The following is a 56,283-nucleotide window of genomic DNA, read 5'->3' on the forward strand; positions in this document are numbered from 1 at the left end:
AAGGGCTATAAAGCTATGCATACCCTTTTGATGTAGGAGGTGAAAAAAGGGGTAATAGAAAAACCCAAGACCCAAGCCCTAATTCAGATATTAGCTCTAAAAGAGAGTCAGACCCCAGTTAATGGATAACTTAACTTACAAGTCAAAATGCTAGATTCTCCTACCCACAGTGATCAACATCCATAACGCACCAGAACAAGTCAGGTCAAAATAACAATAAAGGAAAAAGATAACATATAGAAATTCTAATGAAAAATGGAAATGTTTTGAAACTAGCCATGGGAATCAGAAAGAGACATGTGCAGAAAAGGCCAAAATTGTCTCCAGATTCACTTTATGACATGTAAACTCCAAAAACACACCTCCACTGAAAAAGGTACCCGCCTCGGGGTTGGCTTAGGATCCTCAGGAACTCCAAATTAGGATAAGCCCTCCTTTGTAACACCCCTAGTTGGAGAATATTATAATGAGTAGGACAGGCCCTCCCTTGTATCTCCCCAAGGTAGAGATTATTATAATGAGACTGATAATCAATTTATCTATACTATAAATATAACTGTCTTTCACTATTCGAGAGATGCCTTTCCAGTATTCTGGTTCTCTCCCTGTGGTCACCCACAGTATTGCGATAAAACTTGGGAAACTGAGTCACTGAGTCTTGTAATTCTTTTGGGACAATCAATTTGACCCCAAATTCCATCCCACATCACTTTGACCCAGCAATACCATTTTTGGGTCTTTTCCCCAAAGAGATCATAAAAAGGGAAAAGGACCCACATGTACAAAAATATTTATAGCTGCTCTTTTTGTGGTGGCAAGAAATTGGAAACTGAGGGGCTGCCCATCAATTGAGGAGTGGCTGAATAAGTTGTGGCATATGAATGTAATGGAATTCTATTGTGCTGTAAGAAATGATGAGCAGGAGGAGTTCAGAGAAACCTGTAAGAACTTGCATGAACTGATGATTCATGAGATGAGCAGAACTAGAAGAACATTGTACATAGTATCATCAACATTGTGTGTTGATATGGGGTGGAGCCAAGATGGCAGAGGAAAGACATTAAACCCACAGGGCTCCTGATACAATAACCCCAAAAATAGCAATAAAAGAACCCTTGGGGCAGAAAAACACACAAAAATACGGGCTGAGAGTTTTCTCCAGCTATAGATAGAGTTCAGGGGGCCGTGCTGGGCCGCGAATAAAGCCTAACCCTGCAATCGGGAAGACACACCAGACACCCGCCAGAGGAATTTGCCCTGGTGCCTCTGAATAGGCTGCAGCACCGGCATCTTCTGGAACCTGCAGTCAGACTGAATGGCTGGCCTGGGGAGGGGTGGGGTAAGTGCAGGGGTACCAGTGGACTGGGGGGAAGGATTTGACTATCCCACCCCAGCGGGCAACAAGGAAGAAATCCTGAGTGGCGGGAGACCCAGGTGGGGGAAAGGAGCAGGAGAGCAGTTTCATCAGAAGCTGAGAACCACACCACAGAAAGCTTTGCTGGTTAGTTGCTTAGTAAAGTAAGCCTGAGGTTATCTCTGGACCTGAGAACAGGCCAGGTAAGATTAAAGCCTGCCCCGTTTCAACCCAAAACACCTGGGACCCTCTGAAGCTGAGAACAGGAGTGGGGCCGAGAAGCAGCCCCTCCCCCCACTCCCCCAGTGGAGAGTTTAAAATCAAATGAAATCGAGGGCAGGCAGGCTGAGAAGAAGTCCAACCATCTCCCGGGCCATACTGTAGCTTAAACAGTGTGTTCTGGAAGCAGCGCCACACTTTAAGAAGGAGTTAAAAGCCAAGGAATAGTAAGCCAGGATGAGTAAGCAGAGAAAGCAGAAGACCATCAAAAACTTCTTTGGGGGGGGGCAGCTAGATGGCACAGTAGATAAAGCATTGGCCCTGGATTCAGGAGGACCTGAGTTCAAATCTGACCTCAGACACTTGACACTTACTAGCTGTGTGACTCTGGGCAAGTCACTTAACCCCCATTGCCCCGCAAAAAGAAAACAAAACAAAACAAACAAAAAAAAACTTCTTTGGGGGTAAGGTAGACCACAATACAAACTCAGAAGAAGAAGAAGATAATAACAGGGTCAAAGCTCCAACATCCAAAGCTTCCAAGAAAAATATGAACTGGTCTCAGGCCATGGAAGCTCTCAAAAGGGACTTTGAAGAGAAAGTAGGAGAAATAGAAAGAAGATGTAGAGAAAAGGAGGAAAGAATGGAAAGGGAAATGAGAGCGATGCAGGAGAGTCATGAGAAAAAAGTCAACAGTTTGAAAAGCCAAATGGAAAAGGAGATTAAAAAACTGATGAAAATAACTGCCTAAGAATTAGGATTGAACAAATGGAAGCTAGTGACCTTATGAGAAACCAAGACACAGTAAAGCAAATCCAATTGAATGAAAAAATAGAGGGCAATGTGAAATATCTCCTTGGAAAAACAGCTGACCTAGAAAATAAATCTAGGAGAGATAATTTGAAAATCATTGAGGGGCAGCTGGGTGGCTCAGTGGATAGAGCACCAGCCCTAGAGTCAGGAAGACCTGAGTTCAAATCTGGCCTCAGACACTTAACACTTACTAGCTGTGTGACCCTGGGCAAGTCACTTAACCCCAATTGCCTCACCAAAACAAAAAAAGAAAGAAAGAAAATCATTGGACTACCTGAAAACCATGACCAAAACAAAAGCTTAGATACCATCCTCCAAGAGATTGTGAGGGAAAATTGCCCTGATATTCTAGAAGCAAAAGCTAAAATAGAAATTGAAAGAATCCACCAATCACCTCCTGAAAGAGATCCCAAAAGGAAAACCTCCAATATTATAGCCAAATACTAGAACTCCCAGGTCAAGGAAAAAATACTGCAAGCAGCTAGAAACAAGGAATTCAAATACTGTGGAGCTCCAGTAAGGATAAAGCAAGATCTAGCAGCTTCTACATTAAAGGACTGAAGGGCATGGAATATGATATTCCAGAGGGCAAAGGAACTGGGACTTCAGCCAAAAATCACATACCCAGCAAAACTGAGTATAATCTTTCAGAGGCAAAAATGGGATTTCAATAAGAAAGAGGTCTTTCAAGCATTTGTGATGAAAAGACCTGAACTGAATAGAAAATTTGACTATCATATACAAGATCCTGGTGAAGCATAAAAAGGTAAACAGGAAAAAGACTTCATGAGGGATATTAAAAGATCAAACTGTTTACATTCCTACATAGGAGATAATACTTTGAAATCATAAGAACTATCTCAGTAAGAAATTCAGGGGCAGCTGGGTGGCGGAGTGGATAGAGCGCCGGCCCTGGACTCAGGAGAACCTGAGTTCAAATGTGACCTCAGACACTTGACAATTACTAGCTGTGTGACCCTAGGCAAGTCACTTAACCCCAATTGCCTCACCAAAAAACAAAACAAAAAAAGTCTTCAAAAGAAATTCACAGAAGACAGGGCTGAACTGAATATGAAGGGATGATATCTGTAAAGCATTTATGTTTTGTTCTTTGTAGGGCAGACAGGGTGGGGTGTCTTATGTCTGGGGCTGGATTTGGGCTTGGGGCCTCCTGGATCCAGGGCTGGTGCTTTGTCCACTGTGCCACCTAACTAATCCATGATGACATCATTAAAATAGGGCTGAGGTGTAGGAGGAATAAACTGGGGGAGGGAGAAGGGGAGAGATGGTCTGGGGAGAGGTAGTTCACATGAAGGAAACAAGAAGAAAGCTTATGGAGGAGAGTAGAAGAGGGGGAAGGAGTTGGGGAGTGAGTGAACCTTAATATCATCAGAATTGGCTCAAAGAAGGACTAACATACATACTCAAGTACGTATAGTAATATATTTTTGCCCTGGGGGGGAGGGAGAAAAGGGGGAGGGAGAAGGGGAGGAAAGGGCAGATTGGGGGAGAGAGCAGTAAAAAGCAAAGGAAGATGAAGATGTTGTGCATTACTGCACCAGTATGACATATTGAATTGCTTGATCTCATAGGGAGGGTTGAGGAGGGAGGGAGGAGGAAAAATTTAGAACACAGAATTAGCTCAGGGACCCTGATCTCATTGGAGTGGGCTCATGGAGGGAATAGCTTTCATACCCAATTGGGAGGAGCAATCTATTTAACCCTGCAGGAAAATAGGAGAGGAAGAGGACAAGGAAGGAAGGGTGAAAAAAGGGAGTGAAGAGCGACGGAGAGGATAGTCAGAAGTAAAACACCTATGAGGAGGAATAGGTAAAAAGAAGATAGAGTAAATGTCATGGAAAGGGAGTGGGATGGAGGGAAATAGTTATGATGATTGATTATAATGGCAAAACGTATGGTACCTACTTTGCTGGGCTTTTATGAAGAAAATTCTGTCAAGCTTAAGGTACTATATAAAGGTTATGATGAACAGGATACTATCAGGAAAACCTGGTAAGACCTACATGAACTGAAGCAGAGTGAAATGTACTGTATACAAAATAACAGCAATTGTGGGGGATGATCTGCTGGGAAGCATGTGGTTATTTTCAGCAAGGCAATGATCCAATATAACCCTGAAAGACTTATAAAGATTGCAGCCCATCTGCAGAGAAAGAACTGATGGTATCTGAAAACAGATGGAAACACATTTAAAAATTTTTTTTTTCATTTCCTCTTTGACAATTCTTTAATCTGAAGTTTTGGTTTTTTTGACTGTTTTCTCTCACAATTAGCTAATATGGGAATTTTTCCATGACTACTCATGTATAACTTATTTTGAATTGCTTGAGTTCTTGTAGGTGGGGGGGTGGGAATGGAGGGGGGAAGAGAAGTTGGAACACAAAGTTTTTTTTTTAATTGATGTTAAAATTTTGTTTTTACATATATTTTGGAAAATAAATTCTATTCAGAATTTTAAAAAAAACATTATGTGTTGATCAACTGTGATAGACTAGATTCTTCTCACCATTGCAATGGTACAAGAAAGTTCCAAAGGACTCATGATGGAAAAGGATCTCCAAATCCAGAAAAAAAAAAAGGAACTATGGAATATGGATGCTGATTGAACCATACTATTTCTTTTGGTTTCGGTGCTGTTGTTTTTCTTTTTTGAGGTTTTTCCTCAAAACAGATCAGAGAAATAATATTTAATCTCTCCTACAAATTAATAAACAGATCAGAGAAATCATAAAATCTTATATCTCCTACAATGAACCAGATCAGAGAACATGATATATCTGCCTGTCTCCTACAAACAGATCAGAGAAATAATGTTTAATTTCTCCTACAAATCAGAAACAGACATGGGAGGGAAAACAATCCCCTTCTCAATAATTCTCAGGAACTCAGCAGTGATGTGACAAAGGCTCTTTTATTTCCTTCTCCTGAGAAGGAGGCACCCTAGTGTACAGCTAGTGGGTGCAAAGAAAGGAGGCTCACAGGTTTTAAACCCTAGTCCCTAACTTGAATGGACCCTCCTCTTTTTCATCATTGGTCGGATTACTCAAGGGTTACAATATACGTGCAAAAACTAGTTAATCAGAATGCAGTATTCCCATCCCTAATCAGTTCTTCCTTATATGGGCATAACTCAAGAGTGGACCTTATTCTTCCTTAAATGGACACAACTTAGGAGCAGACCTTATTGAGACCAGGGCTCCTTGAAAGATATGATTTTGTTAGCCAGAGGGGGAGGAGGGGATCTGAGACCTTTGTCCTAAAAACAGGTCAGGAGGAGTATGATTGACTGTTATATCCCCATTGAGAGGAGACAACTACACATTTTCTCACAGACAGAAAAAACATAAATATCAATTTAATATTTTATTGTACCAAGAAGAAAGTTAATAAAACATGATCATGTGGAGACTTGCCTCCTAAGAGAGAAGCTCAGGGGACTCCCCATTTCTGAGGGTATATAAGGTTTTAGTACACTGATTACAGGGCATTGTCAGTTCCAATAGTATGATACAGAAATCAACCCAGAAGCAAAAAGTAGTTTAACAATTTCAGTATAACAAGTATGGAGGAAATACAAAAACATCATGATAAGACTACAGGATTCCAAAAAAGGGTTTGGCAAGTATGAGGACACCCAGATGTTACCATAAGATAGGGACTGACTATCCTGAGGGAAAAGAAGTCACTAGATAGGGTCTTTTATCTGCTAGCTATCTGGGCTCAGCCTGGAGTTCAGTTGAAGGACATTTGCTCCTAATTTCATAAAACTCTTTTGGATAATAAGATACCTCCATCAAATCCAGGTGATCCATATATTCATATTAACAGTACCCATAACAGGAATAGAGGGAACTAGGCCATGAAGGCCTAAGACTATAACAATGATACATTAACAGGCTATAGAAACTTAGACTAGAAATAAATGATAAATGAAGTTTTGAAACTAAGCATGAGAATCAGAAAGAGATATGCATGGGGCAGCTAGGTAGCGCAGTGGATAAAGCACTGGCCCTGGATTTAGGAGGACCTGAGTTCAAATCCCTTGACATTTACTAGCTGTGTGACTCTGGGCAAGTCACTTAACTCTTATTGCCATGCAAAAAGAGAGAGAGATGCACAGAAAAGGGCAAATTTGTATTAAAAAAATTTTTTTTGAGGGGCACACGGCTAGTGTCAAGTGTCTGAGAAGGGATTTGAACTCAGGTCCTCCTGAATCCAGGGCTAGTGCTCTATCTACTGTGCCTCCTAGCTGCCCCTTCCGTATTCCTAGTCTTAAAATATCTACTCTTGATTACGTTAAGCTGAAGGACACCCTAAGTCCCCCACCCACCCAGAGATTTTACTTTGTAAAGGAACCTAGCTTAAGTTGGATTTCAGCTTCTAAAGACCTTGCTCCCTTCCATTGGGATTCATGGCATGAAACAGTCAGAATGAAGTGATTTTCCTTGCCCACATTGCCAAGGGCCACTGGTGGTCTTGTGACCAGGCCTGGCCACTGCATATTACTTCCTATTCTCTCCTCCTAAACGTATAGGAAGCTTTTGCATGACTCTGGGAGGCGGGACATCCATTGTGCTCTGCACTCATGGGACATCCCCCAAGATGGCAGGTTTGCTATCCTGTCATCTCCATTAAAGATGCCTTTGGTTTACTGCAGGACTTAACAATAGCATCAGCATCCTTATCTTCATCCAGGCTTGAAAACTTGGTCATTTTTAACTTTTTAAAAATTTCTCTTTCTTACCTTTTCCACCTGGTCCTTCCCTACCATACCAACTCTACAATAGCCATTCTACACGGCCATTCCCTATTTCTACCCTAGGTCAAACCTTCAATTCTTGCTTGCAGTGTAATCATAACCTGCTATTTGGTTTCACTGCCTGAATTCTTTCCCTTCTACAATCCATTCCTCACACAACTGCCAAAATAATCTTCCAGTTCCCAGAGCTGCTCATGCTCATGTCACTTTAGTGGCTCCCTAGTGCCTATTGAATCAAAATCAAACTCCTGAGGCAGGCCTTTCACAAGCTGGTTCAAACCTACCTGTCCAGCCTTGTTTCACATTACCAAGCCACCACCTCAGCCTATGCCCATTTGGCTAGTAGCTAAGATGCTTGCGAAACTCGGAAGTCACAAAACTTGGCATAGGTACAGCCCCCATACCTAGAAGACATTTTTTTCTTTTAAACATTACAATTTTCTTCCTTTAATTGAGCACCCCAAGTTTCCCTCCTGTTTTCTGTTGTGTTCTCCTCTGTTCCCAATATACCCTACCCTGTATTATATGTACATCCCTATATAGGTGGCAAAGTGGATAGAGCACTGGCCCTGGAGTCAGGAGGACCTGAGTTCAAATCTCACTTCAGATGCTTACTAGCTGAGTTACCGTGGGCAAATCACTTAACCCCAGTTGCCTTAAACTTCCAAGGCCATCTCCAGTTGTACCGATCTAGATCTTGCCACAGGACCCAGATGGCTCTGGAGAAACTGGAGTTAGTGACTTGGCACAGCCCTCCCTCACTTAAATCCAATTTAGTATCTTGGGGGAATGTAGTGGGATCCCAAGAAACCTAAAGATCCCAACCCTCAAGGAATCCTTAAACTTTCACAAAGGAAAAGCAGCTCTGTCCACCCCCCACCCCCCGCCCCCGCCGCCCCCACCTCAGGAATGGGTGTTGCCAAGCAGGCAGAACCAAGGTCAACAGAATAATATTTAGTATATGGACGGATACTCTATATCTTACTGATACCCCGTTATTCAAAGATCCCTTCCCAGTTAGAAGTTTTGCATGTCCCTCCCAGGTGCTTTGTAATTCCCTCCCCTTTCTTCTCTTACCCAGAGGGACAGCTTCCCATAGTGTCCCCTGGCCATGTATTCCTCTCCCCTAAATTTTATTTAACAAAATTCATGATAAGCCTCCAATTCTTTGGGTGAGCTAGGCACTGCACCCCCCAATCCAGGTCACAAGTACCCCCAACAAGTGCAAGTCCTGACATCACCCCAAAGTCATAGTCCTCTTGGAGAATGAAGGACAAACAACAACCGGGGTGTGCAGGTGCCAGTAATTATTAAATTTTTTGCTCACCATTCAATTCTCTGAAATCAGGCTTGATTGTTTTGTTGTCTTGACTTAAGAAAGTGTTAATAATGCAGATTGAACTTAAAAGTGCACAGTGCATACACTGGGGGAAAAAAGTCTTGGTAAACATTTGCCAACACCCCCCTATTTATCCCTCACTCATACGGGTCTGGGGTAACTCAGTTTTCTTCTTCTAAAGAATGGATACACCTAAGAAATAAGGGGAGATAAGAGGCTCCTGGGACAAAGATAACTCCAGAAGTCAGGACCACCGCCCCTCATTCAAGCTTTCCCCACCCCCAAAGGAAACTTTCTACTGTCAGGTGCTCACCCCATCCATCCTCTATAAACACTTTGGTGTCTCTTCTGTTCTCCAGAGAGAATGTTTCTAAGTCAGTTTCTTCCCTTGAGGTGAAGTCTTCAACTTCGCTCTTGGTCACTTTCTTTAAGTGCCCAAATAAAAGACCATTTTATTCTAATTGTATTGTGTGTGAGAAAGTTGTAATTCTTTTTTTTGTTTGTTTTTGTGGGGCAATGAGGGTTAAACGACTTGCCCAGGGTCACATAGCTAGTGTCAAGTGTCTGAGGCCGGATTTGAACTCAGGTTCTCTTGAATCCAGGGCAGTTGCTTTATCCACTGGGCCACCTAGTTGCCCCAAAGTTGTAATTCTTTAAAGAATACCTAAGGGGGCAGCTAGGTGGCACAGTGGATAAAGCACCAGCCCTGGAGTCAGGAGGACCTGAGTTCAAATCCAGCCTCAGACACTTAACACTTACTAGCTGTGTGACCCTGGGCAAGTCACTTAATCCCAATTGCCCTGCTCCCCCCCCAAAAAATACCTAAGGACCCGCACCACCTATTTCCCCTTCACACTAACTAGCTGCGTGACCCTGGGCAGGTCACTTAACCCTCACTGCCCCTGCAAAAAATAAAATAGTTCATTAGGAGGGGGCAGCTAGGTGGTGCAGTGGATAAAACACTGGCCCTGGATTCAGGAGGACCCAAGTTCAACTCTGTAACCCTGGGCAAGTCACTTAATCCTCACTGTCCAGCAAAAAAAAAAAAAAAAAGGAAGAAGAAGAAGAGGGGAGCCATCAGGTACTGAGGTGACCTATTTCACTTCCAGAAACCTCTAATTAAAAAAACAATAGTGCATTAGAAAGATTGCATCGCCAGCACTCAGGGAGTGAAATGAGTCCTGGTGAACCCAGGGCTTGGAGGGGTCAGCCTCAGAAGCATCAAAACGGCCAGGTTTTTACTTTCTTGGCAATGTGCTTTGAGTATCCTTGCTCTAGAAGAAAAAAAGAGGAAATCCCACTTCCTCTCAGAAAGATCCCATCTCCCTTTGATGGAGAAAGTAGAGCCTGAAGCCAAAGAACTCACTGTCAGGAGTGTTTTTTTTTCTACATATGGAGGTCGGAGGGCAATTAACCCCTCCCCCCCAGTAGAGGAGATATCTGCCTTTTCCCCTTTATTTTACAGATAAGTGAATTGAAGTAACTCTCCCAAGGTCTTAGAGGGATGGCAGAGCTCGGAAGAGACCAGCCCAAGAGCTACCACTGATGTTGGAATAACAGAGGATATGTTGCTTACAGCATGCAAGTCCAATTAAAGACACATTCATTTATAGAAGCCTGGGTCCACTCTTCTCTGCTGGGACCTTCTACCAGCATCCACGTTGTGTTGAGCTACTGCCCCCAACTGAATAGAGTTCAGTCAGACCAAGGCTGGGCCTTGCTTGTGAAAACTAGAGCAGGGGCAGCTAGGTGGCACAGTGGATAAAGCACTGGCCCTGGATTCAGGAGGACCTGAGTTCAAATCCAGCCTCAGACACCTGACAGTTACTAGCTGTGTGACCCTGGGCAAGTCACTTAACCCTAATTGCCCCACCAAAAAAACAACAAAACCCAGAGCAACACTCAGCAATTGTTTCCTTTGCTGGATCTGGATGGGTGGAGCCCACGGGTACTAGCACAGTACAGTCTGACAGGATCCTTTGAGAAGGCCAGTGTAGTGGGGCTGGCTGACTCCTGGCCTGTGAACCTCTTAACAATCCAGTATGTCCCCAATAAAGACAGAGACCAGGGAAGGCCCCTTTAGAGGGGTTGGCCTTTCTCTTTTATTTCTCTGTGAAAACCCCCAAAGTCCTGCACAGTTGGATAAACAGATAGACAAGGGTTGTGTTCTTTTAAGACCTGCTTCTCCTCAAAGCCTGAGGATGAGCCTCCTTTTGTCCCTCACCCCAGGGCTCAGCTTTCCTAGCCTGCCCTCATCTATTCCACTGCTCTTTTCCCAGGGGGCTAACCTATCTGTACCCTTGAGGGTCAGTCTGGCCATCATGCTCCTGGGGGGGGGGTCTCAGGAATTTGTTTTTAAGTTTGTTTTTTCAAGAACAGTCCTAGTTGGGCTGGGGCAGTCAGGGCTTGGAGTTGTGGGGGCCCGTTGGTTTGAGGGGGGGTGGGATCGGGAGGGCACAAGATTTACCAGTTCCCCCCAGGTCAGCTCTGGGATGGAGGGAGATGACGATGCTGAATCTCCCTGTTATTGCTGGTGAATCCCAAGAAGGCCCCCACCTCTAGCCTCATAACAAGAAGGCCTGGTGTCATTTCTCTAAAATAACCCAAACCCTAAAGATGTGTATGCGTCAGAGATGAAGCTTCGTGCCCCAAGGGCAGGGGTGGGGAGGTGGTTAGGCTGGGGGTAGTTGTCAGCCATGGGGGCTTGGGAGCGGAAGAGGGAGATACTGGAGCAGGGATTGAGTGACTGAGACTGGGGAGGGAGTGTAATAAGTGTTGAGATGGCAGGACCCAGACAAACTGATCGACACTCAACTCCCTCCTCCATCCACACAGGATCTCCTAGGGTTTCAGCTGCCAAGCCTGCTTCCCGCCCCTCATCTACAACCCCGCCTCCAACTGTCCTAGAGAACACACTGCCGGAGGGGTCTTTGCCTCTACCGAAGGGTGTGTGTGGGGAGGGCCCTAGGGTCTTTGGTCGTGCCGAGCAGATACCCCCAATTAGAAAGTGCATGGAGGAGATGGGGGTGTGGGGACTCGGCAAGGGCTGGAACAGGGAGATGCAGGGGAGACACTGGTCCAGGGCTCTTGTTGAAAGTGTGCTTTGGGATCATCAGTGGTCAGGGCCAGGCCCCAGCTTCTCCAAGCCCACTCCACCGGCTACCCCCACCCCACCAGGGAATTCTGAGACTAGCCAGTGCCTTCCTCCTCCTCCTCCAGGCAGGAGCCTGGGGTTGGAAGCCTAGAGTTCGGGAATAGAAAATCCTGGGGCTGACACAGTGTGGGTGTGGGTGGATAAGGGTATGGTCACCGGAGCTTCGTGAACCTCTTTGGTCTGGGGATTCTGGGGAGGGAGTGTGGAAGCTGGGGTTCCCCAGGGCCAGGGGGCGGGGCCATGGCCCTAGATTCGGGACCAAAGGCCTCCATAGGCCATTGGGGGAGGGGCCTCGGTCATCTTGTCCAAACTAGAAAAAAAAACATTGGGAGAGTTCGGTGCCCGCGAAGTTGTCGGGCAAGGCGGCTGCGCTCAGATTTCAGTGGACTCGATGCGCTCCAGGCGGGACGGGGTCCAGGCCTTCTTCTCCTCCGCGGGGCCGCCGTGGGCCGCGGGCGCGGGCGCGGGCACGGGCACGGGCAGAGGCATGGGTGCGGGCAGGGGGGCGCCCGCGGCCCCCAGCTCCCCGAGGCGCCGCGCCAGCTCCTGGTTGCGCTGGTACATCTCCACGTAGTTGAGCTGCAGCTGCTTCTGGTACTCGATGACCTTCTCCTTCTCCTCCAGCCACACGCGCCGCTCCTCGGCGAAGCCGGCCCCCTGCCGCTCCCGGGCGCGCCGCTCGGCCGCCAGCTCCGCCTGCAGCCGGCCCACCTCCCTCCGCAGGGCCCGGGCTCCGGCCGTGTCCGCCGCGTCGCCCTCCCCGTCCTGGGGGGGGCCCGAGGACAAGGACGAAGATGAGGACGCAGCCGCCTGTCTGCGCATCTTGGCCTCGTCGCTCTCGCAGAGCTCGGCGGGCTCCCCGGCGGCGGCGGCTGCTGCGGAGGTCGCGTCGGCCGTGGTGGTCTCCCCGGCCCGAGGCTCACCGGGGCCTAGGCGCTCCCGTAGCCGCAGCCCCGGGACCAGCTCCGCCTCGCCCTCTCGCAGCTGCAGCTCCAGGCTGGGCTGCTTGGCGCCCAGCGAGTCCCTCAGGGTCAGCAGCTGCTCCTCTTTCTGGCGCAAGGAAGCCCGGCCCTCCCGCAGCTGCGAGCGCAGCCCCACGATCTCGCTCAGCTTCTGGCTCACGTCCGCCTGGGACTCCTTCAGCTGCTGTTTCAGGAGCGAGATCTCGCCCGCCTTCTGGCACACCTGGGGGCGAGGGAGGTGACTCCTACACCGTGCCCAGCACGGGCCCCCAACGTCTGCCAACGCCCGCCCAACATTGGTCTTCGGCGGGCCCCTCCCCAGCCTCCAACCTCAGCCCCAGAACAATCCTCTACATACAAACACCAGAGGTCATTCACCCCAAACCCTACAGACAGACGCACACACACACACATACTGACCCCAGAGGTCATTCGCACCAGCCCCCCTGCCCCCCTTCGTCTTCCTGGCTCTCGGGCCCCCTCTAGTGAGAAGATAGGGTTGTGGTGGAGCCGGGGCCAGGCTTGTGTGTTTTTTCTTTTCTGCAAGCCTAGCTTATCCCCGATGCCCCGCGGCGCCTCACCTCCCACTTGGTCTCCTCCATGCGGGGCAGGAAGTCAGCCTGCTCCTTCTGGCAGGCTGCCACCTTTTCCTGGAGTTCGTCTCGCTGCCGGGCGAGCCTGGCCGCGTCTTCCTGCAGCTGCTTCTTGTCCTGCTGCAGCCGCAGCACCTGCATCTGCAGGCCCTGCTGGGCGCGTTGGGCACGGCGGGTCACCTGCTGCAGCTTCCCCGCGCAGTTCTGCCTCAGCTCCTCCATCTCCCGCTCCCACACCTTCTGTCGCTCCTCAAACACCTGCGCGATGGCCGCCTCGCTCTGCTCCAGGCTTCTCCGCAGCCCGGCCACCTCCTGCTCCTTCTCCCACAGGCGCTCCTCCAGCTCCTGGATCACTGCATCCGGGGAAGGGGGAGAGGCCGGGAAAGAGCCCAGGCCCCCGGCGACCCCCCCCACGCTGCCGTTGCCGCCACCCTCCCCGGACCCCAGGGGGTTAAGCCTACCAAAGGAGGGGGTGCTCTTGCTAGAAGCCCTCCCACTGTCGGAAGACGAAAGGTCATGATAGCCGGGGCCCCCGCTGCTGGGGCCACCCCCGCCCCCGTAGCTGGCCGTGCCAATGCGGTTGATGTGACTGGTGGAGGCGCTCAGGGGCGCTAGGTGCTGGCTGTAGCCTGAGCTGTACGTAGGCAGACTGGTCAGTGAGTTTCGGCCTGAGTCGGAGAGTCCTCCTCCCCCACTGCTGCTTCCCCCACCCCCGCTGTTGCTGCCAGCCGGGGTCATAGTCCGGGCCTTGTCCAGCCCACCCCCCTTGAGGCCCCCGGGGCCTTTGCGGCTGTCTGACGCCCCATTGCTTTGGGGCGGACACAGGTTTTGCATTGAATGGAAATTCTTGGGCACAACTGGCTTGAAGGCTGACGGTCTCACCAGAGGCTCTGTGCACTGGAAGAGGAGACAGAGGGTCAGGATGGGCCCTCCACTTCCAGTGCACGTGGGGAGGTGGCAGTCAGGGATGAGGCTCGTTTCACGTGCACTAGGGGAGGGAGGGAGGGACCCTTCTGCTCACTGTTTACAGGAGGAGATGAAAATGGGAACTCAGGACAGTGCCCCCTCCGCTGCTTATACACTCAGAACGGCAGGGCTAGGGCTTCGAGCTGGGGTCCCTTCAGCTCGAGAATCCCTTGGATTTCCCCACACCCTTGCTCAGGCCCCCAGCCTTAACGGTCCCTTGTCTAGGGATGGGGGTGGGGGTGGGGCAGGAAGAGAATTGCTAAAGATAGCAGAGGCCGAGTGGGCAGCTAACCTGGTCCAGCTTGCCAGAGGTGGGCAGGATCTTCGGCGGATGGCTGGGCTCCCGGTACTGGGGTGGGGCCTTGTCACCGCTGCTGCTGACCATGTTGCCACAGGTATCTGTCCGGTCTCCGCTGACACCACCACTGGCCCCGGCCCGCAGATCCCCATTGAGGTGCAGGGAGTTGGCCAGGGCTTTGTCCTCCGAGGGGTATCTGGCTGGCAGGTCCCCGCTGCCAGACCCCGGCCCGCTGCCCCTTGGCCCAGGGTAGCCCCCTCGGCCACCCCCACCTGTCCGCGTGCCCACGCTCTTCATGGCAAATTCCTGGGCATGGGCCACACCACTGCCCACACTGCCCATGGCCACGAGTCGAGGAGCTGCCGGGCGGGGCTCGGGTGGCCGAGGGGCAAAGGCCAGGAGGGGGTCACGGCCGGGGTCGGCGCACACGGACAGGGTTTCCAGTTTCGCCATGGCTGAGTGAGCGGGGCACTGCAGACAAGGGGGCTGGTCAGCCAGGGGCCACGCTGCCCTCCATTCCCAGCCTCCACAACCCCAGAAGGGTCCTTCACTCCTTCATTCATTCAACAAACATCTATTAAATGTCTACTACGTGTGCGAAAAGCCAGAACCTAGAAGACAGAGCTGGCCAGGAAGACCTGGGTTCAAGTCTCTCTTCTGACACATATTAGCTGTGTGACCCTGAGCAAATCCCTTAATCTCTCCATGCTTTGGGCAGCTCTCTGAAAGGCAGGAGGCCCCACTGCATCAGGAGGGGGAATTTCCTCTCTGAGGCATTCCCTTTACCAAGGCCCAGTCCCCAGTATAAAGAAGCTAGTGCAGGCTTGTATAGGGGGCACAAATTTGGATGAGATGGAGCCCTTGCCCTCAGCAGGGAGCAAGATAACTGCACGGATGACTAACACAATTAAGCACATATCATGGAAAGGGTGTCTTGTGAATCTGGGAAGCTGACTGGATTTCTGGTCAGAGTATCCTCACTCCTGGGCAATGGGCAAACTTGAGTTGTCCGCCATGGTACAGGGAAAGGAATGCAGTCACACATTCAGAATCAGAAGCCGTGGCATTGAATGACAGCTCCTTGCTACCAGAGTGAGCCTTCTCTGCACCTCAGTTTCCTAATCTGTTAAACGATTAGGGGTCCTTCAGCTCCAAATTCAAAAATTTTAGGTGCTAATAGACTTACTGGTCTACACTGCCCCCTATTGGCAGAGCGAGGCAGTTGGCTCTAGGTAACCAAGGACTTGGGGATAATAGAATGGGGATCTTCTGGTTGCCAAACCTAAAAAAAAAGCAGGGACCCCTGGGTTCCGAAGTGGCCACCTGGAGAATGAAAGCAATAGGGAGGGAGAAAGAATCAAGAGGGTAAGCTGGGCCTGGAACTCGAGCTATAGAAGAAATTAGGAGGCTCAGATCCTAGCCAGGCGTCCTAGAAAAAAGCACAGGACTTCCATCTCTAAGTCCCATCTATAAATGGGGGCAACATGCTACCTCCTTAAAAGAGATTGCTATGGGTTTAGAAACTTTCTAGTGCAAAAGAAATAAGGGCAGTTACTTGTATTTTATTTTTTTATATGTACCTCTCATTTCCTGTAATCCTATCCTGGAGTTTTCTGTGTGACCTCTTTCCCTTGTGAATAAACTCTGATACCCACCCTCTTTTTTGAGATCTGGAGTATGTGGAGATAGTGGGAGGGCAGAGAAGAAAGGAAAGAGGAGGGAATGACACAAGTGGGGTCCAGGCACAGTGGAGAAGGGAGGGATTAGGGATGGGGGATGACAGGGCTCTGGATCCAGGGAGACAGGCAGGCTCAGGGCCAAGGAAGGTCAGGAGGGAGAGTATTTGAGGTTGGGCTGAGAAATCAGGGAATAACAGAACCCGTAAAAGAGAAGAGCTAAGGCAGTATTTAAGAAATAATCCTCAGCATCAGTTTGGAAGTAGGGTTGATGTCCCAGAAGTTAAACACAGATTCTTTACAACAACAATAATAATAAATGCAGAATTTTGGCATCCTCCCACCCCCAGGAACTTTCCTCCCAACAATCTTGTAAGTTTTATCGTCTCCATTCTACAGACGAGGAAACTGAGGCTGAGAGATTATGTGGTTTGTCCGTGGTCACACAGCTTAGGTAGCAGAGCCAGAGTTCAAATCTAACTCTCCTAGTTCCAATATTCTATTATAAGCATCCCAGGAACCACTCCCCACCCCAAAGACGGGGAGGACCCCAAGAGGAAGGCCCTATTTATTTATTTACATTTATTTATTAGGGGTGAGGGGACAACAGGGAAGGCTTCCTGGAGGAGATGGCCTTTAAGGTGGACCTCAGCTACGGACAGGAATTCTGCAGTTGAGCTGGATCATCGGGAAGGACAGAATGGGGTTAGGCATCAGGACAGGACAGTTAGGGAACTTGGTAGCGGGTTGAGGGAGGCTCTGAAGCCCAGGCCTAGAAGTCTGAACTTTCCTCAGTAGGTGCTAAAGACAGAGGGGTGAGGTGACCAATTCGAGCCTGACCTCAACACTTCAAGGCCCTGGTAGCAACTTGTGTCTACGCCTTCCCGGCTCTTCTCGGGTGCTTGGGCCAGCACAATGACGAATCTCTCCAAACTCAGCTAAGGCTCGTCTTGGCTAACGGACATACTGCCTCTCTCAGGGTCCTTTCTTAGATAGCTTCCCAGGTTGGTAGGCTCTGTGGGTCCTGAAGAGACAGCCCGTTCCAGTGCCTACCTTCTTAAACTGTAGGTCTCTACCGGGTATGAGATAACTGAACGTGGGGGTCATTAAAAACTTGGCAACAGGCGAAGGTTATGCGTGCCTATTTTATATACCTACACACCCAGGGTCCAGTAAAAGTTTCTCAGGTGAAAAGGGAAAAGTTTCAGAAGCCCTGTTCTAGTGCATCCATTGAGAGCTAAGCTCAGACTAAAGAAGACCTGGGTTTGAATCCTGCCTCCAATACTCACTAGCTGGGTGACTTGAGTAAGTAGTCGAACCTACCTAGAGTGTGGTTCTTTTCATCGGGGGGTTGATGGTCTCTCAGGTCTCTTCCAGCTCTCATTCTATGACTCCATAATTCCTCACCAATATCACCTTGAGAACCTTGGGGAGGCAGCAGGATACAACAGAGAGAGAGCTGGATTTAGACAGGGGACTCTGAGGAGGCCGTTACCAAAGGGTGGTGTGGGGAGTGATGGGCGCACGGGGGAAGCAGGAGTGGAGGTGGGACAGACTCTGTGAGCAGCAGCGGGATATGAGAGCCTGGGGCTGGGGACCGTCACAGGCAACAACCCCCATATAGTGAGCAGGGGAAACTGGTGAGAAATGGTGCCCAGATTTCTCTTCCTCCTCATCCCGCCTTCTGCTAGAAGCCTTTCCCAATCCTCCTTAATGCTGGTGGCTTCCGTCTGGATGATCTTTTCTCTTGTGTACCATACATCCTGTTTGCACACACTTTTCTCATTTCATTAGAATGCGAGCTCCTTGAAACCTTTTTACTTTTCTGAGTATGTCCAGTCCATGGCACATAGTAGGCCCTTCATAAATACTTGACAGAATAGAGTCAGAAGATACAAGGTGGGGTGAGACAGGACTAAGAGGTCAAAGTCAGAGGCAGAACAACAATAACACAATCTCAACAGTGCCGTGGAGTTCAAAGAATGCTCTTCTCACCACCACCCTAGGGGAGCGAGTCTTATTATTCCCATTTTACAGATGAGGAACCTGAGGCTCAAAAAAGAGTGGTTGTATTACCCAGGGTCTTGCAGCTGGAAAAGTGTCAGAACTCAACTACAGGCTCATGTCTCTCTTGGCTACAATACAGTAGTCTTTAAGTCTCCATGGCAAGCATGTGATCTGTGTAGAGGGGGGCAATTAAAGCCATGGAAGTGAAAGGAATTCTTCAAAAGGGTGTGCAGAGAGAAAAGAGGGTGAATTTATAGCCCCTGGGCTCCCACTGGTCCCACAAGGCTAGGAGAGGGCCTGTCTTCCCCAGCTCTCATCAGTCCTGGGGGGACTTTGCTTCCAGAAACCTGTCCCTTCAGGGCTCCCCCCCCCCTTACATCTCAGCCACTGGGCCTACAGGTGTGGAGGTCTAACAGCCTTGACCTTGAAGATGTCCCTTCCCCCTCTCTGAGCTGGAGTCTTCCCCTTTATAAAAAAGAGCAGACTAGGGGCAGCTAGGTGGCGCAGTGGATAGAGCACCGGCCCTGGAGTCAGGAGGACCTGAGTTCAAATCCGGCCTCAGACACTTGACACTTGCTAGCTGTGTGACCCTGGGCAAGTCACTTAACCCCAAATGCCTCACTGAAAAAAAAGAAAAAGAAAAAAAAAGAGCAGACTGGACTTGAATCTCAAAGCTCTAACAGTCAGAGAAACTCAGGCCCGGCCCCAAGGACTCCAGTTTCCCCCTCCCTTCTTGTAATACAGACCGGTTGGGGGGGGGGGGCGACCTGGGACAGGAGCTGACATTCCCACTCCTTGGCCTGACACTAAAGGTTCACTAGCCAGGACTAACACCTGCGGGCCTGGCCGGAGGGGGGGGGGCGGTGAGGAAGGGTAAAGGACATTCTTAAACTTTCTCCATTTATCATTAACCTCAGTGCCTGCCCCAGATCCCCCTCCCAACTCCCACACTGGAATGCGGAAATGGGGGGGAGGGGTGTGTATGTTTATGCGCTCTATCCTGGGCACCTTTACAGGTGTGTTCATGTATCTGGGGGCGGGGGAACAGACACAAAGAAAGAATAACTGAAGGCTTAGGCTTTCGTTACACTTCCCCCCTCAAGCAGCTAAATCTGGGGAGGTGCTAGAAAGACACCCAAATGTCCCAACCCAGAAGCTCCCTGGCCTGAGGGTGACTCACCGTGCTCCCATTCTCTTACCCCACTCCTCAAGCTCCTTCCTCCCACAGGCCCTTAACTCTGTCCATGAGGTGATGTGTGAGTGGCTCAGGGAATGGGAGGGTCAGATGGGCAGAAGGGGCCGGTGCTGGGGTGGGGGCAGGGCAGGAGGCCTTCCAGAAGCTTAGTAAGTGAAGGCCGGGTTTCAGGGTGGGAACAGGTGAGTTGGCCTGAGACTCTCCTTGCCCCAAGCCCTGAGAAATTAACCGGAGACCACACACTCCTAGGTTTGCACCTGCCCCCCCTCCAGAATTCCCTCCTGGATAAATGTATGCACACATGCACACATGTGCACATGAGGCGACAAGGCCTGCGGAGGAGGTATCTGTTAAGGAGCATCAGCCACTCTGGTCATTGCCAGAGGGCTGTGTCCCCAGAGAAGGAAGCAGACAGCCCCACCCTCCAAGAAGGCAGGCAAGAACTTAGGGCACAAACATTCCAGAAAGGAGGGTTTATGTGACACTTCTGCACTGGAACCTCCCCCATACACACAACCACACACATATGCACATGCACCAGTGTGCTCCCTCTAAGGGGGGGGGGAGTGCGCCTCTGGGAGGCCTCCCCTCTTCAAACTCCTTCCACCTGTTTTCTGTAAACACAGACTCCTGTATCTGATATGTTGGCTTGGCCTTCCCCAATAGCCCTTCCAAGACAGGTGTCCTGTGTGTGGAGGGGTATCTCTTGTTACTGTTCTGGGGATTTCCGGGTTGAACCCTGGTGGGAGGTAGGAATGGACCCTGACCCTTTGTCCCCAAACAGCTAAGACAGGTGTCTGATTACCCTCCCCACCCCACCCCAAATGAAGGGCCCTAATACAGAGCCAGGCCAACTGGGCTTATTAGGGAGAAGGATTGGGGCAAGGACTGATTCCTTCCTGGTACATTGGGCCAGGCTCAATTGATTCGCTTGGCTTTCACCTTCCCTGACTGTAACAGTGTCAGCCTCTGGAACTTCCTCACCCCCTCCTCCTTCCCAACAGTGCTCCAGCCCACCCACCTATTAATCCACGTGGCTAATTTAGTCACCAAAGGTCCCCATCTTTTCCCATAAAATCAAGAATGCAAGGAACCTTGAAGACCATCCAATTTAGGGGTTCTTAACCTTTTTTTGTATCATGGACCCCTTTAGCAGTCTGATGAAGCTTATACAGATTTTCTGGGAATCATGTTTTTTAAAATCATCAACATATATAGGATTACAAAGGAAGCCAATTAGATTAAATACAATTATCAATTTTTTTTCAAAAACTGGTTCATAGACCCCAGATCTAAGAGCCCCTGATCTAGTCCAACCTTCTCATTTTACAGAGAGTGAAACTGAGGCCCAGAGAAGGAAGGACTTACTCAAGGTCATACGGATAATAAGCAGAAGAAGCAGAATTTGAAATCAGTTCTTCTGACTTTAAAATTCAGTTTTATCTCTATCCTGACATTCTTTGTCTTCTTCTTAGGGAATACAAGATGCTATACTGTCCCCTAGGTCACTCACTCCAAGGCCTGCTCCCTGGGCTCCGGGAAGTTAGATTCACTGAATAAACCCTCTCCTTGTGCTGTTAATTGTTTTAACCTAAGTACAGAACTTTGCATTTATCTCCATTACATTTCATCTTCAGTAGAAACAAATGTATACACGTTAACTGTGACTCTTAAAAAAAAAAAAAAAAAGGAAAGCCAGGCTTGGAAGGGGACACAGAACAAACCCACTTGCTAGTTGTTTGGCTAAGATGTGGCTTGATGCAGACAGGAACTGGACTTGGCTGTAGGAAGATCTGGGTTCAAGTCCCACTTCTGAGTCTATAAATTATAGATGGGTTGTCTGTTAATTCATTTAGCTCTACTGTGGAAGCCGTAGCTGGGGGAAAGAGTTGTTCGCCTCTGTTGATGTTTATATTTAAAGTGATCCTTTTTTTAAATGTCACCTCATTAGGTTCCACTCATCATTCTGGCCTACTGAGATCTTTTTGGATCCTGGCTATGCTGTTTAACAAGTTAGCTACCCCTCCCAGCTTTGTGGCCTCTAAAAAGCTGATAGGAATGTGAGCTATGCTTTCCTCATCCAAATAACTGATCAAAATGCTTCGGATCCTTGGGGCCTCCACTGAGCCCTTCCTCAAATCTGACCACAATCCCTCGCCTCACCCTATCACCAGGGCGGACAGATTGCTAAAGGTCCAGTGCTCCTCATTCTCTTCCTTCCCATTCTCTGCCAACAGCCTGTGCCAGACAGAATCAGGAGGTTGGGTTCTATTATTTATAAAGTCCTTTCCATGATTTCCAAAATCCTGTGATCCTCTTAGGGGCAAGGCCTGGGACAGCACTGGGACAAGGGGCTAGAGGCTACAGAATCCATTGTCCTCTGATGCCTCTCCTTCTTCTGCCACTTGCTGGCTTCACTCCTGAGACTAGATTTCAGCTTGTGGTCCCCCTGACTCCGAGATCCATTTCTGCCATGTTAGAGATCTGTGCCATTCCTATTTTCATTCCAGATTCCCCACCTCCAGGCTCTTTGCCTCTCAGGCCATTCCCAATCAATGTTGCACACAGTCAGATTCATCTTCCTCCTGCACAAAGCTGAGTGTGCCCTGCACACTATTTATCAGTGGCTCCCTATATTGTCTAGGGGATAAATTCCATAGTCCTTAGTGTGACATTAAAGACCCTACCTCATGTAATCGCCAGTTATCTTCCCAGTCAGCCCTACCAGGGAGAGGGAGACAGGAGGATGTCATGGAAAGAAGCCTGAATGTGAGTTGGGACCTGGTTCTGCAACTTACTACTAAGAAGACCAAGTCACTTCCCTTCTCTAGGCAGGGGGCTCTTCATCTATTTAAACAAAACAAAACAAAAAAGGAGGAGATTGGGGCAAATGCCCTCTGAGATTCCTTCCCATGCGAAATCCTACTACCTGAGAGCTTCTCATTGCTCTAGGCATGTCTTCTCTGCTTCCACTGGGCCAGTCTCCTAGTCCCCCAAACATATCAGGATAATGGGACCCCTGAAGGCAGGCACCAGGCTTCCATCATGCATGTGTTCCTTTCTCTCCCTGCCTCCCCCTTACTCCCTCAGTACATGGCAGGCATAGGCAAACACTTAAGGTCAGCTCGAGCCCCAACTACATGCAGAGGATGTCGGTGTTAGGAGAGAATTTAGCAATCACCTTTTACAGCTGAAGAAACTGAGGCCTTCTTTAAAGCCCGCCCATCTCACCCACTCCTGAACTTCCAAAGCACTGAATTAGGTTGGCACACCCAAGGACCCATGACGTCCTGTTCTCAGTCTCAGGGGAGAAGTTGAGCCTTACTTCTCTCCAGCCTGGGTGAGCTTCCTTGAGTTGCGGGGCCTAGGCTTATCCCTGCTCCATCTGATTCAAATATTTATCAAGCTCTTAAACTGTGGTAATCACTGGGGCGCCCTCCCCTACCTCACCTGGGCTCAAGAAGGGTCTAGGCACACAATGGGACTCTGAGGCAGCTTGGGGACCTAGTAAACAGAGCACACTCACTAGCTGTGTGACCCTGGGCAAGTCACATAAGCTTTCTCACCTTCAGCTTCCCAGTCTGTAAAATGGGGGGTAATTATGAGGATCAAATGAGATAACTTGTGTACAGTGCTTTGCAAAACAACACACTATATAAAAGCTAGCAAAAAAAAAAAGCTAGCTATTATTATTATTGGGAACTGGGGCAGGAAGGTCACAAGTTGAGACCTCCCACCCACACACATACTTTCTCCTCCTCCTAATTCCTCCCTACCCTTTTCAGATCCCTTTGGTATAGGTCCTCCCCCCCCCCCCCAACGACTTAAAGCTCCTCGAGGGCAGAACTTGTCTTTCCTGTTTGTGTCCCTGGGACCTAGCACAGTGCCTGGCACATAGTAAGACATTTAATACATGTTAGTCTTCAGAAGATAGATTGCCTGATGCTCTGGAGGGTAGTACCCTCATAGCGCCACTTGCACCCAAGTAGGACAAGGAAGAGACTCAACCATATGACACCTTTTCTGGCTCTGCCTCTTTTCTGGGCATCAGTTTCCCCATTTTCATAATCACGGGGCTAGTCCAGCTGACCTCTATAGCTTAAAGGGGCCATGGGACTATAACATCTGCTTCCCTCAGCTATCAGAGATGGCCCCCTTGGACCCTAGGAGTGCCATGTTCATTATCCAGACCACTAGCCCAGAGCGGGTGCAGTCAAGTTTTAGAGCAAAGAATCCCACCTTAAGTTATAGATTTAAAGTTGGAAGGGCCCTCAGAAGTCTCTAGTTCAATCCCCTCATTTTACAGATGAAGAAACTGAGGCCCAGACATGAGGTGAATTGATTTGTTCATGATCACAAAAGTGGCAGAGCCAAGATTTAAAACTAGGTACTTGGGGCAGCTAGGTGGTGCAGTAGATAAAGCACTGACCCTGGATTCAGGAGAATCTGAGTTCAAATCAGGCCTCAGACACTTGGCACTTACTAGCTGTGTGACCCTGGGCAAGTCACTTAACCCTCATTGCCCCACAAAAAAAAAAAAAAAAAAGAACTAGGTCCTTTCATTCTAGTCCTTTCCTCTTTCTTCTTTTCTCTCTCCGCCCTCACCCCTTCTCCCCATCACAACTGCCTCTCATATTATTCAAAACCCTGCAGTAGCTCCCTGTTGCCTGCCTACTGAAGTTCAAACACTTGTGTCTAGAGTTCAATGACTTCCACAATCTGGTCCCCCATTTTGTACTTTTTCCCACGCTCTTTGGCCAGACTGGCCTCTTCTCTGCCTCTGTGATGACTTGGTGGTCCTGTGACCATTCCCTTCCATGCTCTGTGCCTCCTCCACTCCTTGGATGCCCTTGGTGTTCTTCGCTTTAAGGTCCACCTTCTTCACCAAACCTTCCCCGTCCTCCCTCTCAGACTCTCCCTGACTATATAACCCTGGAGAAGTGTTATCCCCCTACTAGCCAGCAAGGTCCTTGAGGGCAGAGGCCCTTTGCCATCTACTCGGTATCTCCCCATGGCTTAGCACGGGCCTGGGTACACCTCCTTCACTTAGTAGATGCTTGTTGAATGAATGAACGTGGACAGCAGTAGCTTCTCCACTACCACCTCCCCTCCCCCAATGCCACTGCCCTACCATCCTGGGTCCCAAAGCTCCCAGCCTGAAAAGGGAAGCCAGGACATGAATGCATAAAAGTGGCCAAAATGACCACTCAGGTTAGCCTGAGGAGGAGTAGAGGAGCAACAAAAAACAGGTCAAGTACATCTGAGAAAGCTTTTCTGAGGGGGGTTTGGGAGGCAGATTTTGTGGGAAGGGGAGGGGAGGGAAGGGGAGAAGGGCAAGTAGGGAATGGAGAGGGCACAGGGGGATTAAGAGGAGGGGGGTGTCAAGAAATCAAGGAACACTGGCCTTGGTCCTTACCTGGGTGGTGGTAGGAGTTAGGACGGGAGGAAAGGGGAGCTCAGGATTTGCTCAAATTCGGCCTAAAGTGTAGTGGTGGGCTAGGACTTCTGAGTCCTGTCTTCGTGCTGTTCTCTTTCCCTCCCCACCCCCTCCCCCCCAATCTGGCAGCATCTGGCTGGACGCCCGAGGGCTTAGAGGGCACCCTCCCACACACATGACCAGGGGACGGATGACCCAGGTGTCCGGCTCTATTCCCGGTCTCTCTCTCTCCCCCAACTCCCGACTGTGGGGCGACCTCAGGCTGGAGATGAAGAGGACATATGGAACCAGGGACCCAGGTGTCCGAGATAGAAAGGGGAAGGGAGGAAGGCAGAGGATCCCGCCTCAGGGGGTTCCCCCAGCGCCATCCCTGGTCCCACTGGGTACCCACGGACCCCCTGGACCCCCTACCCTAACTGGGGTGGCAGTGACGTCATCCCTGCCGCGCCCCTCCGCGCGTGACGTCATTGCCTGTCCCACTCCCCACCAAGACCCCTTCCCCACGCCAGGGCACCCGTGGGGGCAGTGCCCCCCGCCTCCCCCCCCCGCCCAGAGTGGGCACCACCGCACGGAGGGCCAGAGGGCCGAAGCCGCCCGCGGGCCCCCACCCCCTACGCCGCGCTCACTCACTGTCTCTGCCCGCGGGGCCGGGGTCTCTGCGCCTCCGCCTTTCGCTGGCGCTGCTGCAGCCGAAGCCCGAGAGCTGGAAGGCGGGCGGGCGGGCGCTGGGCGCGGGGAGCGGCCCGCGGGCTCCGGCGCCCCCGCCCCTCCGCTCCCCGCTCAGCTCCGGCTCCGCTCCTGCGGCAAACGCCAGCCCCCCCGAAACCACGCCCCTCCCACCCAGGCCACACCCCTCCAAGCCCGCCAATCGCGCTATCTGGGGCGGAGCTAACGCGGGCCCCGCCCCCGACCTTCCCCCTCTCCACTGAGCCGCAGCCGTCTGTCCGTTCCTCTTACCTCCTACTAATCCTCCCCACTCCGATCTATACCTGGAAGGGGGCATCTCTCAACGCCCCCCCCCCCCGACTCTCGGGCTCAGCCCCCCTCTCCCCAGCCTCAGTTTCTCCAGATATAAACTGAGGGGGATGAGCTCAAATTCCAAGGTCCCTTCCCGCTTTAAATCCTCTGATCCGCCCGGGGCTGAGCTGTCCCTCCTGTGGGTCTCCCACGGGCACCTCCTCCTGCCCCGAGCCAGAAAGCAAATAGAAGCCACCCGGGGTCCTCGCGAGCAGGGTCTCTCCTCGAGGACCAGAGAAAAAAAAGATCACGGGAGGAACTTTTCAACCGACCCGGGTGACCCAGGCGCAGCAGCGGGAAGCAAGGCAGGGTTAGGGGACGTCCAAGGTCAGAGACCCCTATCTCTGCGGAGTGTCCACCTGCTCCCAAATACGCCTCCATCTGATCCGGGGCGACGGGAGCCCAGGCCCCTAGGCAGAGAAGAGAGACCCCTGGGCTGTATCGTCCTCCCCCACCCCTGCAGGCCAGTCCGCTCTCTTCCTACACTACTCTAGGGTCCACCCGGCCCGGAGCCTCCAGTTCTCTGCTGGCATGCACACAGACCCAGACAGAACACGGGCTGAGAACTCGGGTGACCACTGTGCTCGGGGCCGAAACAGACCCAGAAACGATTTCCCGGATTCCGTACCAAAGCAGTGCCTCGGTCCCCACCCCGCCCCCCAATCCAGCTCTGGCCAGCCGGGTGCGGGAAGGGTGGGAGTGCGAACCGGATCAGTGGCTATCTCTCGAGCGCTATCTTCGCAGAGGGAGGCCTCACCCTCCACACTTTCTCCAAACCACTCCTGACCCTGTTTCTATTCCTAGCCTCAGAGCACCCCAGCCTTTCATCAGCTCTCCTCCCTTTCACAAGCAAATTCCTCTAATACATCTCCACTCACTGCCCCCACGCCCTCCTCCCTAAGCCTTGGCAATCTGTTTTCAATCCTCAGCGCTAAGAAACTGCTTATCCAAGGTCAGCAGACTTCCCTATGAAAAGCGCCAAACCCAACGCCTCGTCCGCCATGACCTCTCCTCTGGATACTTCCTTACAACTTTCTCCTGGCTCGCCTTTATCTCTGTAAATCCTTTCCTGCAGCCCCAAATCTGGCTTCTAGTCTTGGTGCTGGGTGATATTGGACAAAAGTCCTTTCCTGAGGATAAAATGGGGCCATTATTATTTGCACTGAGACAAGGCGGCAGGGAGGATGGAGGGAGAGGTGTCATCCTCCAAGACTGGCTCCAGTTAGAGTCTTGCCTCCGACAAATACTGGCGGTGTCCGTGGGTAAGTCACTCCATCTTAGTCTCCTTCCTCTCTTTCCCCATTCCCCACCTCTATGAACACAAATTATCAACAAGATGCATATCTGCATATGTGGAGGGGGTTTCTCACCCAAACCATTGAGATCTCTGGTCCAGACCCCTTAGCCTCCTCCCCCACCCCACCCCAATACAAGCGATGGGCTATCTCACTAAGTCCTTATAAGGACCAATTGAGAAAAAGCATGCGATACACCATATAAATGTCACCTACGCTTGGAGTCCCAAAAGTCTTAGCGCAGCTTCATGCTCCCATAGCTTAAAACTGCACCAAGACTTTTGGGATGGTCTTCTCACTTGCTAGTCAGCTTGTTGCCCAGGACTCCTGTAATATCTCCAGGGACAGTGGCCAGTTGGCATGATTATCTAGCTAGGAAGGGTCCCAAGCAAGATCTGAACCTAAGTCCTACTCTGAATTCAGTGCCCTTGTCCCTATACCACTATGCTCTCTGCCCAGAATCCTCCATGACTCCTCGAAACTAACACGTGCCAATCTAGACCATTAGGACTATCCCATCTTTCCCTTGGTCTCATGGGGCTCCTCTCTCCTGCCAGTCCATTCTTTCCATCCTGATGTCTCTTCTATCATCATCCTCTCTCCTGAACCAAGCTCATGTTAGTTCTGCCATCCCCCCCTTCCCCATTACTTCACATCTAGATTTTTGCAAATCTGACATATTTCAGCTGCTGGTCACCTCCCCCAATATTCCATTCTGCAGGGGGTCAGCCCAAATCCCCCTGCCTCCCCTCCCTCTCCAACTTCAGCCAGGTCCTTGCCTCGTTCTTCCTTGTGTATCACTTCTGCCTCCACTCCAAATCTCACCAAGGGCCCAGAATGCTCTGGCTACCTCCCAGAAGCCAGCTAGGTTGCTCCCCTGTATGCACCCTCACTTAGAGCCCTTAGCTCTGCCTCCAAACCACTTACTCCTGTATTTCTACACAACAGCCTCACCTATTGCTGGGCTTTATGATATCGTTGTTTCTTGTCTTGGGTTGGCTCTCTGGTGAGAAGCAAAATTCCTCACAGGCAGGATGTGTCTACCACACAGAATGGCTCACACAGAACTAGGCACAGCTCCTGAGTTAAATTGAGCTCACACTCCCTCTTTACAGCTCTCCAAAGGTCCCTCGTCTTAGCATCTTGGATTCAGAAGAGATCTTAGATGTCCCCTAGTGCAAACTTCTGCTTCCTGCAAGAATCCCATTTAGAAAACCCCAGACAGGTGATTATCCGGCCTCAGCTTGAAGACATCCAATGATGGGAAGCTCACTTCCTGTTTTGATAGCTTTGGCTGCTGGGAAACTCTTATTTGAAGTGAAAACCTGCTCCCCTACAATTTCCCTCACTTCTCCTAGTTCCACCCCCGGGACCAAACAAACAAAATCTAAGCCTTCTTCCACATGACAGTAATTCAGATCATTGAAGACAGTACCCACTTCCCAAGTTCTGGTCCCACATCTCCAACTGACCATTGGCGATGACCATCTGGAAGTCCTGATGGTGTGTCAAACTCAGAATTCAACTCACCTCTCCCCCCCCCTCCCAAAACCCATGAACAATGCCTCCCCTTGATTTCCCTATCTCTGCAGGGATCTGTCATTTCTGATGGCTCCTCCTCCTTCATAGCCAATCTGCTGCCAATTTCAACCTCTATAATCTCTTCAAACTGTTTCCTTCTCTTCACTGATACTACTGCCACTACTGAGTTTAGACCTTTGTCACCATTACCCTGAACTACTTGTAACAACCTACTTTCAGTCTCTCCCCTCTCCATTCCATCCTTCTTGGTTAGTTGTTCAGTCATTTTCAGTCACGTCCAACTCTGTGAGTCCATTTTGTTGGTTTTGCTGACAAAGAAAACTGGAGCAGTTTGCTATTTCCTTCTCCAGCTAATCTGATGGATGACGAAACTGAGGCAAATGGGGTTAAACGACTTGTCCAGGGCCACAAAGATATTAAGTGTCTGAAATCAGATTTGAATTCAGGAAGAGGAGTCTTCCTGACTCCAGGCCTGGCGCTCTATCTACTGTACCACCTGGCTGCCCTTTTCCAATCTTCAGACAGCTGCTAAAATAATCTCAATATAAAAGCCTGACTACGTCACTTCCTTGCTCAAAATACTTCCATAGCTCCCTATTGCATAAAGCATAAATATTCCTTACTCTGGTACCCAAAGCCTCCATAACCTGGCTCCAACCTCTTTCTAGGCTCATTTCATAATGCTGCCTTTAAAGTACTCTGTATTTCAGCCAGATGGAGGCATCAGCTGTTTTCCAGTCTTGGCCTGCACCATCCTCTGTCCATGCCTCATTTAAGCAGGCCCTCCCCAATGCGTGCAGTGCCTTCCCTCACTCCCTCCTCCATGAAGGATGTCCTGATCACTCCAAAGGAGACTTCTCCCTTCCTCCAGCTTTCCCCTGCATTTGTCTGGATGCGTCTCTCGTAGTCACATTCTCGGAGTCAACCTTAGAGCACAGTTGCTCATGTACATCTGTGTTCTCTCCTCCCTCCTTCCCTGGACTGGATTGTAAGTGCCTTCAGGGCAGGGAACAAGCTGCTTCTGGTTTTCTCTTCATTTACCGTGATCCCAGTAGGATTCCGTTCTCTCCTCCTCCTGGTGGCTTCCCAGGAGAGCCGCATCGGGTACTGACCTTTAGAAACTAAGTGACTAGGGCCAAGTTACCCAACGGCAGCCTCAGTTTCTTTACGTGTCCTCCAAAGGATCTGTGGTATAGCCTTGACTTAGAAAATGAAGCTAGTTGGTGCAGTGGATAAAGCACCGGCCCTGGATTCAGGAGGACCTGAGTTCAAATCCGGCCTCAGACGCTTGATACTTAACTAGCTGTGTGACCCTGGGCAAGTCACTTAATCCTCATTGCCCCGCCAAAAAAAAAAAGAGAGAGAGAGAGAATGAGGACCATGATCTTCAGACCTTCCAGGGTTTTGGGGGGGAGTATATCATAAGCACAACTCTCTTTTCTAGAATACTTAAAGACAGTAGGGTCAAATTTAAGGAGAAGGGGGGAGGGGACTTATCCCTACATAAGAATTTCTACAGGCACATCCTGACTTAAGTCTTAAAATGTCACATTGTCTAGGGTTTTGCATTCTTATTTCTTTTGTTAAATATTTCCCAATTACATTTTAATCTGGTTCAGGCTTCACCTTTGAGACTTCTGCTTTAAGGTCTACAAAGATCTTTCTTCTAAGTAACCCCTGAGGTAGTTAATGCCAGGGTTATTACCCCTATTTTACAGAAGAGGAAACTGGGGCTCTAAGAAATGAAACAGTCTGGTTCAGGCCCAAGTCCCCCCAGATGGAGGCATGAACCAAAGGGAAACTGAAGGAGGATAGAAGGGACTATTTCCTCTCCATCCCCCTCAGGTTATAGGCCCTAATCCTGTCCTCTTCTCCCTCTCTGCTCATCCAAACTGAAGGGGCCTTGCGTTCTGCCTGCCTGCTCCCCACAAACCAATCCTATCAGTACAGGTTCCTGGCTCTGGTCCCCTCTAGTCAGGCTCTGTTCTCGGAGGAAGACCAACAGGAGCCCAGCATAAGAACAAACACAGGCTTGTGGGAGGCCAGGAGGGGGAGTGTGGAGGGTGGTCTCTCCTCCCCATCACCATCCGCAGCACCCACAAGTCTGTGACTGGAATGAAGGTTAGGGGAGCATGGGGCATGTGTGATCCTGTCAGTGTCCCCGAGTCTGCTGTGACAACAGTGGGAATCAGGATCTCGTGGGAGTGTCCACACAAGGCAGGATGGTGGGGAGGGGGGTCCCCCGCTCTGGCTCCAGCCTTGACCTTGGGACAGCCCCTCCTTGTAAGCTGTCTAAGCAGAAGCTCGTCCTCCTCTAACACAGAGGTGATGGCCCTTGGGCCCCCTGCCTCACTTTCCACATACCAGAAGCTTCCCGCCTCCCAGGAGCACTCCCATCACTGAGTGGGGGCCACCCCGGCCTGCCTATAGCCCCCGCCAACTTCATCCCAGACACAGGGGCCCGGACACCATTCCAGTCTCTTTAATCTGCGAGGTGCTTGACCATCATCAGACAGAAAGCCAAGGGGGCCGAGCAGGGCAGGCCTTCAGGGTTAAGCTGGGATCTGGGCAGGAGTCTCTGGGGTGAGGGTGATGAGGGAATTGCTGGCCTGAGCAAGCTCAGAGATGGACACACGGCCTCGCTGGCGGATGAATTGGGCCACGGCTGCCATCTCCTCGGGTGTGATGTAGATGAACTTGCCACGGTCATCAATCACCCCTGAGGAGACAAGAGAGTCCCAGAGACACAGCCCCTCTGCTCCTTGCACTAGTACTATCCCTGTCTCATGGATACCTCCCCCTCCTACCCACCTCACCAACCTGCCAGTAGCCTCCCCCATGGATCCTGAGTGCCAGGCCTGTCCTCCCCTTTCTCCCTAATGCCTCCTCAATCTACCTGTACTTGTTGCTCTTTCCTTCTGTAACAAGCCTGTCACCTGTGTGTGTGCACGCGCGCGCGTGTGTGTGTGTGTGTGTGTGTGTGTGTGTGCACACATGTGCACACAGGTACACCTCTCTACACATCTCGGCTCTCTGGCTTGGTGTGTGGCTCTCCAAGTATAGGGCCCTCTTTCTATGAATCCTTCCCTCTTCCAAGAGCCTAACAAGCAGTGTCCTGGCCAGAAGGGTGAGGCCACACACTTGACGATGGGGGCCTGAGTTCTGAACGTGCAAACAGGCTCCTGAACATGGGCATGCGATGGGAAACATGCCCACAGGGCACCCTCCCTCTCCGCACCTGTCAGCACGCCTTCAGCCAGCAGGTCCTGCACTCGGTTAATCGCATCCTGTGGGGGAGGAGGGGGAGCCATCCTTAGCCAGGAGCCAGAAAGAGTCAACCCTCCCAATGAGGGAACCCTAACCCTCTACTTCCCTGCAGATGCTGCTTCAAAGTAGGGGAAGAATCACCTCACTCTTCTGACCCTCCCTCTTGGGACCCTCCGGGGAAGAATTCTTTCTCCCTGTTCTGGTGTGTCTGGACATCCCCATTCCATCCTAGGGGAGATGGAAGGGGGGGGGGCTGTTTCCCAGGGACTGGAACAGTGGGAGGCTCTGGCAAGGGACTGGTAGCACAGGGAGGAGTGTTGTCACGGTAACTGGATTGGACAGCTTCAGCTGGGGGCCCTTTGGCTGTTCCTTTCTCATCCCTCTCTCCTCTCTTGGGCTCCTGGGGTCTTGGGAGATGATCCAGACCAGGCCCCTGGTTTGGGGAGGCCCAGGTCTGGATCTTGGCGTGTTCCATACCCATACGTGGCCCTGGCCACAGAAACGCCCTCCTACCCACCACCGGCTCTGTACTTTACCTGGGTTCGCAGGCCCACATGAGATGCTAGGTCCTCCAAGAGCACAACTTTTGCCTGCTGTAGAGATGAGAGAGAACAGATCCGTGAATATGCCCAGTTCAAGGTCATTCCTGGATATAGTTTATGCATGTACATGAATACGTCTAGACACAATCACTTATGGCCTGGACCCTGTCGCTCAGGAAGGAGTCATGAGTCGGGGAAGAGGAGTCAGACAGACACAAATACCTACGTGGCCCAGGCCTACGTCCTTGCTACTTGCTCTTATCTGCTGGTGTTTTCTCTCTCTGTCTGTCTGCTCATTTAGGAGGGAGACAGACACAAGCAGAGGTGCTACCTCAGGGTCTTCCATTCTGAAAAAGCTAAATGCGTTCACATCTATAGCATTCATGCATTTATTCATTCAACAAATACTTCTTAAATGTCAGAGGAGATACACATTTTAGATGAGACACACACACAGTTCCTGCCCTCATGGTGTTCACAGTGAGCGGCATAAACACATCCATAATAGAGAGTATGACATGGGAAGTACATCAGAAAGGTACAAAACAAGTGTTATGTAAGGTAAGAGAGACTTCATGCAGAATCCTGGAAATTTTCATTTTGTTTGGTTTTTGTTAAGTGTGGATTAAAAAAAATCCTCATGTTACATAAACTGAGGGGGGAGGCTGTTTCTCACAGGAGGTCAGGGAAGGCTTCCTGGAGTAAAACTAGAACATAAACATGAGACCAAGATTCGAAGGGAAAAAAACTGAGAAGAGGGAGAATGTCACCAAAGGCTATTTTAGAATCTCCTGAAATTGGAGGTAGACAGGGAACTATTACCCTTGAGTCAGAAAACAAAAGGGACACTGGATGGGAACGGCCCGGCAGAGCCCCTACATCTCAGTTTCTATAGGACCACAGCTGGCTCCCTGAGGGCAAGGTTTGGGGCTCCCTCAGTTCTCCCCAAAGCTGTGAACTCCTCAGGGAAAGACTGGAACCTGAAACTTGACTTTCTTGAAGGTCAGTCCAAGGCATGGGGAGCCTGCATTAATATTTATCAATTGCTCTTGTTTCCCATGAAGCACTTGCCACAGAGTGCCAACTTCTGGTTGGCTGAGGTAGTGCCAAAAGGGCACAGGAGCCAGAGGTATTGATTGCATGTAAGGAGAAGAGCCCATCAGAGCCTTGTCTCGGGGGTACCCGGAGCATCCAGGGACAGCCCCACAAGGAAGACCTTCAATGCTGCCCCATCAGGATGAGGACTGGACACAAAATGGCAAATATGGCCGCCCTTACCCACCGGGGTACAAGCTACCAGCCATCCTTGTCCCAGCAAATGATATAACTGAAGAAAACCTAGACTGGGAGTCCAAGGATGTGGGTTTGAATTCTAGGTCTGCTCCTTGTAGCTGTGTGACCCTATCCAAGTCCCTTCCCTTCCCTAGGCTGAGTCCCTCATCTGTAAAAGGGGAGCCCAGGTCAGGAGATCTCTGAAGTCCCAGTGAAGTCCTCCAAATGTCTGAGAGGCTTTGGGGAATGGACTAAGAAAGTGAAAAGTCTACAGAAGGCCTGGGAGCAAACCTGGGGGAGGGTGCTAAAGGGAGCGCAGGGAGGTGTGGGGCCCTGGGGGTGTGTGTGTGTGTGTGTGTGTGTGTGTGTGTGTGTGTGTGTGTGTGTGTGTGTGTGTGTGCACGCACACTGGGGGGCTTCAGTTCATATGACTGTGGGCCACCAGAGCAGGACGGGTCCCCCTGGAGCTGGGCCTTCCTACAGGAGTGACCCAGAAGCTGTTCTGAGGACACCACAGGTGGGAGGCTGAACAGGGGAGGCCTGCTGAATGAAGCTGGGAGATCCATGAGGAGGCCATGAGCTTTCCTCTGAGCAATCTGAGAAGGCTTCCTGGAGGCAGGGGCACATCTGGCCTCAGGAAACTGTAGGGAGGGGACCCTTTGGCAGATGACAGAGCTACAGAAGGGCCTGAATCTGGACGAACATGTCTCATGGAGAGGAGGGAGGAGAAATCCAAGAGCAGCCCCCTGACCCACAGTGGGCCAAGGACTCACCCCATCAAAGCAGCTCCCACTGAAGTCACTCGAGGAAGGGGCTATCCTCCTGCCAGAGAGGCCTGCTGAGGGTCCAAAGACCCCCAAACACCAGCAGGTGGACTAACACCGACTTTTTTGGGGTCACAGACCCTGCTGATAGTCTGGTGAATCCTAGAGACCCCTTCTCAGAATCATGTTTTTAAATTCATAAAATACCAAGGAAGCAAATTCTATTAAAATACAGTTCTCAAGAGACTTAAAGAGACAGTTGAAGGTAAGGACCCGTTAGCTAGAGGATCATGGGACTTGAAACAGAAAGAACCTTAGAAATCTCATTGTGTGGCACCCTGATTTTATGGATGGGCAAATGGGCAAACTGATGCCCAGAGAAGGGGAATGATGGGCCCAAACTCCCCCAGCTGAGATTCAAACCCAGATCCCTGGCTTCCAGCCTGTGGTTTTCCCACTGCAGCGCCCTGGCTCGTGGGAGGCGCTGCCCCTGGGCTGACGTCACTCCTGGGCTGTCCTCCGGACCCCTTCCTGAACCAAACCACCTGTCAGTCCTGTGGGAGCTGGGCTTGCTCACCACTCACTCCCTGCTTGATGGGCTTCTTTGATTGCCTAGGGCGTGGGCTGAGACTCCCAGGGGCTGCAAGCTGGTAGATTATGCAATGCCTGGTTCAGTGCCACCCCCTGCTCCCTTTGCATTCCCTCCCACAGTTCTTGCTGATGCTTCAGCTCCCCCCACTTGAAAGCTGTACCTGAACACTTCCCCTCTCTCTTCTGGGGGTGGGGTAAGGTGAGGAAGAGAGCGCAAGAAAGCAAGGGGTTTGGCAGCAAAAGGGAAGCCACCCCTATGCAACCTACAAGAAGGCTCCAGGGCCACGAGCCAGAGTCCTGGGGGAAGGACCCAGGAGTCTCAGGAGACATGTGGACCCCACCCCAGCCAGTTCTCCCCCCCCTGGATTCCCCAAGCAGCAGCCTCCTCCTCTTCCTCCTCCTCAGCCCAGGGGCTCCCTGAGGGCAAGCCTCCATCCCCGTCAGCTCAGGGGCTTTCCAAAGACGGACACCCATGTCTTCTCTCTCCTTTACCATCTTCACCAGGAAATACCCGGGGTAAGGGGTGCCCTGGGTCTGATGGAGGGGACAGAGCACATGTATCAAATTGCCTGAACCTACAGACTTGTGTAAAAGAATAGAATGTCGGCCCCCGGCAAAGGCCCTAGAAGCAGGAGCTTCTGAGAGACAGAGACAAGTCTGTGCCTGTGTGCCCAGAGACATCTCTGTCTGGCCTAAAGCCTCCACCCCTCTGTGGGCATCCATATGTGCCTGTGTGGATGGGTACAGTAGGCAGGTCAGCAAGCCTTCTCAGGTTCACATACTGGGAGCTGATCCCCTCAGCATAAAGCTCGAAGGGAAAATCTCAAACGGCTTCTTCCCCCACCTCACGCTCTGCTAGCATTCTGGAAAAGTGGGGTATGTGCATGCGCGTACACACACACATGCGCACGCACGCAAACACACGCATGCACACACACACACACACACACACACACACACACACACACACACACACACACACACACTCTCTCTCTCTCTCTCTCTCTCTCTCTCTCTCTCTCTCTCTCTCTCTCTGAAAGTCCCAGGCCAAGATACCAGCTCCTAAATCTCGTTACCTTAATGTAACTGATGAACTCCGTCAGGAAGCTCCGAGACTGTGGATGATACAGACACAAGGGTTAGTGCAGCCTGGCATCAGGGGATGGCTAAGGGAGGCTCCATCCTGCTTAACTGTGGTTGTGCAAGGAGCTCCGGAGAAGAAGGGAGACGTGTCAGGGCTGGACGTTGTAAGGGGCTAAGTCAGCAGAAACCCAGGTCCAGATACTGAGCACCACCATGTGGGATTTAGGAAAGACACGACAAATACTGACCCCCAGACCCTGAAGGGAGATCCTTTCCAGGGTCTCACCAGGCCGTGGGACATCACCCAGTCCATACGTGACCCCTCCCTAAACAGGAATTGCCCGCGAGACAGCCAGGGCAGAGCACCCCTGCCCCTGGGGTCGGTGCTGGCGCCGTGGGCTTCGTTCTCAAAGCTGGGAGAGCAGGCCCTGGCCACTGCCCACCCAGAACACCCAGCAGAGGGACGAGGGAAGGCAGTCTCTGGGGGAACTCCAGGCGGGTTCCTCAGTGCCAGTGGCACGGCAGGGGAGCCATCTCCGGGAGGCCCTGCTCCTTCTCAAAGGAGGAGCCTGGACACAGACGCCCCCCCCCCCCCCCCCCCCGCAATCTGTTGGCCTGCAGCACATTCGGAGCCCTGCTCTGAAGACCAGGAGGAGGGTGACGACAGGACAGGGCTTCATTCTGTGTCCTGACCTGAGAAGTACACCGTGGCACGGGCCAGGCAGGGCCACAGAAGCCAGCTTGTGCGGACCTATTTCCCCCAGATTTCTGATGATCCCATCCCCGGCAGGCAACACGCAGCAGGAGGGAGCGACCCGGGTACCTGCTCCTCCGTCATGCTCTCTTCCTCACCCTCCTCCTCCACCACAAAGGCCTCCCTCAGCTTCAGGTACTCTTCATGCTCCCGCTGCTCCTGCTCTTCCCGGGCCTTCTTCTCCTCCAATTCCTGCAGACAAAAAGCCAAGGCTCAGCTTCCCCTGTGACTTACAGCTTTCTGCCGGACAGCCTGCCTGGGCTGGCCCCCTGGGAAGTGTACCAGTGGTCTGGGTCAGCGTTCCCTTCATATCTGTGCGAGCAGTGGAGAGGAAGAGTCTCCTTGGGGAGCAGTGCTGGGCTCCCCCTGGGGAGGTCCTCACCCTCCCTCCAGCCATCTCAGAGAGGCTTTTTTTTTTGGGGGGGGGGCAGGGCAATGAGGGTTAAGTGACTTGCCCAGGGTCACACAGCTAGTAAGTATCAAGCATCTGAGGCAGGGTTTGAATTCAGGTCCTCCTGAATCCAGGGCCGGTGCTTTTATCCACTGTGCCACCAAGCTGCCCCAGAGAGGCTTCTAGCTTCCCTAATGGATGAGCCAAGCCCATTCTAATCTGGTCCTCTCCGACACAGAGACCAGCACTGTCTCCCAGGATATGGCCCCTTCCCTCCCCAACACTCCTACATGGCTGCCATTCCTTCAAGGGAGAGGGCCCCCACTTCCCACATCACCCAGGACATGGGTTTTGCATTAATGCTAAGCCCTCATCACCTGGACCAGCATTTATATACCCTCCTATGTCTGTGTGCTGAGAATAGTCAGACTATTATTGGATTTAGAGCTGGCAAGGGCCTTAGGTGATCCTTTCATTGAACAGAGGCCCAAAGGCTGGCCCCAGGTCCCTGGCTAGCGTAGAGCAGACCTGGGGCAGCTAGGTGGTGCAATGGATAAGGCACTAGCCTTGGATTCAGGAGGACCTGAGTTCAAACCCAGCCTCAGACACTTACTAGCTGTGTGACCCTGGACAAGTCACTTAAACCCCATTGCCCTACAAAAAAAAAAAAAGAGCAGACTTGGAATTCCAAGCCACGTTTTCTGACTCAAACCCGTCTGTCTTGGAGCTTAATCCAGTCCCAGAGATTCATACCTCCAGTCAATCCTCTGCTCCATTAACATTCCCTCAGGAGACAAAGGCCCTGCTTGAGTGACCCTGGGCATTGACTGAGAGCACACGGCCCACTTCTTGCCAGGGCAGCTCACGCCCTTTCCCTCTTCCTGCTCCTGGCACGGTCCGAGGGGACGAGCTTGGCCTCAACCACCCAGTGTGTCCCCATCGCCACAGAGGAACAAATCAAAACGCACAGCCTACAGGTGGAGAATGAAGAACAGGACGGAGGTGCCACCTCCACACATAGAGCAAGGTCCCACCCTCAGACGCCACCCTTCAAATTCTGAACTCGGCTCTTTCCTAGAGCCAGGGAGGATGCCCACAGCCCTTCATCCAAGGAACCTGCGCTGAGGACCTTCCCCCAGCCACCACGCATCCAAAACTGCCAGGTGGTCCGAGGAAACCAGTGACTTGTCACTGACTCCTCCCCGACTCTTGTGCAATTAGTCCAGCCCCCGAATCCATGAACTAGCCCCTATTTCCTTCAGAACGTGTATCCCGTGCCCTTGTCCTTCTCCAGTCCCCATGACAGGCACCATAATGCGGAGCACCCTCCCTCCCTCCCTGCCCCTGCTGTATTTGCCTTCTAACCATCCCTCCTGCCTCTAGGTTCCAGCATCTCCAGATCATCTGTGTGTTGGCTCAGACACAGGTTACGCTGCCTCATTGTACATCATATTCCTCCTCACCCTGGGCTCCCCGAGGCCACCTGGCTATGTTTCCCTCATCAGGCTAGGAATAATTAGAGCCACCACCGAGGGGCAGGGCCCCTGGCTGTTCCCGGGGCTGCTTGTCACCAGCTTTGTCACAGACATCAAAAGGAAGAAATCATCCTCCATTTACGAAGCCAGGCAGCTACAGACACTTTTCAGCCCACGTCTTCCAAGCTCTGAAGAGCCTTTGAGTCCCTGTCTTCCTCCCCTCATGACTAATCACTCATTGTCTAACCTTTATTGAGGAGCCCTCCCTGGTGTGGTAGGTGGGCAGACGTGGGCTGCTGCTGCGTGTGAGGGACACAGAGACATTCCCTCCTGCCTCCTTCCCTTCCCCAAACATCTTGGGGATGCAGGGCAGGGCGGGGAGGCTCCAGACCAAAGTGATGAGTGGAGCGACGACAGAAACCAGTCCCTCACATGCAATATACTGAACGTCTAACTCGTCTTCCCCTCCAAGCTGCTCCTCCTGCAGATTTCCTCTTTCTGCCAATGGCAATGGCACCCTCCCCATCACCCAGGCTCAAGGCCTCAGTCAGCCCAGACTTCTCCCTGCCTCCCAACAGAGCCCAACACCCAACTGGGCCCATCTTCTTGTACGTCTCTCAGGTGGATTCCCCTCCTCTAGCCTCCACTCTAACTTAGGACTTGACTCAATTCAAAAAGCATTTTTCGAGAGCCTTTCATGTTCCTGGGCCTGTGCTAGGCACAAGGGGACACAAAGGCAAAAGCAACAGTTCTTGTCCCCAGAATTTATATTCTACTAGAGGGAAATAGCAGGTACATAACTCAATCAAGCCTCCAAGGTAAATGCAAAAGAATTTTGGGGACTGCGATGGGGGACACAAACACCTCTTGTGGCCCCCGGAGACGACGCTGAAAGGGAGTGAGGGAATCCAGGAGGTGAAGGGGAGGCAGGAGAGCACTCCATGAATGGGGACAGCCTGAGAGCTCATGGAGGGCAGGCTACTGGAAAGTAGTCTGTGAGGAGTGCGTGCTTATTAAGTGCTTTCATACGAGTGAGGGGCTCTGCTGGGGGCCAGAGTTAGAAAAATCAAACAACCAAAAAGCAGACTTCCTTTAGCCCCTGTGTTCTACAATCTGCTTCTTCCCTGGACTGCTCAAAGCATCCCTGCTCTTCTCCTGCCACTCTGATCTCACCAATTCCTGCCTGAGCCATCTTTCTGATGCGGGCTCTGACCACAACACTCCTCTGGTTCCTAAACCTACCATGGCTTCCCACTGACTTCAAGAAAAATTCCAAACTCTTTAGCTTGGCCTTCAAGGCCCTCTGTGAGCACAATGCCATCTGTCTTCCCAGGCTTATTCACTTTACTCTCTTTCACACACTGTGTTCCAATCAAACCAGCTTACCTGTCCCTAAGGATACCACTCCTCATCCCTACCAGCTGAAATCCTACGCATTCTGATGTATCAGGACAAGATTATAAACTGTACTACAAAGCGGTGATCATTCAATTTGCTATTGGTTGAAAAATGGAGAGGGCAATCAGTGGTACAGACATGGTATACAACATCAAACCAACACAGTAACGGGGTGCTTCAGAAACCAATGAAAGCTGGTAGGAACACTGGACAGCAGGCTGGCAAAAATTAGGGTTAAACCCAAACCTCGAGCCACACACCAAGATAAGCTCCAAATGAGTCAATGACCTGGTCACATCATAAAGAAATTAGAGGAACAAGAAGAAATTACCTATCAAATCTATGAATAGAAGGAGAGTCCACAACTAACCAAGCATTAGAGAGGATCACACAAAATGAACTCTGATTACATAAAATTTAAAAGTTCTTGCACAAACAAATCAAGAGTAGTTAAAATTAGAAGGGAACCAGGTAAATGGGAAAGTTCTTGGCAGAAAGCTTTTCTGAGGAAAGTCTCATAACTAAGGTGTAAGAAGAATCAATTCAAATACAGAAGACAAAGTGGCGATAGCTAATGGCCAAAAGATATGAATCAGCAGTTTTCAAAGAAAGAAATCCAAGAATCAACAACCATAAGGGGGAAAAATGCTATAAATCACTAATAGCTATAAAATACAAATTAAAACGACTTTGAAACTCCACCTCACTCTCATCACACTGGCAAAGATGACAGGAGGAAAATGACAAACGTGGATCAGGTTTAGGAAAACAGGAACAATTCATTGTTGGTAGAGCCAACAATTGATCTCGCCATTTTGGAAAGCAATTTGGAATGATGCCCTCAACGTTACTAAACTGCACATACCCCAATGCTATAAGGAGATCAAGCAAAGAGAAAAAAGACCCCTATGCACAAAAATATTTGGAGTAGTTTGTTTTGTGGTAGCCAAGAATCTTAAACTAAAGGGAAGGGAATAGTAGTGGGTTGTAAGAAATGACAAAGCAGATAATTTCAGAGGAAACTGGAAGCAAAGTGATCAGAATTAGGAGACGATTTATGCAATGAGAAAAATATTCTTTTAAAGGAAACCCAAACTTTGAATGACTATAGAAATCTGAACAACGTAATGACAAGACATGAGTCCAAAAGACAGAAGACGAAACTCTAACCTCCAGCTGGAGAGGTAACGAACCTCAAATGAACAGAGAGACAGAGATTTTCAGACACGGCCAGTGTGGGGGTTTACTGAGCCAAGCATGGTCACGAGGAGACCTTTCTCTTGCCTTCTTTCTCATCCTTCCTCTCTCTTTCCTATGGGAGGACAGATTATAAAACAATTCTTTAAAAACTTAACGGAGTAACCAAATCGTCCTCCCATCCTCCAACTCCAAGGCCCAGTTAAGTGCCACCTCCTCCATAAGCCTTATCCAGCTTCCCTAGCTGCAAGCGAGGTCTCCCGCCTCTGAATTCCCAGAAGACTCTGTACGTCCTTTGGCACTGATCCAATTCTGCATGGTTTCATAGCTATAGATGTCTTGGGCTGCATCCCTTGCCACTGGACTGTGAGGTCTTTGGGTGGCAGGTAGGTAAGAGACCCTGTCTTACTCATCTTGTTTCTCCCATGGTGGCTACATAGCACACAAGAGAATGGAAGTTTAGTTAAAGTTTTACGACTTACTAATCATATGATCTTGGCCAAATCCGAGAGTCTCAGAATCACAGGATTAGAAAGAAATCCAAAGGTCAACAAATCCCCAAGTGACCATTTAGCACCTTCAGACCTTCAGCCCAAGAGACCTCACTCTCTGCTGAGGCAGCCCATTCCCCTTTTGGACAGCCCCAAATAGTAAAAAGGTTTTATCTCCTTAAGGTGAACCACAACCTGCATCTCCAATACCTTCCCACAGTGCTCTGAGTTCTGCTCTCTTCAGTCAAACAAAGAAGTCTAATCATTCTTCTACACGGCAGCCTTTCAAATATCGGTGGTTCTACCGAGACAAAATACAACCATCACTTCCTTTTCCCGGCTCCGTGTCTCCATTAGTGCCACTTGTGATTGCTGCAGCTCCGGGCCTCCATTTCCTCATCTACAAATTAGAGATAAGAACCCCTACCTAGCCCACGGGGCTGTTGTAAGACTCTGGTGAGATCATGTGGTTCAAGGTGCTTCGTCAGTCACAAAGCACTGGACAGATGTGAGGCAGTGGGACTGTTGGGGGGAGGAGCAGAGATGGACACCTTACCCTGTTTGCTGAAGGAATAAATGGATGACAGAAAGAAAATGAGGGGAAAGAAACCCTGACCATGGGACAGTTGGCTACCACTTCAGAGACCCTCAGAGGCAAAAAAGAAAGTTCTACAAGACGAGAATGCCTGTCCCAGGGGAAAACAAGGTGCCGCTGATGCTCACCGGTTTGCAGAGCCCAGCAGTGCTTCGAGCATGCACTATGGAAAGGTCCTTAGGACTGGAGGAATGAGGACAGAGTAAAAGCAGGTGTCAAGCCGTTGAGTGGAATTCTCCAGCCTCTTCTTGAGGGTCAGAGGTGGAGGTCAGGTGTGTGAGTGTTTATGTATCTTGTGAGTACCCTGCGCCTCACCTTCCTTTCCTCTTCTAGCCGACGTCGCTCATTCTCTTTCTTCCGCTCCTCCTCCCGCTTGGATTCCTGTCGACGCCGCTCCTCTCGCTCAGCTTCTTCTGCCTAAGGAGAGAAAACACTGTGAGCTCCAGTTTCCAATGCTCAGCTTACCAAAACTACCCACCTATCATCCCCACCAGCATGGAGCGAGACCCCGGGCCCATACCCCAGATGAGAAGGCTAAGGCAAAACCCTGTGTATTTTATATCCAACCATAGGGAGAGGGAAGGGAGGGCAGAGTTGGGGTCAGGGAGAGAATGCCAATAATGAGACACGTCTGTCCAACTCTCCCTGGGTTCAGCCTTCCTTCTGGCTTCAGCCCCCTCCACCCACAGCCCCACCCTGCTCACCTCTCGCTGGGCTTTCCGGGCCTGCTTCTCCTCCAGCTTCCTCTGTTTCTTGGCTCCAATTCTCCCCAATGGTTGAATTTCTGCAGGTTCATCACCACTTTCTTCTTCCTGGGCTAGATGTGGTTAGAGGAAGACAATGGAAACCACAACAAGATGTATGAGTGGGTCTTTGCTCACAGCAGCCCATGATTCTGGGCCCTGCCTTCAAGGAGCCCACTCAGCCACAGATTCTGTTGTATATGTAGACGCAGACGTACGGATGCCCAAGGTGGAGACACTGACCCAGAGGGTGACTGGAATGATGGGGCTTTCTGTGCTGTGCACAGGAGACAAGAGGAGCAAACCCCACATGTGGTTGGACACAAGTGAAAGAGGTTCTTCGGTCTCAGCCCAGGCTTCTGTTACAGAGGGACACCTTTCCTGTTCTGGGCCCAAGCCCCCATCACTCTAACCTGTGATTGTTGATACACTTCTGAGGGCTTAGTCATTTTACCCACAGGGTCTCAGTTGCCTCGTCTTCAAATTAAGGATAAGAAGTCCTACCTACCTCACAGTTCCAGTATGAGAATCCCGTGAGATCATGTGGAATAAAGGACTTAGTAAAATGTCAGGTGTATTTTTGATCAATCAACAAGTTTTTACTGAAAGTTGAGATATGGCAAACGATCAGGCAGAAAGAACGCCAGATATGCAGGGATTCTTGGGCAATTCCTTTATCTCTCTGGGCCTCTGTTTCTGTTTCTATAAGTGAAGGAGTGGGGGCAGCTAAGTGGCGCAGTGGATAAAGCACCGACCCTGGATTCAGGAGGACCTGAGTTCAAATCCGGTCTCAGACACTTGACACTTACTAGCTATGTGACCCTGGGCAAGTCACTTAACCCTCATCGCTCTGCCCAAAAAAGAAACTGGGGCAGCTAGGTGGTGCAGTGGATAAAGCACCGGCCCTGGATTCAGGAGGACCTGAGTTCAAATCCGGTCTCAGACACTTGACACTTACTAGCTATGTGACCCTGAGCAAGTCACTTAACCCTCATCGCTCTGCCCAAAAAAGAAACTGGGGCAGCTAGGTGGTGCAGTGGATAGAGCACCGGCCCTGGAGTCGGGAGGACCTGAGTTCAAATCCAGCCTCAGACACTTAACACTTATTAGCTGTGTGACCCTGGGCAAGTCACTTAACCCTAACTGCCTCACCAAAAAAAAAAAAAAAGAAAAAGAAAAAGAAAAAAGAATAAAGTGAAGGAGTTTGAGTAGAGAATTTCTGAGATTCCCTCCAGATCTAAATCCCATGATCCTCCAAGTGTGGTACAAGTACCAGGGATCATGGTGAGGATACTAGGAAAAGAACAGAGTCTGCTTCTGTCCTCCATGTATCAGAGTCCCCTCTCCTGTCTCCTTGCTTTTGCACTGGCCAAATTCAATGCCTGGAATGCCCTCCCTCCTTACCCCCACTTCACAGAATCCCTCTCTTCTTTCAAGACCCAGCTTAAACACCTCTTTCTGAACTCTTTCCCAATTCTCCCAACCGGTAGTGCTCTCTCCTCATTATCTTGTATTTATTTGTATATACTTATATATGGCCATATTGTCTTTGATTATGTCTTTTGTATTTGTATCCCCAGGGCTACACAGTAACGGGAATACAGCAGGTGCTTAGTCAATGCTTTTTTTTTTTTAAGTGAGGCAATTGGGGTTTAAGTGACTTGCCCAGGGTCACACAGCTAGTAAGTGTTAAGTGTCTGAGGCCGGATTTGAACTCAGGTCGTCCTGACTCCAGGGCCGGTGCTCTATCCACTGCGCCACCTAGCTGCCCCTTAGTCAATGCTTTTGATTATTTCCTTGTTAGGAGAGACTCACTCAGGATGCGAGGTAGAGTGCTACCTGCCAACTACGCTCTGTGGGCACCACTACCGGGATTCACAAGAAGAAGAGATCAGGGTGGGCTACAACACTCCTTTCTTCTCCCTGAGGCTCAGTTTTTCAATTGAAGAATTGTTGAGGCCCCTTCCAGCCTTGACATTCTAGATCTAGATGGAAGGCTGGGGACCAGTGTGCACAAAAACTCAGAAGGAAAACCACCCGGGTAGAGGTGGTGGAAGAAGCATGAGTCAAGCCTGGCTGCAGATGGTGGTCAAAGGGAAGGAGAAGGGAGAAGGGCAGAAAGGCAAGGCGGGGCCCACTTAGGAAGGGCTTAGAATGCCAGGCTGAGGAGCTGGCTTTGAGGTGGTAGGAACTGAACATCACGATTGTAACAGGGTTTTAGGAAGATGAATCTGGCAGCATGTAGAGGGTGGATGGGAAGTTAGGAGACTAGCGGCTGTGATAGTACCACAGGAAGTAGAGCAAGAGACATTTGAGGAAGCCTGAAAGGGATGAGAGACTGACCTGGTCACTATATTCCTCTTGCTTGAATTATCATCATCTTCCGAAGTGGTCTTTCTGTCTCTATTCTCACCCTTCAGCAGTACAGGCTTCACATTCATGCCCAAGTTAGTTCTCTTAAAGGATAGCTAGGTAGCACAGTGGACAGAGCACCAGGTCTAGAGTCAGGAAGATCTGAGTTCAAATCTGATCCTGCGTGACCCTGGGCAAGTCACCTAATCCTCTGTAAAATGGGGACACACTGGAAAAGGAAATGGCAAACCACTCTGCTATCTTTGCCAAGAAAACCCCAGAAATCTTCCCACCGTCTCAAGGCCTTCTACAATCTGGTACCAATCCAGCAGCTCAGGCTTATTCACCACTGCTCCTTCTCCTAGACTCCACAGTCTCTCCAGGCTGGACCACTAGTCTTATAGTTCTTGGCCTGGCTGCCTGGCCACATCTGGGGTGAAATGGATATAAAAACCAGATGAGGGGCAGCTAGGTAGTGCAGTGGATAGAGCACGGGCCCTGGAGTCAGGAGGACCTGAGTTCAAATCCAGCCCCAGACACTTGGCACTTACTATCTGTGTGACCCTGGGCAAGTCACTTAACCCCAACTGCCTCACCAAAAAACAACAACAACAACAAAAACCCCAGCTGACTGGAGGCCTCCCAGAACCACCTCTGTTTATAGTGCTTTCTCTGCTTCCCAGCTCCTTCTCCTCCACCTGAAACACCAGCACAGCAAAGGGAAGCTGTTTTTCTCCAGCCTGGCCTGGCCTGGCATCTGAAGATCAGGGGTCTTCCGTGAAATGGCTAGGAGGCCCCAACCTAACATCCAAGGGCCTTCCTAGAACCACCCGCCCCAGGGGGATGTGGGGGTGTGTGTGGGGGATACACTGCTGGTCTCCTAGGAATGGGAGACAGAGCCGACTCCGTCTCTAAGGTAGTTGAGCAGAGTGTTCTGGCAGGATGTGGCTGAGGAGGCCTCACCATTGGTGGGCTGAGAGCTGCACCAAAGGGAGTGAGTGTGGCGGTGAGGACCCCCACCCCAATCCGACATCGCTCTTGTGACTGTCCCAAACTCAGAACTTTGATCATGCTCATAGCTCTGGGTTCCTGGCTGGCCTCACATCTCCCATCGCTCCCCACACATTACTCCCCTACTCCCTTAGCTCCTCTGCTATTAGTTTCTGTTCCAGGCAGGTCGATCTGCTCCCCTCTCCAGCTGATCCCCCATTGCCCAATCTCCCTCTGAACCCCTATCCTCCAGGAAGCCTTGGTGTGACAGATTCCACTCAGAGGTGGGTCCCCTCTGGTCTCAAGAGATGAGCTCCAGGGTAAGTCAGTCAGTCAACAAACACTCACTGAGGGCCTCTCACATACCACTGGAGATGAAAAGAGACAACACACAAACCACTGGCCCCTTGGTCACCTTCTATCACTTCCTCCTCCTCCTCCTCGGCCCGCTGTGCCCGGCGCTGGGCCTGGAGCCTGCTCCCCATGTCTCGCCGGCGCCGGGGCCTCCCTTCGGGCCTCTCGTTTTCATGTCTGAGAAGTTGGGGCCGAGGCCCCCCAACAGCTGCCGCTGCCTCCACATTGCGCTGATGCTCCCGATCTGCTGTGGGAAGGAGAGAAGGCCTAGTGATTATGGATCTCAATGCACCCTTGCTAACCCCCGTGCCACATGCAGCAGCTTTCCTGAGGTCAGATCAAGGGCAAGCCCAGTTCACAGAAGGGGTCCAGGGATGCAGTGTCCACCCCACTCCCCCACATACACATACATACCCCGGAGCTTTACTCTTACAACATCTCGATGTCCTCCAGCCCCTATAGGTCCCACAGCTCCTCACAAGCCACAGGATCAATTAGGGCTCCTGATTCTCCCATTCATGGCCAGTCTTGGTCTGAAGACACCTTCCTTCTGGGCCTCATCTCCTGGCTCCCCTCTGCCAGGCCCCTCTCTCCCTGTTATCCTGGCACACCAGTGTCTTTCCTCACACCAGGAGTGGCTTTCCCCTCTTGCCTATGATTCTTTGCAAAGGCCCTTCTTCCTTCAGTATTCCCGGCCCCCCTATCCAGCTCCACATGGGTCTGTCCCTGCTGTGAGCTCCGAGGCTACCTATGATTAGAGCTACCAAGTCAAGGAATATGGCACCTCTGATTGTTTTCTTGGCCCCTCTGGGCCAGGAATCTCCACTGGCCCCTGGCATCACCCCCAGAAGATGTGTGATCAACCAAATGGAAAGTAGGAATGTGGGTGTGGTCCATCCTCCCAGACACAGCCCATTTACAGGGCTCATCTCCAACACTGCCACACTTAGCCCTTACTCACTACAGCCCCACACTGCACCGCTCCTTCCCCTCCTGGGGCCATGCAAGCCACACTAGGTATGGGCCCCCAGGGGCTGAACAGGCCACCCATCATGTCCACACTCCCGGATCACCCAGGTCACAGCCCTGCCCTAGGTCAGACGCTCATTCTCTCCCTCCTGAACTACTGGGATAGCCTCCTGATTAGTCTCTGTGTCTCAGGTTCCATCTTTCTCAGCTCTGCCCAATTCACTCCCCTACTCAAATGCCAGGCGTTTACCTCTGGGCGTAAATATCAACCCTTTGAGTTGGCATTTAAAGTCTTTCACAAGCTGGCTCCTGTCCACCTGCCCAGCCCCTTCTTGCTGTTCCTCGCAGTCAAACGAATCCAACTCAAATATCCAGGCATTAATAGGAAATGAAGACATAGTACTATCAATTATGCAGAGCCATGCAAAGAAAGAAAATCGGATGGGTTTATCCTGACAACTTTCTGCTGAGTTGAAATCAGAGACAATTCACTGTTGTGCTTAATGTAATGTACACGGTAACTCTATGCCTTGAGAAACTCAATCCTGCTCAAAAGTCATACCCCACTGTTGGATTATCACACTGTATATCTTTCTTTTTTTTTTTTTTTGGTTTTTTTAGTGAGGCACTTGGGGTTAAGTGACTAGCCCAGGGTCACACAGCTAGTTAAGTGTTAAGTGTCTGAGGCCGGATTTGAACTCAAGTACTCCTGACTCCAGGGCCGGTGCTCTATCCACTGCGCCACCTAGCTGCCCCCTGTATATCTTTCAATAAGAAAATACTATTTATTTTAAAAAGCAGTTTACTGGCCAGCAATATTGATCAAGTTTGGGGAACAACAAATTGCAATTTGCTGCCTCTGCCCAATCTTCAGGGTATTTACAGTTTTTCGAAAATGATGAAGCATATTCACACTACTCTCAAGAGCAGAAAGGGTTTTTGTACTGTTAATAAATTAAATAAATACAGTTGATTCCATCTTTACTTTATCCATTTTAGACACCTATTTTGGGGTAATTTTTATAGAATGTAAGAATGTATGAGAATGATAGCACAGCCATATAATTTATAAATATTCAGATGCTGGGCAGCACATGCTCAGAAACAGTATAGAGACCAGAGGGCCTGATCAAAACAGTTTGGAGATCACTGTTCTAGGCTCTCTGAGGTCAGGGCCTGGGCCTGCTCTTCTTGTCTCCCCCAGACTGTGAGCTTCCTGAAGATAGGTCCTCCATCTGCTCTTCCTTTGGCAGCCCTGACCCCACCCCCAATCCTGTGCCAAGACCTGCACAGGGAAGAGGGCAGGTGTTACTGAGCTCACACATGGGCTGCTTGGGACCTGCAGCTCTAAAGGTAAATTACAGAAACCTCGTCCCCTCTCAGATGAGGACAGACGGATCTTCCTGGAAAGCCCAACTGGATAACAGAGCCAGTGGCTAACACAAAGCGGGAAGAGGTCTTCTAGCTCTAGGTAGGGAGCAAGGGGTCATTCCACCTCCGTCACATGCCCTGACAGAGTGGTGTGTTCTCAGAGAGGTCTCCCATGTCTCTGGGCCTGTCTCCTAGGTAGGAGGGAAAAGGGCAGGGATTGGGAGGGGTCATTAGGGAGAGGGTAGAACTGTTGGGCTGGTGCAGCTATAGGCTGTGGTGAGGCCATGCTTAGGAAAAGCCAAACTTGGATGTCCGAGAAGCCCAATCCTGAAACAGGTGGGGTGGGGGAGGGGAAGGAGTAAGGGGGGGGCTGGCTGCCCCCACTCAGGCAGTGCCAGTAGGAACTGTTATGTAAATGTGAGACTGTGACTTTGCAGGAAGGCTTGCAGAGTGATTGCCACCCACTTCCTACCACTCTGGCTTTACCCACCTCCCCACCGCCCTCAGTTCTTAGCCACCCCCAAGGCCCAAAACGAAAGCATCAAAATACACCGATCACCCTCCTAACAAGAGCCCGGTGGTGGCTGGGGGTGAAGGGTGGGAGGAGTTGGGGCCAGGGGGCAGGTTGGCCAGGCCAATGAGCATCTGAATCCCAAAGGATGAGTCCTGGGGAGTGGGAGTGAGAAAAGAAGGATTCCTGGAATGCTGGATGGTGACAGCTGTCAAAGGCAGCCCATCTGAGTGAGGGGCAAACATCTGCACAAGAATGTGAAAGCTCAGGATGGGGATGTGGAAGTTCCCGGGAGTGGGAATGTGTGTGGGTAAGGGGGCTGGGACAGGGAACTCCTCTGTGCGTTTCTGGAAGGAATCTCTGTCTGAATGTAACAGAACAGTCATTTGTGTTTATGTAAGGGAAGGAGAGAGAATGTGAGTGCAGGGGAAGGAAAAGATGCTTTCAGGTATGTAGGACAGAAGGGAAAATGGTTTAATGCTTCTTAGATGTATATGATGTAGAAATACTTCTGTTCTGGCCCTCATTAGCCAGAAGGCTCTTAAGCTCTGGGCACAGGGCAGTGATCCGAATGTCTTTGGGCTGTGGTTCTCTGGGGGGAGGGGGGAGGGCAAAGAAGGCCCTGCTGAGAGCCCTCACCCAGATGAGGGGGTCTGTGAGAAAAGCACAGGGAGGAGAATAACAATCACAACTGCTCAGTATTCACAAGAATTGAGAATTTCCAACAGTGCTTTACATACATGATTATATGATATTATTATATATAATATATTATAATACATTATATTACATACATATTATATGATGAGTGCATTAGAGTTGTAAAAGAAGGTGACGTAGATCCTATGGGAAGGAGGGGGGAGTTGCTGCCAATTAGAGGATCAGGAAGGTGTTGAACTGGGCTATAAAAGAAGACAGTACAACAGGAGAAGAAGGGAAGGAAGGCATTCCAGGCATGTGGAACAAGCTGAGGAGTGAAATGATTTCCCTGAAGCAGAGCTGTCCAGTCTGGTTTTGAAAGAAGGGCATAACACAGCAAGGACAGAAAGAAAGATTAATAGCAGGCTGCGATGGGCCTTGAATACTAGAGACAGAAGAGCCTTAATTTTTCATAGGCGCTACCCAGGAAGCACGGTAAAATTCGGAACAGGTGGAAGGACACGTGTAAGTGGGAGGAAGGATGGATTGTGGACAGGCAGACCTGTAAAGAGGCTGGACTAGGGTGGTGGCAGTGCGAATGGAGAGAAGGTAAGAGATCCCGCAGAGACGGCACATCCTTGGTAAATTGGGAGAAGGTATATGTAAAGATAAGCTTATGAAATCGGGAGATAGATTGAATAGTGATGCCGTGGAGAAAACCAGCGGGTTTGGGGAAAGATAAGGCTGATGGGTAGCTTGGGCGGTCTCAGTGGGGCTGCCAGGTGATGTGCTAAAAGCAGTCTGCGATTACACGGAAAGATGACTGCAGAGGGGCGAGGGATTATCCCCCTGACGCACTCAGTTTCCTGACCAATAAAATGGGGAGAGGGGTGTGTAGCAGCTTCATGAAGCAGGTGCGGGTGTATGGGGTACGGCATGAGAATTGGGAAAGAGCTTGTACATACTTAACCCGGATCTCTCGAGGACACACAGGGTCCCCTGCGGGCCCCACTGCCGTAGACTGGTAACCTAGGCTGGGACCTGGCCAAGATCACCCAAGGCCCCACGTGCACAGAGTACCCGGCGGGACCAGAGAGGCTCTGAGCCAATCAGAAGGCGGCTAAAGGGAGGCGCGTCCTCTTGGTATCTAAATCTTCCGGCCTGGCCGCACTCCATGCCGGGAGTTGTAGTTTCTGCTTTGCCAGAGCCGGAAATTCGTCATAGCTACCAAGCCAGGAAACCTCGCGGGCCTGAGAGAGCCAGCGAGCCCAAGACGGAGACGAGCTGGGGGCAAGTCTCACAGGCCTGAGATTCTGGCGGTGTCTCCTACCTGCCGCTGCCTGTTCCCGGATGCGGGTCACAAAAATGATGAGAGCGACTAGCAGCACCGCCGCAACTACGTAGAGGACAGGGTCCATCATCCCGCCTCCTTCCCGGCAGCGCCCAAGATGGAGGCGTGGCCCACCAACCCGGAAGCAGTGCTCCGCCCCCGCTCCCTGATAGGCCCTCCTCAGACAGTCCCTTATAGGTTACCAAACATTACCCACATGACCAAACGGGGGAAGCGTCCCTTTCACACAGACCCTCCCCGTTAGGTCCCCTGATAAGCCCGCCTACCGATCTCTGATAGGTTTTATTCCCTGACAATTTCCGTTCATCGTGGGGTTCAGGCTCCGTCCCCACGCTGATTGACATTACATCTCTCCTCAGTCCTTCGCAGAACCTCTTCCATTCTACTACCTTCTGGTCTCTTGGCCTCCCTCCTATCACTCCATGCCCTTGGAGGAAGAGTGGTCCCTGCTCTTGGTTTTAGGCACCCCAATTCCAGGGTCTCCCTTCATAGATCCCCATTCCCTCACGTTGTCAAGTCTTTCCTGATGTCTAACCTTACTCCCTCCTGCTGCAGGGCTTGTGACCCGCTGTGGTGGCTTCAGGTCTCTCCCCAAAGCAAAGGCTCCTTCCTCTGGGACCTCCTCCCGGAGACTTTTGAGCAATCCTTCCCCGCATGGGTACTGAAGGGGAAAGATTGGGTTACTAGTAGGGGAAACGAGGTTTAGCCCTGAAATCCCAAGGGTAAGACGCCTTCCGCAATCTCAGAACTGGAGGAGACATCAGAGGTCTAGTCTAACTTGTATCTGTTCCTCAAGCAAGGGGTCATTCAGGCCTTGCTTCAAGTTCTTCCCACTTTAAAATGGCTGTTAGCAAGTTCTTCTGTCACAACTGAGTTCAAATCTATCTTTCTTGTATCCATTATGATCCAAGACCAAGATGACAAACCATCCTTGTAACCCTGAGCAAAACACAGCTTCTCAGTCTCAAGTTGCAGAGAAGGTACCAACCTGTATTGGCAGGGTTCCCTCACCCAGAAGTTTTGTATACTAGTAAAACCACAGGTCTGGCCTTTATAGCTAGTGTTTAAGAATAACATTTATATTTAACTTTAAGGTTTGCAATGCACTTGACCTTCACCACAACCAAGCAGGTAGGTGCCATTATTATCCCCATTTAACAGATGAGTAATCTGAGGCAAAGTTAAGTGACTTGCCCGGGATCACACAACTCATGTTTGGGGCTATAAACTCAGTGGTCATCTTGATGCCAAAGCCAACACTCTATCCCCTCACACCTCAGTGAGTGATCTGTTGCTCTAATCTAATCCAAACAAATTGGCTTCTTTTGCTGCTCCTCACACTGCTCCTTAGATTGAAATTCCTTCTCCTTTCCTTTATGCCTTAGCATCTGCAGACCCTCATGCTTGGAATGCATTGTCTCTTCACCTCTGAGGCCTTACAGAATTCCTAGCTACTCTCAAAGCTTAGCTAAACCAATAGCTACAAGAGGCACTCCAAGTGCTTTCTCTGTTTTTGCTTTCTTGGGGTAGGGAGAGAAAGCCTCAACTGTAGTGTAGGCTGGGGCAGTAATGTCAATCTCAAATAGAAACCAGGGCTGCCACTAAACCGTATATAAATATCCCTGTGGGCTGCATATTGACTTAGAATGCAAAACATGTTTATTTCATTTTTGTTGTTGTTAATATATCAACACATTAGAATCAAAGAAGAACTACATTTTAATCTTGGCCCGAAGGAATCAGAAGTATTGGGAGTCTGCTATGTCTTTGACACCTCTGGTCTGGAGGACTCCATAGCAACAATTTACAGAATATACTCCATGGATCCTTAGGGTCTTAGAAACTTTTTCATAAGGTCTGTGAAATCAAAACTGTTTTCATAATAATGCTAAAATGCTATTTGCCTATTAAAATACTCTCTTTTCCAACCACTTACCTGTGTAAGGTCAAATTTTCCTCATATTTGTTAACCAAAACAATATATTGATTGAATATAGAAGCAGATATAGTAATATCATCTATTATGCCAAACATCAGAGATTTGCAAAAATGTTAAACAATGTCACTCTTCTCACTAAATTGTTTTTGTTCTACAAGTTATTTTTATTTAAAAATGGTATTTGTGGGGGCAGCTAGGTGGCGCAGTGGATAGAACACTGGCCCTGAATTCAGGAGGACCTGAGTTCAGATCTGGCCTCAGACACTTGACACTTACTAGCTGTGTGACCCTGAGCAAGTCACTTAACCCCCATTGCCCTGCAAAACAAAACAAATAAGGAAAAAAGAAAGAAATAATATTTAGAATTTTAATGCTTTGATTTCTATTATGCTAAATATTGGTAGATATAGTCTCTATAAAGTTCTTTGGGATCCTCAATAATTTTTTTTAGGTCTTTATTGAATTTTATTTTTTCCCTAATTACATGTTTTTGTTTTGTTTGTTTTGTTTTTTTGTGGGGCAATGGGGGTTAAGTGACTTGCCAGAGGTCATATGGCTAGTGTCAAGTGTCTGAGGCCAGATTTGAACTCAGGTCCCCCTGAATCCAGGGCCAGTGCCACCTAGCTGCCCCCCCCCCTCAATTTTTAAGAGTGTAAAGGGGTGGGGCAGCTAGATGGCGCAGTGGATAGAGCACCAGCCCTAGAATCAGAGTATCTGAGTTCAAATCCGGCCTCAGACTAGCTGTGTGACCCTGGGCAAGTCACTTAACCCCAGTTGCCTCACTTAAAAAAAAAAAAAGAGTGTAAAGGGGAAACCAAAAAGTTTCTGACCAATTCTCTCTAGATTGTCTGTGAATGAATGTGTGCACCCAACAGAGAGGGAAAGGGAGTTGCTTTGACTCTTAGTAAACCATGGTGTAAATACTTTTTTGTTTTGTATTTTTAGGTCAATTTAAATAAATATGTCATGTATTTCATGTTATTAGTCTGAGTCCTAGGGAAGAAGTTGAGAAAGGCCCTTTACCTTTTCCATTTACTTACACATCAGCCAAATTCTGATGTTCCTAGAGGAAATCCTCCATGGGAATATGAGCTAGAGGGACAATAGTTGTCCTGGGAATACTGAAATCAGGTGTAAATTTAGAGTATTGGGGTTTTGACCACAGGCCATTACATAAAGGTAAAATCTGCCAAGCAAAACAAGTCTCTTCCCACTGAAAACCGTTTAGAAATGTGAAGATAGACTATGGGCCCCACCCACCCAAAGATATCTCTTGTGCAGCCTAAACACCTCCAGGTCCTTCAGTAGATCCTCTGGCATCTGATTGCCTTTCTCTGATTGTTCTCAACATTGTTATCAACATTCTTCTAAAATTCTGTGTCCAGAATCTAAGCAATGCTCTAAACCGACCAAGGCACCACCATGGAACTAGCAATTTCTCATGCTAAAATTGGATTAGATCTTTGGGCTACTATGTCATTAATACTGACTTTGCCATCCACCACAGCCTCCAGCTCTTTTTCAGAGGAATTTAGCTACATCTTCCACTCAGACATATGAAATTAATTCTCGGGGTCAGTTGTCAACAAGCATTTATTAAGTCCCTGCAAAGTTCCAGGCACTAGAGATACAAAGAAAGACAAAAACAGTCTCTTCCCTCAAGGAGTTCAGAGTCTAATGGGGAGACATGAAAATAACTATAAATAAACAAGATATATACAAGATAAATTGGAAAGATCAATCAACCAATATTTAAGTGCCTTATTATGTGCCAAGCTCTGTGCTAAGCACTTGAGATACAAAAAGAAGCAAAAAACAACTCCCACCCTCAAGGAGTTTACAATCTAAGAGAGTGACAACTCCAAAGCAAGCTACAAACAGGAAATCAGTAGGGAAGGCCCTGAAATCAAGAGGGTTTGAGTAACGCTTCCTGTAGGAGGTAGGATTTTATTTGGGACATAAGGCAAAAGGGGCAGCTAGGTGGTGCTGTGGATAAAGCACCGGCGTGGATTCAGGAAGTTCTGAGTTCAAATTCTACCTCAGACTCCTGACACTTACTAGCTGTGTGACCCTGGGCAAGTCACTTAACCCTCATTGCCCCTCAAAAAAAAAAAGGCAAAGGATCAAGAGATGGTCAACAGAGAGAAGGGGAAAGGCTCCTCGAAGGAGGGATTTTAGCTGGAACAAGAAAGAAGCCAAAGAGGTTGAAATGGAGACAAGGGAGAGTAGGGAAGGCCATGAGCTAGTTAACTCTCTCTTTTTCTTTTTTGGCTGGGCAATGAAGGTTAAGTGACTTGCCCAGGGTCACACAGCTAGTAACTGTCAAGTATCTGAAGTCGGAAGTAGCTGCCCCCTAGTTAACTCACAAGCAAGATTCGAATCAAGGTCTTCCTATTCTGAGACCAGGATTCTGTCGCTCCCATGGAGGGTAAGGAACGACGAGTTGCTTTCTGTGTCCAGACCAAGTTTTATCTGGTGTGTGTGCGGCTAAGCCAGGCAGGCTTCCTGGGTGAAGCGGTAGCCGAGCTTGGCCACGCAAAGAGGGCTTCAGGCAGGGAGTAAAGGCACCGCCCTCACTGAGGCCAAGGGCCTTCTAC

General features: G+C 50.1%; 2 protein-coding genes across 6 annotated transcripts; both read right to left on the reverse strand.

The window, feature by feature from the left end:
* Positions 1-9,463: 9,463 nt before the first annotated feature.
* LZTS3 (leucine zipper tumor suppressor family member 3) lies at positions 9,464-27,113 on the reverse strand. 4 transcript variants are annotated; one of them, XM_043969935.1, is made up of 5 exons: positions 26,439-27,113; positions 17,478-17,579; positions 14,473-14,949; positions 13,203-14,111; positions 9,465-12,844 (listed from the first exon to the last, which is right to left on the reverse strand). In XM_043969935.1, the coding sequence occupies exons 3-5, from the start codon at positions 14,929-14,931 to the stop codon at positions 12,032-12,034; spliced, it is 2,181 nt and encodes a 726-aa protein (XP_043825870.1). In that variant the 5' UTR covers positions 14,932-14,949; positions 17,478-17,579; positions 26,439-27,113; the 3' UTR covers positions 9,465-12,031. The 4 variants fall into 4 exon arrangements, with proteins under 4 accessions (XP_043825872.1, XP_043825870.1, XP_043825869.1 ...); XM_043969934.1 differs by lacking the exon at positions 26,439-27,113 and adding an exon at positions 25,424-25,616; XM_043969936.1 differs by lacking the exon at positions 26,439-27,113 and adding an exon at positions 24,773-24,881.
* A 4,000-nt stretch (positions 27,114-31,113) lies between these two features.
* On the reverse strand, positions 31,114-51,885 carry DDRGK1 (DDRGK domain containing 1). Of its 2 annotated transcripts, none has more exons than XM_043969944.1 (9): positions 51,727-51,885; positions 46,968-47,153; positions 43,172-43,284; positions 42,783-42,884; positions 36,990-37,112; positions 36,160-36,198; positions 32,451-32,507; positions 31,886-31,934; positions 31,114-31,366 (listed from the first exon to the last, which is right to left on the reverse strand). In XM_043969944.1, the coding sequence occupies exons 1-9, from the start codon at positions 51,815-51,817 to the stop codon at positions 31,200-31,202; spliced, it is 927 nt and encodes a 308-aa protein (XP_043825879.1). In that variant the 5' UTR covers positions 51,818-51,885; the 3' UTR covers positions 31,114-31,199. The 2 variants fall into 2 exon arrangements, with proteins under 2 accessions (XP_043825879.1, XP_043825880.1); XM_043969945.1 differs by having other exon boundaries at positions 46,968-47,150; positions 51,727-51,875.
* Between the last annotated feature and the right edge of the window lie 4,398 nt (positions 51,886-56,283).

This window comes from Dromiciops gliroides, chromosome 6 (genome assembly GCF_019393635.1).
Source record: "Dromiciops gliroides isolate mDroGli1 chromosome 6, mDroGli1.pri, whole genome shotgun sequence".
Taxonomy (NCBI): Eukaryota; Metazoa; Chordata; class Mammalia; order Microbiotheria; family Microbiotheriidae; genus Dromiciops; species Dromiciops gliroides.

Bases quoted from the DNA above. Each gene is read 5' to 3' on its own strand.
- DDRGK1 (XM_043969944.1), bottom strand. From the start codon at position 51,817: ATGATGGACCCTGTCCTCTACGTAGTTGCGGCGGTGCTGCTAGTCGCT. The intron at 36,199-36,989 runs GTACCCGGGTCG...TATCATCCACAG, and splicing joins AGAGCATGACGGAGGAGCAG to TCTCGGAGCTTCCTGACGGA. The intron at 31,935-32,450 runs GTAAAGTACAGA...CCTCCCCCACAG, and splicing joins ATGTGGGCCTGCGAACCCAG to GATGCGATTAACCGAGTGCA.
- LZTS3 (XM_043969937.1), bottom strand. From the start codon at position 14,931: ATGGCGAAACTGGAAACCCTGTCCGTGTGCGCCGACCCCGGCCGTGAC. The intron at 14,112-14,472 runs GTTAGCTGCCCA...CTCCTCTTCCAG, and splicing joins CCTCTGGCAAGCTGGACCAG to TGCACAGAGCCTCTGGTGAG. The intron at 12,845-13,202 runs GTGAGGCGCCGC...CCTCGCCCCCAG, and splicing joins TGGAGGAGACCAAGTGGGAG to GTGTGCCAGAAGGCGGGCGA.